The sequence below is a fragment of the Copadichromis virginalis genome, linkage group LG2 (assembly GCF_057382275.1).
Source record: "Copadichromis virginalis isolate Kocher_CV1m ecotype Utaka linkage group LG2, C_Virginalis_male_GT1.1, whole genome shotgun sequence".
Classification (NCBI taxonomy): domain Eukaryota; kingdom Metazoa; phylum Chordata; class Actinopteri; order Cichliformes; family Cichlidae; genus Copadichromis; species Copadichromis virginalis.
The window spans coordinates 37938012-38010100 of NC_140619.1; the positions used below are offsets into that span (position 1 = coordinate 37938012).

General features: G+C 39.7%; 1 protein-coding gene and 1 long non-coding RNA gene across 2 annotated transcripts; one reads left to right on the plus strand and one right to left on the minus strand.

Annotated features, from left to right (window-relative positions):
• The first annotated feature begins 43585 nt into the window (after nucleotides 1-43585).
• LOC146717973 (uncharacterized) lies at nucleotides 43586-44413 on the plus strand. The gene is made up of 2 exons (XR_014915478.1): nucleotides 43586-43842; nucleotides 44043-44413. It is a non-coding gene; the product is annotated as an uncharacterized LOC146717973 (long non-coding RNA).
• Nucleotides 44414-50909: 6496 nt separating this feature from the next.
• On the minus strand, nucleotides 50910-54570 carry LOC146717974 (E3 ubiquitin-protein ligase TRIM21-like). Its single transcript, XM_085433811.1, has 3 exons — nucleotides 54329-54570; nucleotides 52503-54159; nucleotides 50910-51646 (listed from the first exon to the last, which is right to left on the minus strand). Exon 2 carries the CDS (start codon nucleotides 54155-54157, stop codon nucleotides 52523-52525), a length of 1635 nt encoding a protein of 544 aa, XP_085289937.1. The 5' UTR covers nucleotides 54158-54159; nucleotides 54329-54570; the 3' UTR covers nucleotides 50910-51646; nucleotides 52503-52522.
• Nucleotides 54571-72089: the final 17519 nt, after the last annotated feature.

Sequence of the window (72089 nt, forward strand, 5' to 3'; positions counted from 1 at the left end):
AACTAAGCTCAGACCTGACAAGCCTCCATGCCAAGTCTTTATTTAGATGACTTTTGTCACTGTTAATTATCTTGCTCTCTTGCTGCAGTGCCACCCCAAGAAAAAAATAATAAGCAGGGGTGTAATGCCAACTGCTGCTCTTCTCTTCGTTGGTCACGACAGCCTGAAGGGCTCAATGAACAATTTTAGAGAAAACCAGGTCAGTGTACTACGATTACCTCTAAGGAGCTGAAACGAGAGGTTAATTATTTATTTATTTGACAAATTTTGACATAAAGCATTTCCTTTGGCTTTATTCAGTAGCAGTACTATGAACTTCATATCATTTGCTGCCCCGTCATTGGAGAGTTTTAATGCCAGCTCTTCGCCTCGTGTGTTGGCAGAGCTCCTTTGCTTCTGTGGTTGGTGTTTCCTTTCATTTTGATGATTTTAACTACATGAAAATGAATAGTCAAGCTGATGAAAACCACAGGTTCATTAGCCCATGCCATGAATCATTTAGCTCCCAGTGTCTTCATTTCATTTGTTTTTAAATTGTTTTTTTCTCCCACTGTTAACAAACTGTTGTGCCACCCACACCAGTTTAAAGTGGAATAAACAGGAACATTTTTCATTTGTAACTTCCCAGCACCAAATAGGAATAATTAATACAGTAAAATACATGGTATACAAAGAGATATAAAAGTTAGGGATAGAACGTGTGAACACTGAAAGGTTGTGGAGGCACATTTAAGATTACATGCAGCTTACATCTCTTACACTAACATGGATAACAGGCTTTGGTTTACAGCAGCTTCTCAATGACACAAGGGACACCTGTTGATTACAAGAATCCTTTGTAATCAGTAATTTGCATTGGGCGTAACTCCATTGGGCCATTTCACATATTCGCTAAAGGAAATGACCTTGATGCCTATTGTAATGCAGTTCAGAGGATCACTTCCATTTGAAAGTTCTCGAAAGTACTCTACACAAACATAATGTGGCTCTGGCTTTTTAAAAAAACTTTAAAGGCGTTTTTTGTAATATATGTATATAGTTATTCCAGTCTTTTTCAAATAATCATCTGCATGACTCATGTCCCAGGGTGATCTTTTCTGAGAGAAAAGAGGTTAAGCTGCTTAAGCTCTCTTTATATATCAACACTCTTCTATTATTGTAGTTTGGATAAGATGAGAAATATGCCTCCAGTAATCCTGCAAATAATTAAAACTGTACAACACAGATTGCTTAGTTGAAGTAGTGTGACTTTCAAGATACCGAGTGGCAGATTTTCTCACTACTGTAAATTGCGTTTTAATGAAAAATAAGGCATTATTAGAAAGAAAAAGGTACATCTACAATGCAAGGATTAGAGCCAATTATTTTTTTATGTGTGTTTTAAAATGATCCAGTATATAAGTTCAACAGCTGGTTTATGCCAGCGTCACCAATAATCATTTCCATTTTCTGTCCTGCAAAAGTTCAATTTAATCATCAAACATCAGTTGGATGCTCCAGATTTGAGTCTGCATCAATATTGTTTTATTAAACACATTAAGGGACTGCATTGACTTGACAGATAAAAAAGTTCTCTGTATAAGATTATTTGTTTCTAGTTACACTCATTCAGTTCAGTGCGGGTATATAAATGTCGGGCTAATGAACAACACAGACCATATGTACTGTGAGGATTTGTAGAGCTCCTTTTATTAATCAGAGACGGATTAATAAAAGGCACACAATTTTACTAAGGACAATAAACTTAAACAAATCCAAACAGCCACAAGGCACATCGACACAGAGTAAACTAAAGGATAAAGAGTGAGGCAGAGCTATTTATATATCGAATGTTGAATAAGAATGAGATGTAATTAGGACAAGCACAAAAAAGGAAATAAATCTAAGATAAGACATGAAAGAAAAACAACCTTCAAAATAAAACAGGAAATAACCTAAAGACAATTGTTAAACAGAGAGAGTTTTACAAAGACAGCAGTGGAACAGTGGAGGAAGATGGCATGAACACAGAAGGATGAGATAGGAAGGAAGACATAGGGACACATACAGAGAAATAAACACACAAGAAACAACTTAAAATAGAAACTGAAGCTGAATAAATGCCAACAGTTCACAGTTGCTACAATTAAGTTGTCCTAACAAAGTTAAGTAAGCTTTACTTAGTTTTTTTCAGGCAACAAGTTTTTATAATTAGACAGGAATCAGAACTTAAGACTAGATCTCAACATACTAACATAATATTAAAATTATGATCCACAACACATGACCTCAAAACAAACTTCTGATGGGAAAAAATCCCCGACAATATCACAAGAAGCCAAACTAAATTGTGAGCTCAAATGCCTAGAAATAATAATACTCAAAATTTCAAGCATGATAATGAAATCTATTTAATTTTATTTATATAGCGTCAAAATACAACAGTTGCCTCAAGGTGCTATTCAGGAATCAGAACCTCAACCTAATAATATTTAAATGCCCTAAAACAACAGTGAAAATAAAAAGAATATTTTTTTTATCAAGAACTCCAAAGCAACTCAAAGCCCACAAACACCAGGGACAGTGACATTTATATGGTATACATGTTAAATATAGCAATAAACTACATTATTACCCAGCTACCCCAGACAGGTCTCCAGTCTCTCGCCAACGCATACAGACAACCATTCACACCTGTAAGGTAAGGTAAGGTAACTTTATTTATACCTAAAGGCAAGGTAAATTTGCTTTACAGAAAAATGACAGCATTTGACATCCCTTTAAAAACACACATACCTAGTAAATATATAAAACTCACTGTGACACATACTTTAATACATACTGTGGGCAATTTAGAATTAGAGCATGCAAACTCCACAGAGAAATCCTTGTCCATGTGCTGGAATCAAATCCAGGCCCTTCTTGCTGTTAGATAACAGTGCTAACTACTGTGCCACCATGCTGCCCACTCGCCCTATGATAGTTGGGATAGTCCATTAATTTTTTAAAAATTAACTCTTGTTTGGCCTTTTCTGCATAACATATACTTTTTTTTTTTACATTAATATTGATTTTACAGAAATTGCTTCAGGTAATGCTTTGGCTTGTCCCCAATCTTTCTTATTCAGTCTATAAATTAAGCTACTGTGAACTATTATTGTGAAAGACATTTTATATAAATTAATGCATTATTCTGGTGATAGGATAGTTGAAATAAGGAGTACTCATTTAAGCTAAAGTTTGCAAAATGATGTTGTGATAGAAAGAGTCAAATCTGTGCAAGCGTATTTCCAGATAATTTAGTAGTGATTTGTAACAGATGCAAAGTTTTTCCTTCTCATGAACAATGTTTTTTATCCTACTTTTACTAGATGGGAATGTTTGTCTTGACTTATACCAACCAAATGCATTTTGTGCTTCTGAAAGCTTTTGTAAATCTGACTTTAATGTTTAATAGTTTATGAATCTCTGCCTTCAAACACATTTATTTTCATTCAGTAAATACATTCTGCCCTATCTGAACACCTGGTACCAGCCATCTTTAATTTAAAAGGAATAAGATGTGAATTTGTTCATTTACTTCATAGAACCGATTTTTATGACACTGTTGGTATTTTGTAAGGTTAGGAAATGTTTCTTTGGTGATACATTTATTAACGAAGGCCAGAATGTAAATGTGGCTGTTGCAGCTGACTGTGATACTGCTTTGAGTCTTTGCATTTGTGACTGGAGGTCATATCGACTTTATCAGTGGGTTTGAAATGTAGACTGTGTGAACAACCTTCTTTATGTCACATACAGGAAAAGCCTACTGCTGCTGTGGGACTAATGAGTTACAGGAGCCTTTTGAGATATTTAGACAGGTGAACATGTTTCGCTGACCCTCATTATGAAAATATTTCTGCAATGTTTCAGAAATATTATCCTCTCATAGTACAAAAACCTTGGTTACTGTAAAAATATGAGGTTGTTATGTAAATTATTAAAAAGACTTTAGCAGATTTATTTGCAAGGTTTTTTTTAAACTATCCTTGGAATAAATAATAAATAAACAACTGAATATGCAATGAAAGTCATGTCTTTCCTTGGTGACAGGTTGGGAGACCCAAGGTTAAGTTCGGGATATCAAAGGTGCAGAATCTCGGTGTTGGAAGATGCTTTTTGTTGATAGCTATATATATTTATTTATAGCATATTTATTAATTTTTTTCTCTGTCATTAAATTGTCTTTTGACGTCTAAAAAGGGCGATCATCTTCATGCCATTTTGCTGATCTGGCCATCAATGCAAATGCCATTTTGATTAGTTTTGTGGTGGTAGTAAATTTGCACCTATAAGGTTTATTTTAATCCTTTCCTGTCCATCTTTACATTCTTTTAAGTAGACCAAAAAGAACTCAGCCACCACCAACCGGTCAAAACAACAGCAGAGATAAATACAGAGGGAAAAAAATCCAAATCCAAATCCAGTTTATTTCTATAGCACGTTTAAAAACAAAAGGTTTGCCCAAAGTGCTGTACAGAAACACAGGATACAACCACTGACACTCACATAAAACACAATAAAACACATAAAAAACATATCAACCCATGCCAGTCTGAACGCTATCGAAAAAAGGTGTGTTTTTAAAAGCATTTTAAAAACAGGAAACGAAGATGCCTGTCTAATATCTAAAGGCAGCGTATTCCAAAGTTTTGGGGCCATAACTGAAAAGGCTCATTCTCCTCTACGTTTGAGCCTTGATTTTTGGACAACCAACAGCAGCTGGTCAGCTGATCTGAGGGTCCGTGAAGGAATATAAGGCTGAAGTAACTCGGAAAGGTATGGGGGAGCAAGACCATTAAGGCATTTATTAACCAGTGTTAGGACTTTGAAATTAATTCTGTGATGAACAGGAAGCCAGTGAAGAGAAGACAGGACAGGTGTTACATGTTCATAGCTGTGGGTAACAGTTAAGAGGCGGGCAGCAGCATTTTGAATGAGCTGAGGACGAGCAAGAGATCCTTGGCTGACTCCAACATAAAGTGCATTACAGTAGTCAAGCCGTGTTGAAATACACGCATGTATTACCTTCTCCATGCCACGTCTTGACAAAACTGGCTTCAGCTTAGCTATTTGCCTCAGCTGGAAAAAGCTTTTTTGCAACACCGAACTAATATGTTTGTCCAATTTAAAATCTGCGTCCATAATGACTCCCAAGTTTGTCACATGCTGCTTGATATAAGACCCTAGCCAACCACAATTTACAAGCGGACTGCATGAAATATTATTAGGTCTAAATACAATCACCTCCGTTTTACTCTCATTGAAACTCAAAAAGTTCAGAGCCATCCAAGCTTTGATATCTTCAAGGCAGTTCAAAAGGATTTGGCTGGAGCCTGGGCCATTTGGTGCTGAAGGCAAATAAATTAGACAGTCGTCTGCGTAGCAGTGAAAGGATATTTGTGTTTTCTAAAAATAGACCCCAAAGGGAGCAGGTATAATGAAAAAAGAAGAGGGCCAAGGATTGAGCCCTGGGGCACCCCACAAGGAATGGGGGCTGAGGTGGACTCAAAATTTAAACGTTCTGCCACTCAAATATGAGCGAAGCCAATCCAGTGCTGCACCTTTAATGCCAACCAGGTGTTTCAAATGAGAGATAAGAATATTGTGGTCAACAGTGTCAAACGCTGCAGTAAGATCTAAAAGCACAAGGATCACAGAACTTCCACAATCAGTAGCTAAAAAGATATCGTTAAAAACACGTAAAAGTGCTGTTTCAGTGGAGTGTAGATGTTTAAAACCAGACTGAAAAGGTTCTATGATGCCATTAGCATCAATTATATTCAGTTGGGTAAAAACTAGTTTTTCCAATAACTTTGAAAGGAATGGAAGTCTTGAAATAAGTCTAAAATTTGAGCTAACTAAAGGGTCAAGGCCAGTTTTTTTTAATAAAGGGTTTACAATTGCGTGGGGCAGCACGGTGGCACGGTGGTTAGCACTGTTGCCTCACAGCAAGAAGGTCCTGAGTTCAATTCCAACATCAGGCCGGGGTCTTTCTGTGTGGAGTTTGCATGTTCTCCCCGTGTTTGTGTGGGTTCTCTCCAGGTACTCCGGCTTCCTCCCACCGTCCAAAGACATGCAGCTTGTGGGGATAGGTTAATTGGATAATCCAAATCGCCACTAGGTGTGAATGTGTGAGTGAATGTGAGTGTGAATGGTTGTTTGTCCCTGTGTGTTGGCCCTGCGACAGACTGGCGACCTGTCCAGGGTGTACCCCGCCTTTCGCCCTATGACAGCTGGGATAGGCTCCAGCGCCCCCCGCGACCCTGAAAAGGATAAGCGGGAGCGAATGGATGGATGGATGGTTTACAATTGCATGTTAAAACCATAAGGAACCACACTGGAAGTAATACTGCTATTTATAATAGCAAGGACTGAGGTTCCAATTGAAGGGAAAACCTCTTTAAAGAGCCATGCAGGGATCACATCCATGGGAGAACCAGAAGCTTTAATTTGTCTAACCATCTCGTTAAGAAGTGTAATTGAGATGGGTTCAAACTGGTATAAGGCAGCTGACCAGGGACTAAACGTGGATGGGTCATATGTGGGAGGTACTATTGCTGACCTGACGGACTCAACCTTGTTTACAAAAAAAGAAAGAAACTGATTACATCTATTAGCAGAGCCTTCCAGGGTGGCAGATTGGGGCACATTTAAAATAGAACTAATGGTCTTATAAAGTGCGCGGGGATTATGACAATTTGATGCAGTCACCTGAGAAAAATGGCTGTTTTTCTCATTTTTCACTGTATTTTGATAGCATTTCCAACAGTCCTTTAACAAGTAGACACTCTGCAGCTGAGGACAAGACTGGGAAATCATGAAGTCAAACAAAGCCAAGAAGTCAAATCAATCACCTGTTTACTTGGGAGAAGTGTCCACTAGTGTAGCACAGGGAGCCTGTGCTGAATTTTAGAGCGTCATCTAAAGTGTAGTAGCAAACACTCTGACTGTGGCTGACTTATGCATTATACAGTCTGGCCTGTGCTCCCAAGTTGTAGAGGCCATGGGGTATGTGTGAAATCTTAAAAGTGGATTATGAAAAAAGTCAGGACAAACATTTCAGCAAGGAAGCCATTTGTCTGACCAGCACCAAAACTGAATAACTGTGCAGCACAGCAAATATGGAACAGTGCATCTGCATAATCTTCTTTTCCTTTTGTTTCAGCTAATAATAAATTACTTTGCCTTCATTTCTCGGTGTCAACTAACAGTCACCACTTTGCTTCAGCACAGACAAAAGCCTCAAACCAACCATATTTTTGCTTGCATGGAGCTGAACGTTTTTGAAATTCTTTAAAGTGGTCTTGAGAAATAATTCTCCAAGCTTTCTGAAGGTTTTCCAAAGAATTTCTTTAGACATTGACTGCTTTAAACTAGACTAGACTGGTGAACCACTTAACACTGACTTATGAATCATTTAAGCATAAAAAGCTCACCAAACTCAATGGACACAAGTGTTGCGTCTACATATAACAGACAAATGAGCTAAAAACTGATTTCAAATTGTATATTTAGGCACATTGTTACAATCAGTTGGTCACAAAAGAAAAATCATTTGCTCACATTTGTCTAATTCAATCTATGAAAACCAGAAAAACAAGAAATCATAGTTTGGCAGGCATAACATAGTATTTGATTATTTAAGACCTTGTATGTGAGGAGCAGGATTTTGAATTCAATTCTGGATTTAACAGGAAGCCAATGAAGGGAAGCCAAAACAGGAGAAACATGCTCTCTCTTTCTAGTCCCTGTCAGGACTCTTGCTGCAGCATTTTGGATTAGTTGAAGGCTTTTCAGCGAGTTTTTTGGACTTCCTGATAATAATGAATTACAGTCGTCCAGCCTGGAAGTAATAAATGCATGAACTAGTTTTTCAGCGTCACTCTGAGACAGGATATTTCTAACTTTAGAGATGTTGCACAAATGGAAGAAAGCAGTCTTACATATTTGTTTAATATGTGCGTTGAAGGACATGTCCTGGTCAAAAATGACTCCAAGGTTCCTCACAGCGTTACTGGAGGCCAAGGTAATGCCATCCAGAGTAAGAATCTGCTTAGATACCATATTTCTAAGATTTTCAGGGCCGAGTACAATAACCTCAGTTTTATCTGAATTAAGAAGCAGAAAGTTAGCGACCATCCAGGTCTTTATGTCTTTAAGACATTCCTGCAGTTTAACTCATTGGTGTGTGTTATCTGGCTTCATGGACAGATAGAGCTGGGTGTCATCGGCATAACAGTGAAAATGTATGCTATGTCTTCTAATGATGCTGCCTAAGGGAAGCATGTATAATGTAAACAGAATTGGTCCTAGCACTGAACCCTGTGGAACTCCATAATTAACCTCAGTGTGTGAAGAGGACTCTCCATTTACATGCACAAACTGGAGTCTATTAGATAGATATGATACAAACCACTGCAGTGTAGTACCTGTAATACCTACAGCATGTTCTAATCGCTCTAATAGGATATTACTGCAGAATTTACTGTTCTGCTTCATCAGAAATCGTCTCAGTGGAGGGATGGCAATGCACCTTATAGAGTGTGGAATTTTTTGATTGTCTGTACGGACTTTGGAAAAGCTCACGAGGTCCACCACCAAGTGTAACATGGTGGAGGCTCTGTCATGGCTCCAGTCAGTGATGTTAGGCATATTCTCAAAACTGATGGAACGATGAATGCAGAAAAGTAGCATCAGGTAAGATTTTGATCCACCATGTAATACCATCATTTTTCAGCATGAAAATGATCCCAAACATGCAGCCAGTAGACCTCAACAATATAGAAGCAGCGTGGGATCATTTTGATCGTGAATGAAAAAAAAAGGCATCTTACATCTAAACATCGAAAGAAGAAAAGTCGCAAGAACTATTCCTGAAGACGACTTAAAAACTTTACAAGAAAGCTTGGCTAATAGAGTTCAAGCTGTGTTGAAAAAAAAAAGTTGGTCATATCAAAACTTGAATTAAAATTTTTGCCTTATATGCTGTATTTCCATGTTTTGACATGCTTCAATAAATCAATCCACCCATTTCCTGTTTTCCTAGCAAAAATATAAAGAAATGAGAGGTTTTGCACAGTAAATCTAAGTCACCGTTGTTTTATTGTCTGTCCAAATGTAACACAAGTCATATAAATTATATGTCAACATATAATTTATAAATAGGAACTGTTGAATTTATGGAGGAAAAAATGTTACTTTTCATTATATTTTTTAAAGTTGCACCAATGCTCCATCTGAAATGTCAGGATGTGGTTTAACTTTTTTTTCTTTAAAGTCATGAATAGCAAGCAATGTCAAGCATTGACTGGAGAAGCCCTTCTTCACATGCAGCACACAAGAGGAGATTTTCTGCATCAGATGTGTTCTCACAACTGGAAATACTCAATTTGGTTTAGATGAGAGTGCTGTCTCAGCAGAGCATGCAAGGGGCAGGACTCAATTCTCCAACCGTTCCCTGCTCTATTCATATCCTAGTTCAAATGGGCATTAAACCAAAGTCCAATTTATGGCTAGTCTGTTTTATTTAGATGCTTGTTCTTACAGCATTTCCATTGTTTAATCACTAGACAGCTCTAGGGATGCAGTGCACTTGAAAAGTTTGAACTTGTTGAATTATTTAAACTCTTTATCAGAAATGCAAAAATCCAGTTATGTGTGACACACCAGCATTTAAGATATACCTGAGTGTGACACTTAAATTTTCCTGTGCTTAACAAGTGTACTGGATATTTTACTCTACCCAAGGTCTGATAGTGCACACATACTCCGGATGCAGAACAAGCTGTATTAGAAGCATTTTCTACAGCAGTAAAAAGCAGGTTGGACACAAGTGAAACAAGGTGGGGGAAAAAAAACAATCTAAAAGCCTTACAGAGGCACAAGCCAAAAGACAAGCAGGCTATGATCAGAACAGGTATATTCAGGCAGAACACAATAACGAGAAAAAGGCTTCAGAGATGGCAGTGAGTGATAGCAGTGCTGTATGCAGAATATACTGAACATACAGAGCAGCTGTTAGTGTGACAAGAGCCGAAATAAGCATCTGTCCAAAGAAGGAAGATTAGTGTGGGCCTGCAATGATGTGATTTATTAAAACTAAGTAAAAAAATATTGATATATACAGTACAGCCCATATGGAGAAGATGTATATAAATCTTATAAAGTTTGTATCTGTCTTGTGTGAAACTTTCGTATGAAAAGCACACAAGCGTGAAAACAGATATAAGATCCCTTGAAATAAATGAATCTTGTATGTTTTGGATACTAAAACAATATATGAAAGTAATGAGAAAGTGGCCACTTTCATGAGTAAATCATATAAGCCTTGTATGATTCAGTATATGAAGTAGGCCACATCTTATGCAAGTCTCTTATAAGTTGTTTCTATTTCTTTTCCATATGGAGTACAGTGCAGTAGGTATGGCAAATAGAAAAAGTCACATAAAATATGAACATTTCTGTTCAGTGAACTGGGCTCTATTCTTCTATTTCACTGTCTTCATTTTTTGTTATTGTGTTTTGTTACAAGGTAGTATTAGGGCCACATTAAGAAAAAAATGTATATCATTGATCATTTTCAGAATAAAGTTGAAATGTGGATTTTAAAGCCATCTACAAAATTCCTTGCGTAGAGTTGGTGAAATCATACTTCACAATTGGTTTTAGTTACACGGAAATGATTTCTCTTTTAGGACAGAAAACCAGTGTGGTGATAGAGATGTGGCTGGTGAAGACATGGTGCAGAAAGCTGCATCTGGTCAGAAGGAAAAAACACTAATCTGGAAGAGTTGGCCAGATTTGTGGAAAATGAAATGGCTGTCAATGGACAGACGCAAGGATACCGATGGTTACACCCTCGTGTAATTAAGTCGATGTTGTATCAAAGACACAATCATGCTGATCAAGCTGTTTCCCTCATCTACACTCTAGGCATTTTGTAAAGGGTAGTTGTTAGGCTTGAAATCCCATCTGTAATCTGCACATTTTGGCTTTAATCTCAAAATTCAACATTTTTAATTTAATTTCAAAGGTTCAACTTAACTTAATATCAAAACCAACACTATTTTTTTTCTTAATGTGACCTACTCTAACTGCTTATCTTCATTTTCCCCATCAGTCAATTAACATATAAAATATTTTGTTATTATTGGGAGGTATCTCCCACCAGAAGGAAGGAATTCAGTGTGAATTCTTGTTTTAAATGTGATTTCTTGCCACTTTTGATTTTCAATGTATTATTTTTGTAATGATACCCCCCCCCCCCAAAAAAAAAAAAAAAAAAATCACGGCATGATTGCCAAACAGGTGGTCTTGTAAAATTATAACACATTTGAATTTGAAATGTCATACCGTCCCTGTTACGTTTGCAGAGCTGAAAGCTCAAAGACTCACAGGAAATGACAAGCAGCCATCTGTCTATCCTTCTCCCCGAGCTTATTCACTAACTGCAAACTGGAAAAGCTTTAAAGAAGAAAGCCTCTCCTTTTGAAAGAAGCCTTTGGCACTGAAACTCTCCCTTGTGTCATTGCTCAGGGGTTATAATTCATCCTGAATCAGATTTCATCATACGCAATCATCACACTCATTTGGGGGAAAAAAAAAGTTAAGCTTGTTGTCCTTCCTGCTTGATTGAAGAGAAATTCCTCAGAGAGAGAAATGCATCAGATGTGGATTAGTACTCAAACCACAACAGTGAATGTGCTAGTGGTATGCTGCAGGGTTGTTATGTGAAGAGGAAAACCTTCGGGTTTTGGTGAAGTAGGCACTAGTGAAATTGCACTAGTAGTATGGCATTTCCCAAGTTGACTTGAGTGCTCCTTTAACATGTGTCACAGTTAGGCAGGAGGGACCCAAATACAGAACTCACAGACCAACGAAAAAGTAAACTAAAAAACAACAACATTTTATTCGGTGGAGAGTTGAAGTACAACAAAATATTTAAAGTCCAGAGCATAAAGCAAACAAAAGAATTCAAAATTGTTAACAAATGCAAACGTGAAGGTTAGTGAACAGACATTCTGACAAAGGACAAGCGAAAACCTTGAGGGCAGTCAAGGAAATGAAACACAGCTCGGGAACCCGAGCACAGGTGAAACTTTTTAAAGGTTACAGTGTGTGAAATCCCATCATTAAATGCTAGTAGACTGCAGCAGTCAGCTGAATTCTCTTTCTTAGCCCTCTCAATTCAAGTACATATGGTGGCCGTTGTAGGGCAAACAACTTTTGCTGCCAATCATCTGTGGTAAGTGTAGGCTCTCAGTCTCATTGTTTGCCTCAGCCATCAATTTCCTGGGTGTCCATAACTATTTACTCAGGATTCTCTTGTCACTGGCTCTGTTACAGAGTCACCACCATCACTAAGCATTCATGCAAGTGCATGCTGTGTCATCAAAAAGTAATGCAGTACGCTACTTAATTACTGACAGGAGAATGCAATTTGTTACTACTTATTGCATTACTTTCTCATTTGTCCATAAAGTGACCTGAAACATATTTTTTCATATTCACCATTTAGCAATATAAACCTGTAGGCAATACTCCCACATCACACTTCCCTGTCCTAATGAGAAAACACATTTAATCTTTCTCTTAGTGTTAATGTATGAATTAAAAATCTAAAGATATCTGAGCAGCATAATACAGTGGTTTCTTTCTTGTTTCTATCCTGAATACAGTTTGCACTTCACCAATGTGCTTTGATCAGAAAAAATAAAAGTAATATCCATATGAAATCAGCTGATTGTAAGTGGAACCGACAAGCAGAAATAATGGCCAAAAATTTGGATTTGTTACCCATATAAAAAACCTTCTTGTTGGTAAGCTCTGCTGATTTGGTTTCTGTTAGCAATTGCTAATTGGTGTTAGCGAACCTTTTTTTGAAATGGCTCAAAAATCACTGGACTCGCACGCTTCACAAATAAAATCTTATATGATGTCAGACTGTAATCAAACTTTATCAAAGTGTAATTTTAGGTCACTTAACATTAGCTAGCATAATTCTAACTTATGACCAGCTGTTGCTATTGTTTAGCTGGCTCATTGTCAATAAGTAATTGCAACAATATCAGGAATAAATAACCGTTCTTATTTATGTTTTTGTGTGCCAGAGAACTAACTTCAGTTTAGGATATGAAGCTTGAAGTGTGGAGGAAAAGGGTGAGGTGGAAATGAGGGAAGAGAGAGCAGTGATAGAGGAAGATAAAGACATAATGCTAAATGACATCATCACCTAATTTGTATAATTGGTCGAGCAGAGAGAAATAACATCGTGGAAGAGACATAAAGTAAAAAACACCCTAAATACATTTAGAACTACAAATTAAATTTCTTTTAGCAATTATTTTTTTGTTGTTTTTTTTAATGTCACTATTCCAACCCTCCTCTGGCGTAGTTACTTTTTTTTTTTTTAAGTGGTTTTAAACCTTTAAACCACAAAAAGTGAGAGTAAAAGAAGAACTGACTGCGTTACAGTCAGGGCGGGAGCAGCGGCTTCGCTCATGCGCTATTCGTTTGCAGTTTGGACGCGTAGGTGTGAACATCTCCTGCTCTGACAGCAGCTCGGGGCGACTGCTGCATGAGGAATATCTGCCGCCTGTGAGCGCTTTGGCACGGATGAGGTGCCCACAGCAGCACCTGCTGCTTTTTGAGAGTACGAGCGATACGTGCTTTCACGTCAAAAAGTCGACATAAGTCTCAAATAACACCAGCTGAAGTCAGCAAATTTGTCGCTAGTCGCTTGTTAGAAAAAAAGTTGCTAAGGGGGTCTGAAAACTTGCTAAATATAGCAACAAAGCTGCTAAGTTCGCAACACTGCCCACTTCTATATATTGTTAACGCATTAATTTATGACAAAGCATCAATTTGTGAGACCTTTTTTATCATTAAAGAAAAAAAGGACTACATTAAACAAACAAACCAAAAAAATCCACAAAATATAAATAAGTTAAGTTAAGCAAATCTCCTCTAAAGTCTAGTTTCCTTGTAGGACCTGGTCAGGTGCACATTAATTAGTAGACATTAGTCTCTTGTAAAATGTGAAGAGGCTCAAACAGACATTCATTTTCCCAGAAAAGTGATGCAAAATGTTCAAAATAAGAGAAAGTGATACCATTCCCCTTTTAGATGTTGAAAATGCCACACTTATCTGGCTGATGTGACAGAAACTGATGCAAGAGAAAATAGTGGACGCAGCAATGAGGAAAAAAAGCAAAATCTCTGAGGCAGTGTTACACGTAAGATTGGTAATATGAGAGACGTGGTAACTCTGTTTTGTGCTAGCATAGCTTTATTCGATCTCTGAAGCTACATTTCAAAGTGCGTATTTCATATCTTTAGGTGACGTTTTGTTTTGTGGTAAATTTGAGACTCTTATAGATTGCGCTACATTTTCAAAAGCTTGGAATATAAGTTAAAGCCATGGAATTTAAAAATGAGACACTCCGCTCAGAAAATCTATACCTTCATTTTAAAAAAAAACCCCTATAACCTTCTTGCTGCAAGGCAACGGTGTCGATCACTTCACCACTGTTTCACCCACAGAAAATGCTATATCTAAGTGATGATATATTCTAAATTGCAAGCTTTTCCCCCCAACAAATGTGTTCTTTTCTCAGTAAGAGACTGCAAGACTTCCATTGTAAAGTGGCCTTGACTTCTCTTTCTTTTCTTCTGCATCATTATCATGGATGAGAGCCTGAAACAATGGAGTCCAATGCAAACAGAGAGTAAGTACTATTCTAGAAGCCGTGTTTGCCCTTGTCTGAATAGATATATGCGGTGTATATTCACACACTGACTTCTTATTTACTTGTTAAATTAAATATTACAGAATTACAAACTAAGCCCATTACTGTTACTTGACCTAAAAAATAGTCCTTGTTTTTCTAAACTACTCTGACATGATTGTGGACAAGTGGATTCATATGCTATGGCTCTGCCCTGAAGTCAAGTCCTCTTGAAAAGAAATGGTTTATAGAGTTTCAGAATTAATGAAGAAGAATATGAAATGAGTCTTTCTGTCTTCTTGGCTTGTTAGGGGATAGTTGTGCAGCTATGGTCAACAAAAGAAGGGAAATTGCACTAGTTGCCTTTTTGGCAGTAGAATTAATTTGCTAAATTGGCAGATTTGCAAGTCAAGTTTCTCAGTAGAGACTCTAAAGTTTCCCTTAACCTTTATACCTCTTTAGTACGGAACAAAAGCCGATATGATTAGTGAGACAAAACGATTCATGACTCATTTGATTTGGTGTGGTTTTTGGATGTGGCGTAACAAGGATTGAATGCATACGGTGGACAAGACCATGTTACTAATTTAGGAAGTGCTCACAGAATTATTAAAAGCAGCGTTTTACCCTGATGATTAAAAGAATGGATGTGCAACATGCTTCTATCCACTGATTCTTTTTTGTTGAACCAACTTTTAAAAATTACTCTAGTTGTTACAGCTAAATGTATTCGTTTAACAGGACTTCTGATTTGATTTGAACTGTAAATTTCTGTTTAAAATAACTCAAATATTTATTTTTTCAGAATCATAAATGTACAATGAAACAAACCAAAAAGAATTTTTTTTCCAAAGACCTTAAACCTTCTTTTCACTTTGGTACACCTCAACTTTTCTCTTAAGTAAAACTCGATTTTTCACTTTGGTAAAACCTGATATTTTGAGTGAATTCCAAGTACATTTGTTCTTTGGACTTTTGGACTTTCAATTCTAACTTTGTTATATGCAGTTCTTTCAACTTATACTTTTTTATTCAGTGTAATAAAATACAATTTTTACTTATACATAATTGAAAATTGGTATCTTATGTTCTCATTCAAAATGTTCATTAATAAAGCTTCACAAAAACCTATTTTATTCCTTAAAATTCACCACAAACCAAGATTTTGTCACAATCAACTTGCTAGAAATAAAGATAAATTCTCCTCTCAAGGACCAAAATTTATTATGGTGCAGTTTTAAAACAAAGGCTCTCTTTTATGAACAAAAAATACAATAAACAAATTACAAAATAAAGGACTGAAGTCTTTAGTGCTATTTGCACAAAGCTGCTAAAGGAAAAAAACTAAACACACACCAGAAAACATTAGGCAAAATGATTCCCCTTCCCAACCCACACTCACCCTCACCAAACCTCCCCTTTTTAAACTCTCTCAAAAAAATATGCTAAGGCAGTTTCTGCAGTGCATCAAAGATGTATTTGAGCTTAGTAGGATACCTCAAGTTTAGAGTATCGAGGAAGCCAAATGAAATTAATAAGTGAAATGAACAGTTTCAAACCAGAAATCCTAATTTTCCACTGCACCAATAGAAAATTTTAATACAACTAAATGACACAGACATTTCACTTTTTTTAGTGTTGGCCCAAATTTAAAACTTTGTACAACTAAATAAATCAATTGAGAGTGAGGATTTATCGTGTTATGGGTGCAATCTGGTTGCTTCAGTTTTGGGGCTTTTTTTCCCCTTTAATTGAGTACATTTTATTTACTACTACTATTACTACCACCACCAATACTACAACTAATAATAATAATTATCATTACTATCATTACACTTTTGCAATTTTGTAAAGAAGGCAGCTGGACTCATTGAAATTTCGAATCTCATCAAAGAGGCTTTTTCGGTTCAAAGCAGCCTCTGGTAATAAACCCTTAGTGGGGCTGTCCCCTTTGTAGGTGGACTTGAGTATCATTAACCCACTGTTGATCATGCCATTGTCACATTAGCCAAGATGTGAAAAAGGGGTGGGTCATTACCTTCGCTGGGGCTGATGGGTGAAACGTCAGACATTGAGGCCACTTGATGGGGGTTGAAACACCTGAGAAGTGATCTCCGGACTGCATCGTAGGTGGTAGCTGGTGTCATAAGCAGCCACCTCTGTTCAGTGATGGTTGTTCACAGTGGACATGCCTTTACTCCTCTTTCAAACATCCGCCTTCTCAGTCAGAAAGGTAAGCGCCTGAATCCTTGAGTGACCATTGTCCTTTAGGTGCACGTGCACTGCTGGGTCTTGTCCTGTGATGAGGTGACTCTTCTATATTGTGCCATTTGTTTGGTGGCTGTTTGGTTTCCCGTGTAGAGGTCCGGGTGCTCTGCACCACATACACTATGTTGTTTAGCTTCTATTTTTGTGTTTTGTCCTCGGGATGAACCAGATTTTCTCTGGACCTGTTTCTAGATCTAAATTGCAATTTATCAAACCCATTTTAAATGTTGCTGGTTTGTGCAGGCAGTCAGAAATATATACTGTGACCAATATTATTTGGCCAATCATAGCTTACTTACAGAGCCTCTACAAATGCAGAGAGGTAGGTGGTGAAGAAATGCTTATGTATGTAAAAACACTGTTCTGATAATGAGCATGAACCTAGACCCATTCACTGTCGCTCTTTACTGAAGTTCTGCCTTCTTCCTTCACAGCTTATTTAAAGATGCTGAGTTTGTGGATGGTATGCATTTTCTTCCTTATAAAACATTTGCATAGCCAGCTGTTTCAAATTCTACAGTGTAAGATGTTTGTTACCACCTCGTGGCCCCCTCCTTTCTTTCCTTTTTGGCATGTTGCTACATTTCATTAGTGTCACATAAGTTATACATGTCTTCAAACGTGGGGTAAGACGACGATTCCAAAAGGCTCATCTTTTTTTCATAAGGCGTCCCAAATGTTATATCATTTGCCTTTTTCCAGTGACAGAAAACACGTAATGTAAGAAGCAATTGTCACAGCTGACAGTTAGTTTTGTCTTCTCGGGTATGTGGAACTTTATCAGGCTGGTATTGTCTCATTTGAATTTTACTTGTGTGTAACATATCACAGCACCACAGCACACACTGTATATTGACCCTCTTTTTTAGTGTTGACACTTCAGAGTCGGCTTTTTGCTCATAACTCTGTGGCTCTTCCAGCCCTCTTATTAAAAAAATCCTCTTAAGCACAAAAACCCCACACTGACATCAATGAGAATTCTCTTCAGAAGACTCCAAATGGCTTCACCCACTGTTCAACCAACAGCCGAGCTTTTTAGCAGTCATTACTATAACAGCATCTGTGTAACCCTGACATGACATGCTGTAATAATGATACAGCATTTGTCCATATAGCCAAGGTCCCCTTGTAGCTCAGACTGATCATTGCCATCCTGACCAGAGAGGTATGACCCGATAAAAACAGGAGAGAGGCCAAATGGGAAATTGTGTTTAAGACCACAAGCTTAGAATTTACAGGGCCTTTGAGACACTAGAGCAGCACAGGGCTCTGAGAAGGTTCAGCCTTTTGATTTTACTGCCCCCCACTAGGAGCCCCACTTAGATTAATTATATGAGGCTTTTTGGCAGCGTTGAAAGGGCAGACGTCTGCACATAGACACATGACATCTACTAAATTTAATGTGACCTCATAACTACTTGTGTTGTTGTTGAGCGCACATCCACAAGCATACATGCAAAATTTAGCTGAGGCTTGGGCCTTTCACACTGGAAAACAGATTACATGGCAAAGTAAAGATTTATTAGTAGAGTTTAATGGAATAGAGATGAGTGGATGGGGGATTTAAATAAATTAACCTTCAGTGGATTCCCTGAGGCCTGGGGGAATGACAGAAGGGGGCTGAAAAGGGATCGTTTCTTTCCTTGTCACTACTATAATGGATACTGATGACGTGATTTTGGCATGAATGCACTCTGATTATGTTCATATGAGCGTGTGCTGAATGATATTTTCAGAATGGCATTTAGGCATACTTGACAACATGTTTACATCTGTTAAACATACCTAAATACACATGTATTTGCATTTTTGTTGCATGTCTTGACAAGATATTTACCTCATAAAATGGATGCAAACTATGTTGCACTAGAGTGGAGTGAAAAATGAATAGACGGGTTGTACTGAGGTGGCCTCGTGGTTAATTCACTGAAACAGCTTTTCACAGTGTGAATGAGTGAAGTAAGACATTTGGAAAACCTCTATGTGGTAATGTAAAATATCAGAGTGACCTTATAAATTTCAAATGTCAGTAGGGAACCACTCATATGAGCAACCAAAAATATTTTGGGTATCTGGGTAATAGTGAAAGTTGTAAATTATGCCCTAAGAAGAAAAAAATCCCACTCAGGGTGCAGAGATGTGAAAGAAACCTAATTTTTTAAATGGCACTATCTCAGCTGGGAAACTGACAAATCTCTCTAAAACAAAATGTATGAATCAAAATAACAGTTTTCAGTTTTTACATATTTATTGAGCTTGGAAACATTTATACATTATATTCTCATCTCAGGCCATCAAATTGTGCAGTTTTGTCTTGCATATTTGGATCCTAAGAATTTATTTTGCACATTGTTATGCATTTTTTTTTAACTCACTGCATTTAGGATTTAAAAACATACTTGTTGTGATTTATGCACTAAAAGGTTTAGGAAAAAATTGGGGTTTGAGTTAACATCTGAGCTTTCACAGCATTAACCTTGGATGCTGAAGTGCGTTTAAATGTGATGGCAGTGGATCTGTTACTAGCATTCATTTGTAATGAGTTGGAATTGCCAGGAATTTCTGAACTCAGTGCATCTGAAGCACAAAGGACAAAAGGATGCCTTGTGTGTTACTGTGAGACGCTAGCAGCATTACTAGAACTACAGCATTTGATGCCCTGGGAACGTGAATGCGCTGGTTTATCCACCCTTTTAAATACAACATTTTAATAGCATAGAACAGTTGGTAGATTATGTTGTCAGTCTGAACAGCAGCCCTTTCAGCGTTTTCTAGATTTCCCTCCACTCTTTACCTCTACTAAAGCTGCACAAATGAGGCAGTCTCACACCAGCAATCTCATTCACACAGCCTCTGCTGTCTCAATAAACAGGCCGATACCATAAAATCTGCAAGTGGTCTCTTGTTGCCAAACAAGTCCACACAAAGGACAGTTTATACAAAGGTGGTTTCACTGTGTTCTTTAAGCCTTTTTTAAAGGAAAGGTGTCCATTTGATAAGTTATTATTAAGATAAGAGATAAGAGAGATAAGATAGAACTTTATTAATCCCTCGGGTGGGTTCCTCTGGGAAATTCGACTTCCAAAAAAAGCACAGCAACGACCAAAGTTACAGTTACAGAACTGTTATATATATATATATATATATATATACACACACACACACACACACACACACACACACACACACACACACACACACACACACACACACACACACACATATATAAATACAGAGACAAATATAAATAAAATATACAAAGGGGATAAATAGAATAAATAGGAATAAAAAATAAAAATACAAGTGAATTGCACATTTCAAGTATTGAGTCTATTGCACTGTTGACTATTTACAAAAAGTATTGCACAAGGTATTGTACAGTGAGGTGCAGAGGCACTACAGCTTATTACTGGCATAGAAGATCTGGGTCTGCTTCACTGCTGCATACAAAAGTACATGTGGCTGAGTGTGATACAGACACAACAAAGAGAGCGTGTAGGCATGTGTCTTTGTTTATGTATGCCCGTGTGCACTTATTTGGCTCACTATGCTTGGTTGCATGCTCAAGTGTGTGTATATCTTTGTGTTTCAAAGTGACTGTGTGTGAAATGTTTCTTGCTGCCTCCCGGGTGTACAACATGGAGCTGACAGCTGGCACAGCTGAGATCTTCACGTTTTTTTCCCCTGCATTCAGATCTCTATGGAAACAGTCAAACTGAACAGTAGCAGCTGGTACAACTGCCAACACATACCTGTCACTAAGGGTTATGGTGTCACCATGGATACCCCACTCTGCATAACCAATTTGTGTAAACCTTTATTGCGTTATGCACCCTTTTCACCATGACTCAGTTTTCAGCAAACTTAATATTCATTAAAGTTTGTTGCTTCATTGTAACGTAAGAGTGGGTAAATGGACGAATATATCAGTCAACTGACTTTTTCTTTGTTGCAGAACAAATTTTGCATTTGAGATTACTAGTTAGCAAACCATTGACTGTTAAACTGCATTTTGCATAATATAAATGTGGAGATGCACATTTCCATGTCCCCACAATTTTTAAATGAACGTATCCTGGGGGTCCCATGCAAGGTAAGCTAGCTGCACATTATTAGATTATTTCAACTTGATTGTTATGATGACACAATTGTTATGAATCTCAGTTTCTTCAATCAATAGCAAAAATGTTCAAGGTCAGAAATCATACAAAGAGTGCAGCACTAATCTCAAAGTCAACTCTTTCTACCATATCATACGCTCATTTTCAGGTTGATGCAGCAGTTTTGATATGTTTCACTGCATCATATCAATGTAACGAGTTTCCGTCATGTTTGGTTGTAATATGCCTAGAATTTCCTGACTGTACAGGTCTTTCATGTCTTCATTTGAGGCAGATGTTGCGTGGGCAGACTGAGAAACTATTGTTGAATGTTCTCTCACATGTTCTCTTTGGTCCTGGCACACAGTGAGGAGCCCACTGCTGAGATTGACTGGATGACTGCTGTCTGTCTGGTGGCATTTGTACATCTGGAGCCCTAAAATCTGATGGATTTATTTGATGCATGTTGTTTATGCACCCTACTTTAGCTGTGACTGTGAGGACATGAATTCATGGAGCACAGAAGTTTTTTTTATGCAAAATGAAAACATAAAACATAACTGTATAGTTTACCTTTTTGCCAGTGCAAAAGTTTGTCCTCTTATGTTTCTTTTTTCTGGAGCTAAAAAAATACTAGTGGATCTATTAAAAGCCAGTTTAATATCTGCCTGAGGATGCTGGATGTTCTCTGTGTGTCAAACCAGACAATGCTAAGCCAATTCAACACCGTATTCTTTTTTGGGGTCACTTGTCTCTTACCATAGTCCGCTACTTTTATGAGCATCTTGATTTTGCAGCAATGGACCTGAAACCTTCATTATTACTGTGCCAGCAGCATCCTGCAATGAATTGAATCATGACTCATTTGACTCATACCAGTGGTTGACCTGTCAGTAGCTCTCCTCACCTACAGAGTCATAGGCAGCCTAATGTCTGGGTTTCATGTGCAGAAATGGGAACGTAGCTGACAGTGGTATCGGGAAGCTAATATTAGAGCTATCAACAGAGTAGACCCAAGCAGAAATGTATCACTTGAATATGAGCAATAGCAGGGTAACCTGGAATTGGGTTATCAGCATGTAGATTAATGCATGTGACGGCACTTGCATGTGCACTTGACCCCTCTTCTACGACTGGGTGTGAATTACGGCCTCAGCGACCGATATAATTTCTGCAAAAATCATGAGTGTCATTAAAAATCACGACTGTCATTTGCTCTGTCGTCCTCTGCCTGGATATATTGTTTTGGTGGGGAGAAAGCATGTAATTCAAGCAATGACAGAAAGGTCATACATGGCTAGATTTGACTTTAAGTTGTTGAAGGTTAAAATCCGACAGAAGAACTTGTAAGAAAATAGTCTTCAGACAATTTTGTTATTGACTGTAACTCTGAAAGCGTTTCTTTTGCACATTTTTTTGTCTAGAACGTTAATGATCTGGTATGACCCTGTGGTGTTAAGTTGTATACAGAGAAATTCCCCGTCACAAAGTTTAAGTCATATGCTTAATAAGGTGTTTTTTCTTTTGCTGTCATATCTGCACTCATGGGTCTAATGTTGGAGCATACCCAACCCATTCTTTTATCCCGGGGTGTATTTTGTCAAGATGTCCTTGACAGTGTTGTGTGACACACCAGGTTCTGGCATCATTTTAATTGGTGTCATTTAACCAAAACAACCTTTTTCCAGTCATGTTTGAATAGTTTTTATTGCATTGATCTAGCCAAGCACGTTTTGGTGTGCACACATAATCAAGTATTTTAGGTTCTTTAAACCTTCCACTTCTGCAGTTTTTTCCTGTGGGCTTTGTCCTGTTTTAGAGACATACAATATCTCATAATGGTTAGTATTGCACCAACATCAAAATACACCTTGGCTCATGAGGCAACAGGACAAAACCACTGCCAGACCAGAATTCATGGCCTCTTTATGTTTTCATATTAGTAATTCTCATAACATGAGAATTGAAGACATAATTGCTAATAATAAATAAGGCCATGATACCTGCACTTAAAAATGTGAACAAAACACTTCCTGCCCTCTGCTCTGGCCCTGTGTTTACAATATTAACTTGAATGTATGGAATTAGGGCTGCTCGATTATGGCAAAAATGAAAATCACGATTATTTTCACTGAAGTTGAGATCTCGATTGTTTGACAATATTTATTTAACAATAACAATGTGTTGAATAATGACTTTAAAGATTGTCAAAAAATAATATAAAATAGTGCAAATACTGATAACAGTGCAAATGTTTGCAATATAAAAAATAAATGAAAAATGTAAACATCTATGTTTAGTGAACTTTGCAGTGTTGCTCTGTGGTGCAGCTACACTGTAGCAAAGTTTACACACTGTGTCTACTTGATCCACGTCTGACTGAACCCATAATGTTTCCACACCACTGAAGTTTTTTTACCTCTCTTTTCAACCAACAGCAGTCACTCTCCTCTCTAAATAACTTCTGCTTAGCTTTCCGAGCTTCCCTCGGGTCCTCTTAATCAGCGGTCCCCAACCCCCGGGCCTCGGACCGGTACCGGTCCGTGAGTTGTTAGGTACCGGGCCGCGAGAGTTGAGGCTCAGGTGTGAAATGTCTGGTTTTCAGGGTTTTTATCGGTTTCCAGCGTTATTTTGTTATCGTTTTTATCGTTTACTCAGTTTTCCTGGGTCTTTTCACGTGTGTTGTGAATAAATCTTTTTTTCGGTACCGGTACTAGTTTTATTTTGTTGTATTTATCTGCGACACCTTAAAGGCTGGTCCGTGAAAATAATGTCGGTCCGTGGCGCAAAAAAGGTTGGAGACCGCTGCTCTTAATTGTTGTGACGTGTGTTCGAAACGCAGAGAGGTGCGCTCGATTTGCCACACGGAGCAGCGCGAGAGTAAAGCACGAGGGAGGGGCTAATAATTGGCTCAGTCATTTTTAATGATCGTTGAAAGCCCAGATCATAATCGAGATTAAAATTCGATTAATTGAGCAGCCCTATATGGAATGCAAAGGCCAAGTGTGAGCTATAACCTTACAAATACAAATAACTCATTTGAGAATAGTATAGAAAGCGTATTTGATGTAGTTCAGAAGAGCCATCAACTGTGTGTTATTGAATTTATTCATTATAAAAATGGTATAAAATGAAGGTTTGGAGCTTTGAAGTTAATTTCTGTTGACAGCTCTTTCCTCCTTGCATCCCCTCCTGATACGTGCCTCTATAGTAAAACATATAATTATCTTTGAGCCTACATTACCATCAGAATGTATGTTGTGACTGAATTGCATTTAAATGAATTCATGGTGTATATTTATGAGCACTGCAGCTGCATAAAACACTGGAGCAGAGAAGATTCAGTCCATGCCTTAATTCAAATGTTTTTCATTGCCCTTGATATTTTTACTGTCATAGCAGTCAAATCCCATAAACTGCATGGAGAAATAATCACCGAGATTCTGAAAGTTATGTAAAAATAAAAAAAAATTGACTTGCTCACTGATGCGTTGATGTTTTATGTCTCTGAACGGATCTTTATCTGCTTCAGTTGGATGGACACAAGGTGATCTAAGTGTGTTTTTTCATAGATGACTGAGACGGTTTGGCTATTCTGCCTGCGAAGACTAATTTTCTCTTGAAACACTCTTTCAGATGCACATGAGTTCACCTGTGTCCCGATTTTCTGCTGTTTTTTTTTTTTTTTTTTTGAACTTTTAATTGCAGAGCAGGAAAACAGCAGTCACCAGCATATACATACACAGGACAAAGATGCATCTACATGTATAGCAGGACGTGGGAGGCAGAAAGAGAAAGCCAACAGCAATATTAATAAACAATGAAAAAGGTTAACAATCGTCCCTTTGTTGCCAGGCTAAATCCCGTAAGCCCGATTTCAACCTCTGAGCAGAAGGAGTGTTCAGGTGGGCCAAAAAAGGGTCCCATATGCGATAGAAAAGGAAAGGTTTGTCCTTAAGTGCTGTAGAGAAGGCTTCCATTGGCATGATACATATCACAGACTGTAGCCACTGGTTGACAGATGGGGCCTTATCAGAAATCCACAGTACCATGATGCACTTTCGAGCGTAGTGCAGCAGTATGTGAAGGAGATCTTTGCTGCGAAAGCCGGCAGGTAGCTCATCGTTCAGTCCTAACAGGCAAGTCCTTGGACCCAGATGCAGTCGGCAATTAAATATAGTACATAGCTTGTCTATAAGTGATCTCCAAAACTGTAGAATAACAGGGCAGCTCCACAGACAATGAAAAAAGGAACCAACAGCAGACTGACATTTGTTACAAAGATTAGGCAAAGCTGGAAACATTATGTGTCTCTTCTCGGGTGTAATATAAAGCCTATTTATAAGTTTAAACTGCCTTTCCCAAATAGAATTAGATGCCAAGGCTTTAAAAGGACGACAACACAACTCATCCCAAGCTTCAGCATCTATAGCGCCTACGTCTGATTCCCATTGGCCCTTGATTTTGTTAGAGTTATCCATTCTAAGATCAGACAGAATGTTATAAATCTTTTTAGTGATACATTTTAGTTGGGTAGTTTTTACCATGAGTGATTCTATAGGAGAAAGACCGAACCCTCCATTCAAATCCTTCAATTTAGAAGTAATATAGTGCTTTACCTGAAAGTACTTCAAAAAATCCTTATTGGTCAGACCAAACTTGCTTTTCAGTTGATTAAAAGTAAGAAGAGAGTTCTCATGAACAAGATCACCCACTGTATTAATCCCTTTTTGAGACCAGTCCGCAAAACCAGCCTGAAGACCAGGTAAGAAGTCAGGGTTTTCATGAATAGGAGTAAGAAGGGAGAAACAATTTTAATATCCTTCCAGGCGCCTGACTTTGCGCCAAATAACGAGCATATTCTTTAGCACCATATTATCTTGTGTTAGAACTGTGGCTTTACCTGAGGAAATATATAGCAGGTTCCGCAACGGATACCCTTTAAAGAAGTGGACTCAGCGCTGAGGTAAATGGAATCCGGATCGTCCATAAACCATTCTGTAAGAAATTTAAACTGTGCAGCCAAGAGGTATTGTGGGAAGGAGGGAGCGGCAAGACCACCTTTCTGAACAGGCAAACACAGAAAACTGTATCTCAGCCTAGGTCTTTTCTTACGCCATATAAAAGAAATAATTGAACCATTTAATTTTGACAAAACCTTTTTGGACAGAGCAAGCGGTAACATCTGGAATAAATACAAGAGGCGAGGGAGGATATTCATCTTGACCAGATGAATACGACCTAAGAGAGACAGAGGGAGGCTGCACCACCTACCCAAATCGCGATTGATGGTCTGAATTAAAGGGGTGTAGTTCAGACTATACATTTCTTTTAGATTCGGTGAAATCTTTACCCCTAAATAAGTGAAACCGGAGGGAGACCAACGAAAAGGCTGAGAAATGTTTGGATCAACCTCATTTAGAACAGAGAGGGGCATAGCCTCACTTTTAGAAAAATTGATCTTGTAGCCTGAGAAGGAGCCGTATTGGGAAATTAACGCAACTAATCTAGGAATTGAGTGAGCAGGAGAATTTAGAAAAATTAAGACGTCATCTGCATAAAGTGAAATCTTATGTTGAGAATTGTTCAAACAGAGTCCTTCAATAGCAACATCCTTCCTAATGGCTGTGGCAAGGGGTTCCATAGCCAGGGCGAATAACAAAGGGCTCAGCGGACAGCCCTGTCGACTGCCACGTTCAATACTGAAATTGTCTGACCTATAACCATTGGTAATCACTGCCGAAAGAGGGGAAGTATAAAGGATCTGAATCCATTTAACGAAGTTGTCACCTAAACCAAATTCTTGAAGTGTGAAAAGAAGAAACGGCCATTCCAGACGGTCAAAGGCCTTTTCAGCATCAAGTGAGATGACTAGAGCCTCAGGGTTGAACAAAGATGAGTGCTGAATAATGTTAAGTAGGCGCCTCACGCTATGTGTGGAATACCGCCCCCGTATAAAACCAGTTTGATCATTCTCAACGATCGAAGGTAGTATTGGCTCAAGACGTACAGCCAGGACCTTAGCAAGTATCTTCAAATCAAGATTTAAAACAGATATAGGCCTATAGGAGGCGCATTCTTCTGGAGGTTTCCCCTTCTTCAGAATTAGCGAAATATTAGCCTCCATTAAGGAGGGGGGGAGAGTGCCTGCCTCAAAAGAGGACAGAAGCATCTTATACAGTGGGGAAGTCAGAATCTTACTAAATTTCTTAAAGAATTCCCCCGTGAACCCGTCTGGACCCGGGGCTTTGTTATTTGGAAGCATCTGAATAACTTTCAAAATTTCACTTTGCGTTATAGGTTTACATAAATCATCCCTTTGGATTTCAGTAACTTTAGGTAAATTTAGTCCTAAGAAGAAGTGATGCATACCTTGTTCCAATGTTGGTTTAAACTGGGAGGTATATAACTGCTTATAAAAAGTTTTAAAAGTATCATTAATAATTAAATTGTCATATTTAGGTAAACCAGATGAGTCTCTAACACATGGGATATTACAACCAGCACCCTTATTATGAAGAAGATTGGCCAGATAGCGGTTAGGTTTATTAGCAAACTCATACAACCTCTGCCTCATGAAGAAAAGAGATTTCTCAGCCTTTCTTGTTAATAGTGCCTCCAAAGCTGTTTTAACCACCTGAATTTCATTCCTTAATTGCTCTGAAGGTGATTCATTATGTTTAGCTTGCAGTTCGTGCAATTCCAGTTCCAATTTCCGTTGTTCCATCTGATTTTTCCGCTTCAGGCCTGCTGAATATGATATAATCAGTCCACGGGTGTAAGCCTTCAGGGTGTCCCAAAGCAGGCCTGGAGAAACTTCAGGGGTTGCATTGACCTTTAAAAAATGTTCAAGCTGATCATTTAAAAATATTTCGAACCTTGGGTCGTGAATCAAAGAATTGTTAAATCTCCAGGTATGAGACCGAGGGACAGGATTTAGATCACTTAGCTGAACAAAAACCGGCGCATGATCTGATATAATAATATCGCCTATTGTACATCTCAAAATGTTTCCCAGTGATCGTTTGGGGGTGAAAACGAGATCGATCCTACTACTTGTTCTATGAACACCGGAAAAAAAAGTAAATTCTTTATCGTTAGGATGAAGAGTCCGCCAGGTATCAACCAGATCAAGTTCGTTACAAGTATCTAAAAGTGCTTTGGCCCTTGTAGACATTTGAATTTGTTTAGGAGGGGATCTGTCCTTAGTTGTAGAAAAATAACAGTTAAAATCACCGGCTATCACAGAATTATCACAAACCCAATCAGAAAAGGAAGAGAAAGTATGAGCAATAAAGTCGCTAGACTGTACTGGCGGAAAGTAAATATTCAGAAATGACACCGCCTGACCACCTAGGGTGCCTTTTAAGGAAACATATCTACCAGACTTATCACAAATTGTTTGGTCAACTGTCAGCGGTAGGCTACACCGCGGCTCTTACTCGTAAAGGAGGAACTAAAAACTTGACCGACCCAATCACGTTTCAGTTTTAGATGCTCCTGAGGAGACAGGTGAGTTTCTTGCAACAAGGCAACATGTACATTCTCCCTCTTAAGAAAGCTCAATATTTTTTTCCGTTTAATAGGGTTATGTATACCTCCTACATTCCAGGAACAAACATTTAACATTGAATTATCACTTATCATACAACATTTTAAATAAGCATGGAACCACGCTCAGGTGACCAAAGCATAGCTGATATGTAGGGCTCCCAAACACTGCTCTACAACACCAGTGGCAAGTAAAATACACATAGAAAAACAAACGTCCTGCTCTGCTAACAATTAACAGAAAACTATTTATAAGAAACAGAACCGTCAAGAAACCAGTGAGTATGGAGGTCAGACAAAGGTCTTCAACGCCCAGCAGGGGGCGCAAGCAAACTTTCCAACCAGAATACGAGTCTTTTCTTAATCAGTAACGTGAAACAGTTGCCCGCCCGCAGCTAAAACAAGGATTCGGATTATAAATGGCTAAATAAAATAGTCTATGTGTATGGGGTTATTATCTCCGCGCAGACCCGAACAGAAAAAATAACAATAATAATAAACAGGGAAGGAAAAGAAAAAAAAAAAAAAAAGGAGGAGGAGACGAGGGATTGGCGAATGCCTCACGTATGGGACAGGAGCACAGATCAACAGTCCACTGGAGCCACCGAGGATGAGCGCGGCCCCGCCCCTTGAGGTACGTTATCCAGGTAAGCTGAGACTGCTTCTGGAGATCTAAAAGATTTCTCCTGGCCATCGATCTTGATCCTAATGACAGCCGGGTACATCATGGCGAAGGGGACACCCATCTCCCTAAGGCGTTGTTTGACGTGGTAGAATCCCTGGCGTTTCTTCAGAACAGCGGCGGAGAAGTCCTCGAATATCATAATAGGAATGCCATTATGAAATAAGGACTGCTTCCTCCTAGCCGCTTGCATGATCCGTGCTTTATCCTGGAAGTTGTGGAGCTTTATGATGACCGCGCGGGGCCGCTGGGCACTGGAAGGGAGGCGTGCAAGCACCCGGTGGCAGCGATCGATTTTAACAGCGCCGCCCTTGAAACTCACAGCCACCAACTCCGGTAACCACGTTTTGAAAAAAGACACAGGGTTGGTACCTTCACTGCCTTCGGGTAGCCCAATAACACGTATGTTACACCGTCGGCTCCTGTTCTCCAAGTCATCAATCTTATCCAAAGCGGCCTCCAGCTTAAGCTCCACTTCAGAAATCTTGGCGCCATATCCCGCTGTAACATCTTCCTGCGTTGATATACGTGCCTCTGCCTCCTTCATTTTAACATCCAATGCAGAAATGTTAGCTGCGCATGTTTCCAGTCTTTTCAGAACTGGATCAATCTTCTTCTCAAAGGAGGCCTCCACCGCCCTCAGCACCTCCGCCGATATCCTCTCCACCAATTTGTCGACGTCCATTCGGTCGAGAAGTGGGGGCGACTGGGCCTCCGCCATAACCGCTACAGCATGATCGCTGAGCGGAGGGTGATTTTCTCCGGATTTGCCCGGTTTCGACCCAAGGTTGAGCTTCTTCTGGGTGCTTGGCATCGTACGAAGTTTAAAAGTCGAAATAAACAGAGACTTTAACCAAACAAGACATATAAAGGCCTAAACAAATGCCAAGCTGCGGGAGCGGGCGAGAAACACAGCCACTCCGCCATTGACGTCACGTGACCCCCCCCCGATTTTCTGCTGTTAAACATAGTCATATCTTTATAACGAGCTCTAATGATCTATGCATTTACACGGCTAATTTACTTCAAACGAAAAAGTTCTATGGAGCAGACAAATTGTGCAATAGAAAATATGGTGCAACGCAGAATTATCAATCATTTTAACAGGCGGACTGGAGAAAACGGATTGTAATACGATAATGAAGTGACACTGGTTCCTTTAACATCAACATGCTAATTTGGTCTAGCTGATGCTACAAAACAACCCCAGCATTTAATTTCAGGATTCAGAAGGATGGAAAACACCACTTCAGACATAATGACAGAGTTTTGACATTGTGAAATGAATGGAATGGGATTTGTGTCTGAAATTATGCATCAGGGTATGTTTTTGCTTCTTCGTTAGATGTGATGCAATGACAATACTTCATGATACCTCCTTTTTTATGAAATTTTAAGAAGTTAAGTAAATACCATCACAATTTTCCAAAGCTTCTAAATTGCAATAAGTATTTTTTGTCATTCACTCAAGAAAAACATAACTATGAATTCCTGCAAAGTTTAATTTACAATGACAAAGAACAGTGAGAAGCAAAGGCTTTACTTCTTCCTACATTTTCTTTTATCCCTGTATCTGTATTAAGACTAACTTCATTGAGTGATTCATATTATTCTATAATTTTATAAAATATATGTTAGTGTACCTTGAACTGGGTTATCATAATACTGTGTTGCCCATGGATCTTTAATCTCCTCAGTCATACAGGCCAGGAAAATGTGTATTCTTAGACCAGTTGTGAGTGGTTGCTGGTAAATACTGTGAAGTATATTGGTCAGTGATCCAATGGTAACCAGATGTATTCAGTTACGAGTTATGAGTAGTTGTGTGAAGTTGTATACTTTGCTGCACTGTAAACCTCCTTTTGATTGTTTTGGTTGCTAGTATATCCCCCATAGTTTGTCTGCAAACACTCTCCAGCCACTCACTGTGGTTGTGAAACTGTACAGAACGCCTGCTGGTTAGTAAGCATTTGCAGACTAGTCAGCATCTTCCATGCAAAGTTGATGGCTGACAATCTTCTTGCAACCAAAGCAATCCAAAGGAGACATCTGGTGCAATACTCTCTTTGCAACAGATTTCTACCTCAAGAAACTACTTGCCAACCAGTCAGGGAATATATTATTTTCCCCAGAGGCATTAGCTACATTACAACCATTATTCATACACGGATTAAAAATGTTCAATAGCTAAAGCAAAAATCACAAAAATGGAATGCATTTTAACAATTTTCCTTGTTGCCTAATTGAATTCAGTCATGGCTGATCTCCACCAGCGGTCTCAAAAATATAATGTACATGTTGTTTAAAAAAAGAAGAAGCTAATTGCACATGACAGCACAAATATGTCTGTTGAGCCTGGCTGTACGCCACCATAACCTCATCTTGCTCCCTTTTACAGTGTTTGGAATCCCCAGGAGAATGTTTCTGCCCACCTCCAATCCCAGTAGCTCTGCCGTGCAGTGTAGGCAATTCAGGTTAAGCTCTTTGGAGAAAAAACACACATCCATCTGCCTGGACACAGATGGAGAGAGGAGACACATATTTTATCTGTGTATCAAAAAGCACAAAAACCTGACAGAGTAGAGCTAGAGGGGTAAATAAAAAACAACAACTTTGCAGGGGTTGCTTTGGGCAGGAAAGGTTTGCTGTGGCACACATACATGCTGTTTTTGAGACCTAGAATTTCTAACTGTGTACAAGACTAGTCTGTATTCCTTTTTCTCTTTCACAAACTCTGATGTTTTGGCCCTCATGTTTCGTTTCTGTATCCGTTTTAATGTCTCGGATGCCAAAGATCAGCTTGCAGACTGACAGCAAAAATATCAAATCAGGAACAGAACACGAACTGACACTTCGTGGCTCTGTCATGTGGCACCAGAGAGAGTGAGAGAGAAATCCCAGACAGATGGATGGTGATGGGCTGCAGACATCTTAGGAAGGAAAGACTGATGCAGTCAGTAAAAATTTGTGCGTAGGTGTGTTTGATGTAACCCCAGACAGTTGCACTACAGAGACAGACTTTTTGGTGAGAAATACAGGTGCAAGCTCAAGCATGCTTCAGTACTTGCATTAGTATTCCCAAGTACAGTGAGGGGAAGATTTTGATAAGGACTCGGTTCTCTACAAAGGAAAGCAAGTCATTTTAAAGAGCTGTGTTTTCAGACATTGGGATGGCAGTGGGAGTGAATGCATCTTGAGGTAAATTTGTCTTGATCGATAAGTCAGCTGATGGTTAAAATGGAAATGCAAAGACAGGAGTTAAATTCTACTTTGGTCATTTTGCATTCTGAATGTGACGATTTGTTACTATTATGTGCTGCAGTGCAGTTTTCCCGACAAATATTGTGCATGTGATTGTGCCTGTAACACCACCTCTTATTTTTCATTTTTTGTTTGTTGCTTGCAGGGAGTAGGAGGAGGGCACGACTTCAAATGACACCTTTACTTGAGTTTTTCCATCTTTTACTTGAGAGAAAATTGATAATTTGATTCCATGTTAAGACTGTCGGCAGAGAAATAAACAGACAGCGAAAAGAAAACTGTCAGTTGTGTTTGCAGAGCTCCAGAGAACTTTTGGGAGGAAAATTGCTTCAAGTGTGGTTCCAGAAAGAGCTGAGTAAATTCTAATGAAAATATACACTCTCAACCATATTTGTTATATCAGCTGCATTTTAACTTAACTTTTAACTTGATTAGATCAGCCAGTTACATAACAGCAACTCAGCACATTAAAGCATGCTAACATTCTCAAGTTCAAACTGAGCATGCTAGAGGTTAGAGGAGAAGGGTCAGGCTGTTTTAGGCTGATATGAAGGCAATAGTAATACCCATTCATTACAGCCAAGGCATTCAGAAGAAGATCTTTAAATGCACAACGCATCAAACCTTGAAGCAGATGGGACACAGCAGCAGAAGACTGCACCAGGTGCCACTCCAATGAGTCCTGATTCTTGCAGCGACATTTGGATGATTGGGTCAGAATTTGGCGTAAACAACATGAAAGCATAGATCCATCCTGCCTTGTATCAACAGTCCAGACTGCTGCTGGCGGTGTAATGGTGTGGGGAATATTTTATCAGCCCCTTAGTACCTATGAAGCATTCCTTAGCCACAGCCAACGTGATTGTTGTTGTTAGCCATGTCCATCCCTTTATGAATATAGTATATCCATCTTTTGATGGCTGCTTCCAGTAGAATAACCCCACATGACACAAAGCACATTTCAGACTGGTTTCTTGAACGTGATAATCCTCTCCACTGTCACCAGATTTCAATCCAAGAGAGCACCTTTGGGATGTAATGGAGACTCACATCATGGGTGTACCCAACCCAGTTCTAACAAGGTGTACCTAATAAAATGGTCAGTGAATCTATAAATGCAGTGCTAGCTGAGCCAGCAGTAGTTAGGCCAGAAGTGTAACCATGACTACAGGGTGGGCCATTTATATGGATACACCGTAATAACATGGGAATGATTGGTGATATTAAAGTCCTGTTTGTGGCACATTAGTATACGTGAGGGGGCAAACTCCTCAAGATGGGCGGTGACCATGGTGGCCATTTAGAAGTCGGCCATCTTGGATGCAACTTTTGTTTTTTCAATAGGAAGAGGGCCATGTGACACAGACTTATTGGTAATGTCACAAGAAAAACAATAGCGGTGGTTTTGTTTGTTAACGTCACCATTCACATAAAAGTGAATGCCGTGCTTTTTTCAAATCTTAAAAATGAACATAAATAAAGAAAGACGTATGTGAACCTTAAGGAAACTACAAAAGAAGGGGTTAAATGATATACACCCGACTTACGAATACCCCGTTTCACGAAAAATTCAAGTTACGAAGGCGCTGAACGGCAATATTTCTGCCCGTGTTACGGCAAAATGCCCGAGTAACGAAATCCGCTGGCTGTGATTGGCTGAGCCTACAATGCCCACAATGCCTCCCGAATCATGTGACAAACCCTTGGCTTCCATACTTGCGGTTCGCTGTTCCACTTGAACGACGTATTGTTGTTCTAGTTAGCAATTAGCCTATATCCTATCGTTCAGCATCGCCTCACTGAAAACGCGCAATGGGTGCTTCGACTTACGAAAGACCCTCAGGAACGAATTAATTTCGTAAGTCGGGGTTCCACTGTATTAAATTGTTTGGGTTCTCTAACATATCATTAATGTGAAATTTGGCATAACCAGCAAGGTAACTCTAAAATAGAAAGTGACAAGATTCAGCAGTAATACTGAAATACACTCTCACATACAAGTTGGCATAATGAATCATGACATGTAAACAAACAGAAAACAACAGGTAATCCTGCAAAATAGACTTGTGACTAAATATAAATATTAGCAAGGTTTAAACATGAGAGAATTTTTGACTCCCATGTTTTGGATGAACATGCTGAACAAAATTTCAGGAATACCACGAGCACAAAACCTAGATTATGGAAAGAGGAAGGTATCCAGCTCTTCTTGGCTGCAAAAATAACAAAAGCACAACAGATAGAAAGAGATGCTGATATAACACACTCAAAGGAAAGGCATGTAAAAATGAACTGTTTGCAGAAGACAATGCTCCATGCGCCCTTGTCTATTAGTGAATGGGGAAACACTCAGCTGAATAAAACTGAATTAACATTGCTCATAAACACATTATAGGGCTGGTCTTGGCAAACATATAGACCCAAGCCATAACAGTGATATAAAGGCTGAAATGCATCCATAAATGCGTGAAGCCAATTTTATGTCAATGTCAGTGTTGGCAACTTTCTTTGCATCCTGATGTGCAGTAGTTACACAGCAGAAAAAAGAAAGGAAAACCCAAAGAGCGCATGAACACATATTTGACTCAATACCGAGACTGAAAAATACAAGCAAAATCAAAGCCTTAGCACTACTGATGCACCATGTGAGGTGATTTACATGATATTAGCATACATTTGTGTGCATAATAGGGGAGCACTTTACATATCCTAACTCTAGGTGAATTGAGAATCTGTTGTAGTTTATAGTTCAGGGGAAAATTTAGCCACATTTGCAACAAGGTATTTATTACCATAATTCATGCTTAGAGTTACACTGTAAGAAAAAGTCCTAATATAAAAGTATTTTACTGTGTATTTTACAGTTCTGTTCTTCTAGAATATCATTAAATTTACATAAATAGACTGATTTCACATTTCAAATGTAAATTAACGTAAAATCACTGTAATGTAATAAAACATAATTTTCTTGTTTTTTAAATGTATCTGTCTGTACATATGCATATTTAGATTGTTAAAATACATTCACAAATGTATCATGCTTTCACAAATATTTGTCTGTGATTTGAAAGATTGAACTATGCTATGGAAAAATATATGAAATGATTCCTATAAACTTTTTTAACATCAAATAATTGTTAATATTATTGCTATTTAGGGCGATCGTGGCTCAAGAGTTGGCAGTTCATCTTGTAATCAGAAGGTTGCTGGTTCGAGCCCCGGCTCGGACACTCTCGGTCGTTGTGTCCTTGGTCAAGACACTTCACCTACTGGTGATGGCCAGAGGGGCCGATGGCAGCCTCGCCTCTGTCAGTCTGTCTCAGGGCATGCAATCCATTATTATTTAAACCAACTGTTAACTGTATATTTCTGTACATTTAAGTATTATGATTCATATTGCCACATTCATTGACCTTGTTTATAGGTAATTTCATTGTTTGATCACATTAAAATGTTCCTAATTTAATGTTTAAAAGCACTTGAAAAAGGCAAAATCCCATGTAAAATTAGCGCAACAAACTGTATTTTCATTACTGAAAATAACCGTATTTTTATGAGAAAGTTATTTTCTGTTATTTTCTGGTATTATTTTGGCGCCCCAGCTGATTTTTTTTAACAGTGAAAAAAGAAAGTATTTAAACTTCAGTATGTGTAACCAGCCATGAGTGAAAGCGCTGGTTTTAAGTGAATAGATATGTGTTTATATGTCTTTTTGTCAAATTAATTTATACATTTGGCAACAAGGAAAGGAAAAACAGGCCTATATTTTCCATTGCACATAAAGAGAGAGCACATAAAGGTCCCACCCAGGCTGGAGGGAAAAGCAGCTCATGGCTCTGCGCTCACTTTGCAGTGTGTAAAAAGCTAAAGACATTCAGAAAGCTTCTGACACAGTACTTGAGTCAGACAGAGCGAGGCATCCAGACAAAACAATATGAGAAAAAACGAGATTCTTACACTCATCATTTCTATGTATACAGGAAGCATTTTATTGCTTATAAATCAAATATTTAACTGCATGTTTTAGGCTGCTAGGTCTTTCTTTAAGTTTACCTAAAACACACTGACAACGCAGATCTTGAGTTATAGTGGAATGTGTATCAATGGGAAGGCTGTGTTATTACAAGTGCCTCAGGTGCTGTGGATATAAAAAGTCTACACACTCCTGTTAAAATACAAGGTTTTGTGACACAGTAAAAATCTAATATTTTCAACTAGCTAAAAGCTATATTTTTACTGGCCTCAAACCACTGTTCAACATTTTTCCCTGACCAGTGGGTGTGGTTTCCACAATACTGCAAACTGGCCCTCATCTCTGGCAGTAATTATATTCATTTGCAATCCTTTATATATCACATCATGCCCTTTTTAAAAAAAAATAAAAATCAGCATGTTCATTTTTGACAATTTAGGAAGAGTTGTTAAAAAACAACAACTTTATTTTACAAATATTGTAAAAATTTATTAAAAGCAATCATAAATTATTTATCTTTTAAATAACTGAAAATTATCACAAAACTCTCTGAAATCTGTATGTAACAAACAGAAAATAAACAAATAACAAACAGAAACAAGACAGTTATGTGTTGTCTGAGCTGAGACCTGTAATGGCTTCTCATGCTGCTGTAGGTTATCAGTTAAATTGGCAAAGCATGAAAAGGCAGTTACGCGCTATCATTCACACCAGGTGAAACTTGGAGAAGTAGATACATAATCTATTACGAGCTGAGTTCTGTATTTATTGCAAAGCAGCAGGGACCAGTGTCTCCTAAGCTCATCTCACTTGAAAATAGCGACAGCTTTCCCTAATATTCTTGGCAGAGGAACACTAGCTGATATCTCACGACTGCTTGTCATTCTCTAGGATTTGGGGAACTCTTTGAAATTAATGTTGTGACTGTTATTCAAGCCGCTTTCAATAACTGGTTATTGGATCCGCCAAGCCCTCCACCTTTGAGTGTCACCTGAAAAGCTTAGGTATCTCAGTATTTTTCACAAGTGAGTGTAGGGTGAACTGGGAGATTGACAGATCGTTTGTACTGGCATGTTGTGCCGAAGCGAGAGCTGGATGTTAAAGTGAAGCTGCTGACTTACAGGTCAGTATACATTTCCACCCTCAACTATAGTCACTAGCTCTAGGTAGCGATTGCGTCAATGGCTGGGAGGCAGGAACATGGGAGCAGATGAGGAACCAGGACTCTGCCCTCATGTGCAAAGACAGACACTCACTCGGATCGTCACAGTTTGCAGAAGCAATAGCCAAAATGAGCTTCTTCCGAAAGGTGGCAGGGCTCAGCCTTAGAGACAGGTGGAGGAGCTCGATAGGGCCTCAAAGTAGAGGCACACAACCTTCATCTGGCTAAGATGCCTCCCGGGTACCTCATAGGTGAGATGTTCCACTGAGAACAGACCCCAGGCCAGACTCAGGACACTAGAGAGATTGTTTATCTTGGTTGGCTTAAAAACATCTTTATATACCACTGGATGAGCCAGTGGATGGATGGATATTACTCAAGCAGTTGCTGCATTGACTAATCTGTAATGTTCTGTTTCTAACTCTTATAAAAGAGAATAATAAAACAAGCGCATGAAAGCTTAAGCAGTTATAAATCAATGAGTCATCTGAAGCTTCTGTGTGGCCATATTAATATATTTGAGATCTAGGAGCTCTTTAGCATTTCAAGATTGAAATGTTTTATTGTTTTATTGATATGCAGAGCCTGTTTTTCCTATCTTTTTTTAAAATCTAATTTGTTCTTTTGTAGTTCATTATATCCTCTTCCAGCTGTTGCGTTGGTTAGTAGGAAAAATCTATTCTGTGTGATGACTTTTACTTCAGATGTATGATGGTCAGACTTGTATTTAAATGAACTTAAGTGACATCTTTTGCAACAGGGAGAAAAGGCCATCTTTAAAAGATTTTCTTGTTATATGTGTGACTTTAGCATATATATTATACCAGTGCAGAAATGATCAATACAATATATCAAAATTGGGTTTTTAGTTTCTGTTTACGCCAAATATCACTGTGTTGTCTCATCTAGGGGACTTCTTATCATCATCTTTAAAGCTCAGTGCTCTGCCCTTTGACTCTGCAAACAACAAAGACTCTCCCCACCTCACAGCTCCAACAGGCCACAGGAGAGTGTCCCTCTTTGAAAGAAGAGAAAAACAGACTTCTCTCCTGTGTGTCACTAAAATCATGACGCCCTCTCTCATATGAGCAATAATGCTCGTATGTGTTTTCCTGTTTGGAATTAGAGTTCTTTATTTTTGGTTGTGCTTCCTGATTCACTGTAAATTAAATGCTTCCAGCATTAAATTACTGGTGTTGAGAGATAAACTCTAATCCTGTTATTTTGAGACAGTTTGAAAAAGTTGTTCTTTGTTGCTTTTGATTAACTTGCTTTAGCTTGCGGCTTTGCTTGTCTGGACTGTATGAAGGTCACGAGCCTGCCACCTGCCTTTTACCACGCCAACAGTCCCGCCAATCAAAAACTCATTTGCCTTTGGCTCTGACATACATGTTGATCTGTGATGAATTACCTTAGTATGCACTGTAGACTGTTTCAGTCTGTGTGCTATGTGTCACCAGTGAGCCTTATTTTAATCAAGGTCAGTGTGCTGTCTAATTCAAGAAGGGCTTTCTAATTAATTGCATTATGAACAGCTGAAAGGAGAAGGCCCTCAAGACAGAGAGGTGTTGCTCCATGTTCTCATCTGTTGAGGTGACACTAATTGGTCTGGATTTGCAACCTGGCAGAGATGTACCAGGGCTCTAAATTAACTAATATCAGTTATTTCAGGGGACAGGCAGCTTAGTGAAGGCGCTTTCAGTAAAGCCATCTCAAAAGTTCCTGACTCACCTGTCAAATAAAACCATCAGCAATTTCATTAAAAGTATTATTAGTGTGTTCTTTTTAATCAGAAGTCCATAAAGAGGTGGTGAATATGGATCAAAAACCCACATATCCATCTTTTCTTCAGTGTGGTGAGTAAATGCAGTGTTTTACTCATCAGATCTTGAGTATCATCCATTTAAATCTTGAACAATATTTTTTTGTGTGTGGTACTTTTAGATTAGAGACAGCCATCTTTCATTTATATATTTTGATAATACCACCAAGGTTGCTTTGAAATCATTAAAAAACATCTCTTCATTCTACCCCTACTTTCTATCTGTAGTTTAAATGTCATTAAATGTCCTCTGCTTCCCACGTTCCAGCATTTCTCTCTGAAATATGAATTCAGTAGAAGAGATTTGCACCTATGGCAGCAAATGCAGTGTAAATAACTAAGAGAAGGTGCGGCAGGCACATTTAAAACGTGACCTTTGTGACAACAGCCTCAATCACAGAGTTACAGTACAACGTGACTCACCACAATTTGTGCGTAAGGGGAAACAGATGTGTTTGCCATGGCTTCGCATTTTATTTTCACTGTGTAAAAGCAATTTCTTGTTATTTATTAAGCACTTAAAAACAGCTTGCCATCGCGTCATCCACATTGTGACTTTTCCCAAACAGACAGGCGAGAAATACAGTGACTCTGTTTTGTACTTGGTGGTTTCAGTGAAAAGGTATGTGCGTGTGTGTCTGTGTGTGTGGTCTGCTCAGATTAAAGCCTGTCAGAAAGCCTTAAGATCAAAGCCTTTGTGGACCACAAATCTGATCTGTCACTGGAAAAGCCACACAATTTTGTCTCTTCCATCTTAGAGATAGAGAGAAAAGTCACTCAGCTGTTATTTTTCACTCTGTAGGTTTTCAAGTTATGAAATGTGCCATTAAGGCTGTATAAGAGCATCATTGTCCTGTTGTTACTTGTTGTTACCTCTACATTTAATCACAGTGTTGCACAACCAACTGCAACAAATACTATGATTGCTCATATTTTTATTTAAATCAATGCTGCCATGTGTAATTCTTGAAAAAACTCAAAAATTTCAAGTCTGTAAAATAAATTGTTATCAGAGAAACTGACTTCATGTTGTGAAGCGGACTCGCTGATTTCATCGAATTTAACTGGCTAAGCAACAAAACTGCAGCATCGTTACTAGAAACATGCTAGCAGGCTAAGCACTGTCAAACATATAGCGCAGCTTATGATCGAGGGCTTCTCTCAATGCTTACACTTACAACTACTATGATGCTGGGAGGAAACAATTAGCAGGGTCCCAGTTGCATCCAGTTATCCTGCACCAGCCCTCTATAGTACTTCTACGTGGCTAACAGTTTACCCAAGCACCTTTTTATTTGAAATGCTTGCCCACCTCGTCCATTTTCAGCTTGTCAACAGACAGTAGCTTGATGGTGTGACAGTGATGGCTGTAGATGGACTTGTTTACTGGAAAAAGGCTCCCTGGAAGAAACAACACTTTATTTTCATAACTCCAGTTTCATTGAAATTGTCTAAGTGCTGTGCTGCTACATGAGCTAGAAGTTGTTCCACAGCATACACTACAAGTGCAGAAAGTTCATGTTTTTTACAGCAGTAACTGAGAGGCTAATAATAACCTAGTCAAAACACAGTGCTGAGCATTATTCCATCAGACTAATGAGTAGGCCCAGTAATGGCAGATCAATGATTACAGATGATTAGTGTTTCCGGGGATGGCCATGACTTCAGTCCCTGTAAGTTGTTGCTGCTTACTAACTTCAAGTCTCTCCCAAAAGGACGGACAGCTAAATAATGAAGGTCTACAATACAACAGCTGGAGCTGTGGATTTACTGGCTTAGAGGGTCTGATTCAGCATGCCTCGGGGTCGTCCAGCCTTAGTCAGAATGTCCTCTGGCTCTCTGAGGACGGCTGATGGAGCACCGACTCATTAACAGCACTGCAGATTTAGTCTTGTTAAGGGACCCTAATGGATAGATTTATCTCATTACATTTGGCACTTCACTGGATACACATACTGTTAGGAAAAGGCATGTGCACCAGCAGAAACACATTTGCACACGTCTACATACACACACGCCTGCGCACACTGTGTAATTGTATTTTTCACCCAGTCCTTCACCAAGGTAGTGTAATGACAGAGCCCAGTATAATCAGAGATTATGCACTGCTCAAAAAAAATAAAGGGAACACTCGATCATCACGTATAACACAAAGTCATTATGTCAAGAACCGTAAACCTTTGTGAATCAATTCCAGCCTTCTTTGACGCAAATGAAAGTGACAACAGGAGCTTATGAGAACCAACAACAAGAAGGGACTAGTTTAACAGGTGATAGTCAGAGACTATTGCTCTATCCAGATCTGTCCACTAAAGGACCTCGTGGCATGCTCATGAATTCAGATTCTGAACTGCACAAGTAGGTAGCTGGAGGTAATTTTGCAGGGCTCTGACAGTGTTCCTCCATAAACAAAGGAGCAGATGCAGCTTTTGCAGCTGGGTTGATGCCGTTCAATAGCCATCTCCAGCTTTCTTTGTGTAACAGACCATATCCTGGTCTGGTGTCTTCTCCATGCTCCTCAGACTGTGTTAGGAGACACAGCAAACAGTCTTGTGACAATACGTATAGCCGTGCCATTTCTGAAGAGCTGGACTACCCGTTTAACTTGAATTGGGTGCATCTACCTTTTAACGCTACCAGTAGTGACAAGGACACTGGAAAGAAGCAAACCCAGAGAATAATCAGTCAGTAGGCATGAGGAGAAAGTAATGGTCTGTGGCCACCACCTGCAAAATCATTCCCGTTTTAGGGGGTATCTTTTCGTTCCTTCTTCAGTGCACATGTTGTCACTTTCATTTGCACTAAATGGATTCACAATGGTTCATTCCTGACTAGAAAGACTGATATTCCTGTGGTTTAACTGACATTGTGTTACTAAGAAACATGGGGAAAACATCAGAAGACTGTTAAAATAGCCTGTCAACCTGAGAGGTCCAAGAGCTACTACACTAAAACTCTGTTATGCTCATTTGACTTAAATAACAAATACATATTATTACAAATAATTATTAGTGTTATAAGTAAGGTACAAATAAATAATATTTGTACCTTAATATTATAATATTTTTCATGATGACACGAGAGGAAAAGCGAGGAGATCAGCAGACTCCCACACAAACAACAGGGATATGTAACAAATTACATCTCAGTGTTTAGCTGTTGCTGAGATATTGCAGTTTGAATTAAAATGAGGGCCTGGCTGACCAACGGACACTGCCATTCCTATTAGTGTAAATATAATCCAGCGCAATACATTATGAGACATCAGATGTATCTGTTAATTAAACTCATTTTAAACAATTCAAGCATTTAAGACAAAGGGAGGCACCAGTGTGGTTTCTATTCCAACAATACTGTCAGTTATTGTAGTTGCCAGGGATACATATAAATATAGGTTTTAATACTGGAAAGTAATTAAAATACTGTGAACATGTAGCTTTTCATTATTCATTCTTGCACTTCTCTTCACTATCATCGCTTTTCAAACAATGCAAAACAAAGGCTGCCTCGGGGCCTGGCACAAACTGCTTGAAGTGTTCTTTTTCCATTGGTATCAGCATTTCACAGCCATCCAGGATGGCCGTCTCTCTGCACTGCTGTTGTGGCTGAATAAAAGCAAGTGAACAGAATGAGCAGTTAAAAGCCTGTTGTGTGTGTTTAAAGAAAACTGTGTGTGTGTAGATGTGTGCCAATGTGTTTCTCCTGGTGAAAATTCACTGGATCAATAACAAATACAGTGTGTTCTTGTTCAGCTTCAAAAATTTGATTGTGCCTTTTTTTGCACACTCTCTAGGACTAGTCTTTTAATTTGAAAATGCTGACAGGAACCTGACATTATCTGTTTCTCTTGAATTCTTTTTCTTGGGCATTCAATCAACAGACATATATTAAAGGCAATGGAAACTGGATTACTTCCGTATGCATTTAAAGTGCATCCATCCATCCCAGCTACCATAGTGCAAGACGCCGTGTACACCCTGGACAGGCCACCAGTCTGACGCAGGGCTAATGATAGGTTTGTAGCTTGTACCTATCCGCTGGAACGTTGAAGACAATATAATTACACTGCAAAGCAAGACACAAGCAGGCTGGTTTACTCATGCATGAGGGAAATCTGGCTGGAGCCAAGTGTCGTCCCACCACCTAGCCTCCATCAGACTCTCAGCCAGGCTCCCCATAGCACTCCTTTTATTGTGGTTACATGAATATGCATAGGGTCATTAACATATGACATCTTACATAGGTATACATGTGAACAAAGAATACTGTGTGTGTGTGTGTGTGTGTGTGTGTGTGTGTGTGTGTGTGTGTGTGTGTGTGTGTGAGGTCCAGATGTGACCCTGTGAAGACTCCCCAAAGCTGGTGCCAGGAGTCTAGCGGTCCATCTGAACAAAAGGCTCTTATACTTAAACAGATATACGTGTGTTTGCTATACCATATATCAGCAAGAGAAGATATGGCCTTTCCTAGGAGGTGTGTAATCTATGCCGGAACACTCTGTAGAGGGAGTGAACGCACTCCCCCTTCATGCTACACAGAGCTGTTACTTTAGGATGAAACATCCTTTCAATCCACCAATGATTATATACACTTCTAAGCATATATGAGTAAATATTTCTAAGCATAAATGACAATCAACAATACAAATCTAACATTTCCCCCCTTTTTGACCTTTATGCTTGAAAAGTTCCCAGTTATGAATACCTCATGTCTGACAGTTTCAATGCAAACATTGTTATATTCAGCATACGTCAAATCACCCTAAATTACTGAAAAAATACACAGTTTAACAAATGTATTAGCAGTTATCTCATTCCTCATTGATCTCATCTCATGGCAAACTGCATCCTACAAGCAAACAAAGAAATTGTTAATTTAATAGTGAAAATAAGAAAGTAACATTTTCAAAAACATCTCAGCTTGGTGATGCTTCCTGCGGGTGTGCAAATCACATGTCTCTCTGCAGGGTGGTTTAAGCTCTGCAGGGCGTCATGAATGTCTCTTCCAGATGTTTCCATCATTGTCCATAGGACCAGAGTCCAAATGTATGTAGAATAAACATTCAAACATACCAGTTGGTTTTGTTGTTTGTCAACATGGATCTCAGCTATTTCCAGAGCTGCAGACCTCTCAGCACTCTAGTTTTATGGCCTCCCATTACCTCACTTCAGGCCTTCGTCCTGTGAGGGGGATATTTATGACTCCTTCATTGTCCACGCTCTGCAGAGAAACACCTCTGTGAAAACGGTGCAGGGTTCAGTTGTCTTACTGCTGTTATGATCCCAGCAGCCTTCAGAGTGTCATCGTATGTACAGTATAGTGGCACCGCATTAGGTGATGTTCATAGGAAACTGCTGTCATCACCACCATAGCTTCTGGTTCCTGTGCTTTCACAGAATCATGATGTCATCCTCGACCTCCTTCTGCGCTGTCGATGGAGCTTGGCACGCTCCTCATCCCTCGAGTTTTCATGTTCCAACGCTGCTGAAGGTTTAAGGCAGAGCACGTCGTACACCTTAGCTGTCTTCCTCAGCGTCAATATTGAATCTTTCATTTTATTTAAAATCTCCTGGAAGCTCAGTAGCACAGCTCTCTGTGTCATGTCTGCTGTGCTGAAGATGATCTCCGATCCTCCTGAAGCCTCACTCCTGGCCTCAGCTCCCATCTTGTGGACGATCCTCTCAGGCACTCCTTTTCGTCACGCATAGTCCTGATTTTGGGCCTGCTGGATCTGTCTCAAAACACTCAGCTTCTCCGCCTTCCTCCTGGTTCAGCTGATTCAGCCGTCACGCCTCGCACTTGGTTGCCTTAGAGTTGATCAGAGGCTGGAGGTTGAAGTGCGAGCTTACCCTACGGGGGCTCAATCAGCACTCCCCCCTCACCACTGAAACAACCAAGTGTGAGATTTCTCTATTGTGCTGTCTTGGGGGTGCTGGGGTTTCCTGGGACCTCGACCTCTTTGCAGTGGCTCCAAGGTCTGATCTCATGATGGGCCCCAACCAGCTTGACCTTTGACCTCAACCACTGCCTGGGCTATGCCTGGAATGTTTCTTGCTTCTCACTGCTGCACCTGTATTTCAGAAAAACTTCTATTTGGAGAGCATGTCAACAATCATCAAACCACATTCTTTAGTTCAGTGAACTTCACTTATAGGCCATCAAAGCCTCATCTGAACATGGATGCACCACTTGCATAGGTTTAATACTTGTAAATAAACGGCTAATCACACAAATCACTGCAACAATAATAGTAAACATTGTTTAATGTTAATTCTGGACCCCACCTCTTGACGCATGGACACTCTCATGCGTCAACTCACCAAACCTGGATCCCTGTCTTAAAAACTGGCTCCACCAGGAGCCTGCATACATAAGATCTGGAAATAAAATCAACCTTCACACGTATAAACAATTATATCAAAAGAGTAATAAGCATTCAGCACGGGCAAGACAAGTGTCATGTGCAGGTTTTCTCAAATCATTAAATCACTACTGTTACCATAATTCGCCTCAAACATGGATCATCCCATGTGCTCAGTTAACATTAATGTAATCGGTGACTTCTCTTAAGCAAAGTCACTCCACTCACATATTATTATTATGGGCTCAAAGTGGCCAGCAAAGAGCCCATAATAAACTATTCCATAAATACCGTAATCTCTTATTTGTTTTACTCATGTCACTTGTCCGTTTCAGCTGAATCTTCCACAGCATTCTCAAAGAAACAAACATTAGCAATACACATTGACTGTGGTCAGATGGAGGTCAGACACAGGTCAACAGGTTCCAGAGGTGCCATAAAAACACCATAAAATCAACCATCAAAGTAACGTCACATTTTCCCAAAACACAGTGTAACAGCATCACCACTCATAGCCTGTAAACACAGTTTTCCTCACACATAAACCCAAAAATCCTGTAGTAGGAAAAACATCAACCAGGTGTCCTGGTATAAATCATGTGAGCAAACCACATGAAGAACTGTAATGCTCGCTGAATCCTTTTTTTTTAGGCTGGGACATAATTGTCCCAAATAAGTGGCTTTCTCAATCGGTCGTATAGCACTTTCAATTCCCGACGTGCAGATCTGCTTAAAGAAAAGAAATAAACAAACAAAATCAGTGCCTGTTCAAAAGATAAAAAATGAAAAATAACAAATTATCAAACCAAACTTTCAGTGCACTGTGAAAGTATCAAAATAAAAAGGCCTTGTTAAGTCATGACACAAGCTCCTCATCATCTTCACAACAGGAGAAGAATCATCAGCTAGATTCACTCCAAACCAACCATCAGCTGCACAACACACAACAGTCTAATGTCTTATTAACTTATGAGTTTAATCACCAGGTCTGTGCTCTTCACTCATTTAGGCCACAGATCTATTTTATTCAATTTTCCTTTTTCCCTTCATCATAAAACATGTGACATGCTGTCATGCACTTCACAAAAGACGTTTGTTCTGACGTATTCAGAGTTGTATATCTAGATACAGAATTCACTCGCACATCAAAGCAGGGAACTCAGTGTTTTAGAGTTTCCACTCAAACACATCTCATCCACTCGTGCTAGAATTCAATCACCTTTCATTAATCTAAAACCGATCAACTAATTTGCATATCAGCCATTAACCCACTAAGTTGACAGGACAACAGGAAAGCATGTTCAAAATAGTATCACAAAAGACAATTTCCCTCATACAGTAAATTACTTGCTGCATCAATCAAGCAGGAAGCTTCTCCCAATTTACTATATTAACAACTAAATTTATTGCCTGATCACTGATTCATCAAACCAGGATTTTTTTTTTTTTTTTCCCCCACAAAGGTTAAATTGTTGTCCTGCAACTTGGAGAGTCAATTTTTTTTAGGATAAATTCAGTATTTGATAACAAGTGTCTGCTAAATTGACACTATTTTAACACTGATGAAAGATAACAAACTAATTTTCATTGCAGGTTTGTGTTATTAGGCAGGTCTAATGCATGTCTGTGGAGCTGCATATCCAGCAGAGCATGTTCTTAAAGCTGCCTTTCCTACACACTATTATTTGATCATTTCTTAACTAATGTGCTATGAGTCTTCATGAGTCATTTTGTGTTTGGAATTGTTAGTAAAGTTAATTCATGTTCTGCTTGTTTGTGTGATTTTTGTATGTTTCTATTTGTTTCAGACTCCTTCACAATTTTCCAACTTAAGCAGTCAGTTTTCTTTTCCCCAGATTTGCTAACCCAAATTTTGATTTCCCACATTTAATAACAGCATTCCTCTGTGTTTCCACTTACTCTCACTCTGTTGTCATCTCACTCTGTTGTCCTCTCCCACTTGCAACAGTCCCCAGCCGGCAGTTCTCCTTCAGCTTTGTCCTGTGTTCCACTGTCTCTTCTTGCCATTTTACTCCACAGGTGGCAAATGTCAAACTCCAACAGTCTCCTCAGTTCTCCTCGAAAGTTTTCTTCACATGCATAGTGAAGTTGCAGCTTGTTGTAAACACAGTGCCATTCATCCGATCAGTCAGGATGATGGGTTTGCTCTTCTCTGATGCTGTTTGTCCACATTGCTGCTGCTTGCTGAGACTTTTTGCTCAGGACTTGATGCTGTCTCTTTATCTGCCATGTTATTGCTTTGGAGCTGCATTCTTCAGGGAGGAGTGAGCTTGCTTGTGAGTTTGTGAGGTTGAGAAACACATTGCGCTGTATATAAGTCAGCCAGAACTTGGCCTGCATGTTTCCAATGATGTTTAACTATAAATTTCTTCCGTCCGACCGCTGCATGTGGAAAATTGATACAGGTCTGCTTTTCACCTGAAAGTGACAAACTAAGACATGTTCATTATCATCACTGCTTAATCAACACACATCTCTCTCTCTCTCTCTGTCCGTGTTTGTGTGAACAATCCTTTCTTAAAGCAGAAAATGACATTGTAGTTGTTTTTTGGCTGATCAACACAAAACCTTTTTCCTATGATTATTTTTCTTCGTCTACAATGTAATTTGTCTCTTTTTCACTCTTTTTTTTCCCCTTTACAATAGCTTGTGATCCGCAAAATCACCGCTCTCACTCACAATCAAAGGCAATTACTTTTGCACAGTGCACAAAAACACTGTGATGTCAGACACATTCACACTCACTTTTTCATCTGCAGAAATAAATCATATGGCTGGAGATATGTGCCATGGTGATCCATAAGCATGATCACCAGTTTATTTAATTATTTTTAATCCAACAAAACAAATAAACAAAAACATGATGCTGATGCTACACACACACACACACACACACACACACACTAGTCAAGGTGCAGAAAAACTGCTCATGGAAACGCTGCACACTCTCTGTTTCCCCTCTCTTTGAGTAGTTCTCAGACAGCTCTTGATCTGATAATGTGCAGCTTGCTCATCAGCTCAAAAAACAAAAACAAAACTGCAACGCGACATCACACAGTAGTTGCAGCATATTAGTTGTTTTCACAGATGTGCTCTATATCTCAACAATGGCTCATAATAAGACGACAGTCTTCCACACAGGTCAAGTGCCTCTATGCACTTCATGAGTTTAAATATTTACCTATATCACTTCACCTCACATGTCATTGTACTGAATTTGAGCAACCACAAGCTTAATGTAGGTTACTTTTAACAACTATCCACCTCAATGGTTTGGCACACAGGCTGTTGTCGAACAGGGCAAGCTAAAGAGTTAACATTTTGTGTCAGCAAGGGGTGGGGGGAAAGCCACCCACCAGAGCACAGCTGCTGATGTGGGCTGGCCTTTTCCACACACTCCCGGCTGCTTAGGAAACCATGATAACAACAACAGTCGGTGTCGCAGACCACGTGTTCTACTCCGCACACACTCACACAACAACAACAACAACAAATATCCTCACTCACAACCAACAAAAATTAGGCCTATTGTCTCAACGCAGTCTCACACAGTGACCACGTGCTCTGCCGCACACAGTGGCAAAGACTTACATAGCAGTGATCACGCGCTTTATCGCACACAGTGATAAAGACTTTCAACGCAACCTCACACAGTGGATGCGTGCTTTGCTGCACACAGCGGCAAAGACTTAAACTTACTCGGTGTTGCTTAGCGTGTAATGTAGCCTCGAATCCCGCCGATCGTCATTCATCGAGGAGAAAGGACAGACAGCGAATCCACAGGAACTTCCTGGCTGACGTCAGTCTTTCAGCGTGCCTCTCCCCCCCCCCCCCCCCCCTCGGTGAATGCGATCCCAGGGCTCCGGCATCGAAGGACCAATTAATGATAGGTTTGTAGCTTGAACCTATCCGCTGGAACGTTGAAGACAATATAATTACACTGCAAAGCAAGACACAAGCAGGCTGGTTTACTCATGCATGAGGGAAATCTGGCTGGAGCCAAGTGTCGTCCCACCACCTAGCCTCCATCAGACTCTCAGCCAGGCTCCCCATAGCACTCCTTTTATTGTGGTTACATGAATATGCATAGGGTCATTAACATATGACATCTTACATAGGTATACATGTGAACAAAGAATACTGTGTGTGTGTGTGTGTGTGTGTGTGTGTGTGAGGTCCAGATGTGACCCTGTGAAGACTCCCCAAAGCTGGTGCCAGGAGTCTAGCGGTCCATCTGAGCAAAAGGCTCTTATACTTAAACAGATATACGTGTGTTTGCTATACCATATATCAGCAAGAGAAGATACGGCCTTTCCTAGGAGGTGTGTAATCTATGCCGGAACACTCTGTAGAGGGAGTGAACGCACTCCCCCTTCATGCTACACAGAGCTGTTACTTTAGGATGAAACATCCTTTCAATCCACCAATGATTATATACACTTCTAAGCATATATGAGTAAATATTTCTAAGCATAAATGACAATCAACAATACAAATCTAACAGTTTGTTGAGTGAATGCCTAAAGAAAATGTAAGAGAAACAGATCATAGTGTGCATGCTTTTCACAGATTTCACATATCATATGCAGTACAACTTTAATTTATATATTTTATCTTATTCTTCCCAGTTAAATTTACCCTTCATTCTAATTTGTGTTGTACAGTTTTTTCATTTTTAACCTTAATTTATATTTTATTCCTTCCTAGTTAAATTTACCCTTTTTAATTTTTCATATTTATTTCCTATCTTATTCATAGCCTTTTCCTTTTTTGTTTTCTTTAGGTCACGAGCAGTTGTCCAAGCATTTCACTACATATCATACTGTGTATGACTGTACGTGACAAATAAAATTTGAATTTGAATTACATGTAATATCTAATCATTAAAGGAACGACAAAAGGCAAAAGAATTTAAAGTGACATGTTCAACAACTGTTCAAAAATCAGTCATCAATCAGTCAGTTGATCATTAAATATTTTATATAATGTTTTGGGATCGATTATTAAATGTGTATCAAGTTGGTGCTTCAAGAAATACATAGACATAAAGTTAAAATTCAACATTAACAAGCAGTCAAACAGTCCATCCAGAAGGTGAATTGATTGATCTCTCCTACAGTAAACCTCTTTAGTGGCCAGACTATAGACATTATGGCAACATAGTATAGAAAATACACATTTATAAACTGTGATTAAAAAACAAACAAACAAGTTTTTAAAGCGATAAGAGAAAACAGACTAATTTATACATTTCATTTGCTCACATTTTACATTTTAAACTCTCTCTAAGCAGCTTTTGCAGAGCTGCACCTTGTGTGTTCTGCTGAAAGTTTACATCTTAATTCACTGACATTAATCGATGGAGAAATTCATTATTATCTAGCATCATGTGAGAGAAACTGACCATCATTTTATTTCAATGGATTTTGTATGCTATTGTTCAATTCAATTCAATTCAATTCAATTTTATTTATATAGCGCCAAATCACAACAAAAGTCGCCTCAAGGCGCTTCATAGATACAGAGAAAAACCCAACAATCATATGACCCCCTATGAGCAGCACTTTGGTGAGAGTGGGAAGGAAAAACTCCCTTTTAACAGGAAGAAACCTCCAGCAGAACCAGGCTCAGGGAGGGGCGGGTCCATCTGCTGTGATTGGTTGGGGTGAGAGAAGGAAGACAGGATAAAGACATGCTGTGGAAGAGAGACAGAGGTTAATAACAGATATGATTCAATGCAGAGAGGTCTGTTAATACATAGTGAGTGAGAAAGGTGACTGGAAAGGAAAAACTCAATGCATCATGGGAATCCCCGGCAGCCTACGTCTATTGCAGCATAACTAAGGGAGGATTCAGGGTCACCTGGTCCAGCCCTAACTATATGCTTTAGCAAAAAGGAAAGTTTGAAGCCTAATCTTGAAAGTAGAGATAGTGTCTGTCTCCTGAATCCAAACTGGAAGCTGGTTCCACAGAAGAGGGGCCTGAAAACTGAAGGCTCTGCCTCCCATTCTACTTTTAAATACTCTAGGAACAACAAGTAGGCCTGCAGAGCGAGAGCGAAGTGCTCTAATAGGGTGATATGGTACTACAAGGTCATTAAGATAAGATGGGGCCTGATTATTTAAGAGCTTGTATGCGAGGAGCAGGATTTTGAATTCTGGATTTAACAGGAAGCCAATGAAGGGAAGCCAAAACAGGAGAAAGTCATGTTAAGTCATGACCCCAAAATTCAGATGCAACAGATGTAACATGCCTGAAAAAAATTCTGAACACATTACTTTACAGTACCCCTTACACTGCTACAGCCACTTTGGCTCATAAAGACCATTTATTTAACCCTGAAACATGAAATGCTTCAGAGTATCACTTTTGCACAGAGGGCAGCAGATAGTGAATGTCTTAGGGACTGCATAGACATGAAGTTGTCTGTCTTCCAGGTGACACATTATGACACACAGTGCTGACAGCGATGGAGGGAAGAAACAAAATGACAGGCTGCAGTTTTAGAGGGGGGAAAATAGTGTTGGAATCACTCGCCAAGTCCAACTCACCATGTCAATCCCTTCAAACCTCACTTGTTGTTTCTGACAGGAGTGATGATCAGCGGGGCTGAGTTTTCAGCCCCATTAGTAGCACACGGACTGAAGAAGGGAAAGATCTTCTCTGTGAAGTTACATCCAGTAAAGGAGAAGATGCTAGCCCTCGTGTCCACATCATAAAAGGAAACCTGACCGTCCTCATAATCAACAAACACCCCGATCTTTTCAGGTACCTCCGTCACATGAAGATTTACAGGAGGGTCTGTATTGGCTGTGAACTCGTTTCCCTTTCTCAGCCAAATTGTCCAGTATCCATTCTTTGGACTCAGTCTTATGTCCCCCCTCCTGTTGATGGATTGCTTTGCAACTCCTAAGTCCCACTGTGTTTTGTCTTTTACTTGAACCTCATAGTAAAATCTTCCTGAGGCGAAACCTTCTCTTGCCAAGACATTGTGAACACAATCAAACCTCTCTGGGTTCTTTGGGACACGCCTCCTTTGGGTTCCCCATGTGACTTGCTTCCCATCTTCAGAAATATAGAGATAAGAGTTTGCTGTGTCAGGATCCAGTGTCAGTTCCACAGCGTGCCGCCTGACTTCTTTAAAGTTGGGATCACAGAGCATCCTTATTTCTCTTGTGACTGTTGCCTCCAGCGAGGCCATAACTTCCTGCATTTTAAACGGGTCGCAGCTAAGAGTCACATCAGACCAGTCCTTTACTTGAGGTGGAATGATGGTAAGTGAAAGGTAACTTTCAAGGAATCTGAAGGGGTCGTCTGTGACTGAAATGTTGTCAAGCTGCTGGCTTTTCTGGGTTATTTGCATAATTTCACCCTTCAGTTCATTAATTAAGCCGTCTGCCTCTGCTTGCTTTTTTCTCTGCTTTGTCTCAATTACATCCGCTAGCTCAGCTTGGCCTCTTTTAATGTACTCCACCATAGCAGTCATGACATGTTCACTGCATGACAGTGCCTTCGCTGCATTATTTTTGTTAGCCTCCAGTGAGCGTTCAATTTCCCAAATTTTCTGCTGACGTTCATCGATCATCTTATTCGCGTCTTTTTTTTCTGATTCCAGCTGGTCTTTCCTCATTAGAGCCTCCTCCTCTAGAGTCACTATCTTATGCTGTTTATGGTCCCTGTCTTTGCAGGAATCACAGAGAAACATTTGATCCACGCTGCAAAACAAATCTAAAGGTTCACCATGATATTTGCAGATCCTACTCTCCAGGTTTTCAACCGGGTGAATAAGCTTGTGTTTTTTTAAGGCCAAAAGTTTCTGATGAGGCTCGAGATGTATTTGACAATAGGACATCATACACACTAAGCAGGACTGCAGGGCTGGGCGCCTCGCCCCGGTGCAAAGCGTGCAGAGCACATTTCCATTTCCTGATTCTTCTGTGATATTAGCAGACTTTTCTTGAACTGATTTCACGAACTTTGCTGCCATTTCGGCTATGAAATGATTAACCCGAAGCTTTGGTCTGATGTTAAACTCCTCTTTGCACAACGGACATGTTATTAATGGATTTGAGGTGTCCCAGTAGCCTGTGATACAATCAATACAGAAATTGTGCCCACAGGGAGTTGACACCGGTTTACTGAACACACTCAGACAGATGGAACAATGAAAATTCTCCTCAGCTATTAGACTTGCAGGAGAGGCCATGTCTAGAAGGAAAGATAGTGAAAGTCAGTAGAGTTTCAATATTAACTGTGAGATTACCAAGAAATTGTTTGTCTTTAAAATGTTTTCCTAACTATCTGACCACCTGCCTAACCTATAAGACACGACCAAAAGACAAGAAACTTGGAAACTTAAAAAAAATTGCAAAATTACCTGTTGTATCAAGACTTTACTCGACTTCCAGCAGCATAAAAGACCGTTAAAACTGTGCAGCTCTTTTTTTCCTTTTAGTTTCTCTTTCACAGGTCACTCTGAGTCCACTCCCATTTCCTCATCTTCCTGCGACAAGTTAACCCATTGTGCGCACAAATATAGAGAGCATATAAATATATATAAATATATAAATCCCTTGTACTTCTGTTTTTAGTGGTACAAATAATCAGCTTTTATTCTGTTTGGCATACTAGTAAGATATTTAGATAGGTGTGTACTTAGCTATGTGGGCGCATGATGTGGGCGTACGCTGCATGCGTCATCTCTCTCATATCCTGTTTCCGTGTTCACGGTTGTGTATTTGTGAGTCTTTTCTGTGTAGATGTGAGCACATGGTGCAGCTTCAGCAGCTGATAATGAATTCAGTGACTGACTACCAGTGTGCAGTGTAATTAAAAGGGGTTTAGACTGACTAAACAATCAGGAGAATTATGGACACTAGCAAAATGAATGTGAGGTCAGAATGGAGAATGATATATACTGACACACACACACACACACACACGTACCTATTACGATCGTCTTGAGTCTCGTCTTATTCAAGCCTCGACTCAATGCCCTGACTACCATAAAACATTTAAATGACATTTGAATCATCCAGTGTTTCCTTTGATCGGGGGCTGAGTGAAACTCTAGGACCCAGCACCTTAGCTTCCTCTGCATGATCCAGTGACCAGTTCATCACAGGATGAGAGTCAAAGTCTTTTCCTCCCTTCTTTTGTTTCTTCCCCATTATCCCCATTGCCCCCAAAACCTCCACCTCCCACTTGACTCATGTGGCTCTAACATTGAAGGCATTAATAACAGATCACATGAGCTGAATGTTTGAAGACACAGACCTCCCTATTAGAATTGAATCCCTCTTGCAAGGTGTCTGCCCTGTTTTGAACTCAGTGTAAATCCAAAGTAAAGGCCTTGCCTCTACAGCACACCCTAGAGTCCAAGACAAAAACTGTAATACTGACTTAATGCTGGAGTACTGCTGTGCTATAACAGAACATTACACTAAAAAACAAACAAACTAAAACCATAAATGGTGTATCAAAAAGAAGCTTCCAATTCCAAAAGGCTTTCCTTTTTAAAGTAATGGACAAAGAAGCTGGCAGTAATTGTTAAAATACATGGCAATATATGAAGTGTTAGACACAAAACAGTGTTCACAAGTGCTCAATGTGTCTCCCTCCAGATGCACAGCATATGTTGTAATGGTAACATTTGTGCAATAATTTTGCAGCAATTTGCACAAAATTCTAAGTTTGTTACACCAACAAGCCACGACTTGATTCCAGTCAGCGGGATTTGTAAATCTGATCTATTGCATCATGGCTGCATCAAGCAGCGAGGAGCATAATCTGCTCCATAATCTTTTCCAAATTAGGCTATTGTTGTTTACTTCAATAACACAAAATGGAGTAGTGAGCTGTCCTCAGTGTGTAATCTTAACACTATTTTGAATTTGAAACCACAGATAGGAAAGGTTTAAATAAAATTAAGGCTTTAAGATCACATTGTTTCCATACCCCGCCCCAAAAAGTCACCATAAACCCATTCATATAAAGTAGCACTCTTTTCAAAATAGACCTACTATGACCACCCATGATCAGCTCCATTTTTTTTTATCTTGGACTGGCAGAGTACCTTTTGTGAATCACAGCTCAAAATAAGGCTTATTTAGCTTTTACTGGGCTTTGGTGCAGGCTCTGTGTTCAGCTTCGATGTGAATCAAACCATTTGAACTCCTCTACATTTCAGGCAGCTCTATTCTCTTTGGCTGTCCTTCACAATCAAAAGACTTGGACAACAGTTTTGCTGTCCTAGCATCTAGAGCTTGGTACCTCAGATGAAAACACTACAGACATCCCCTCACTGACACCACAGAGAACCAAAACTAGAAAAAAACGGAGCCTGTAGAGTAGTGTGGATCGGCCATTAGGCCACAAAGAAAATGAGCAACTGCCATTCTAACAACACGTTACAGAAAAAAGAAACAGAACAATAGGTAATTTAACAGATTTAAAAAAAAGAGAAATAAAATTTGCCATGTTGTCTATAGGCTTTATGTACAGCAGCAATGCTCAAGAGAGGGAAGAAAGAAGACACTCTATTAACTCCATCATTCTAGTTTGTTTACTGCTTGGTCAGACCTGAGGGTTGTATTATTTTCAACCCCCAGACACAACACTACTGGAGGGAAGATAAATAATTAGTCATGAGATGAGTTTCTCCCTTCATCCATCAGCCTGGGGAACATGGCAACCCTAGGAGAACTGAAGCCAAATGAGAGTCCTCTCCCTGCAGTGTTTTTGTTCCCCAGACACTGTAGCTTTAGATTTACTCTAAGAGAGCGTGACTTTGAAACACTCAAAAGTTTGCAAGGATGACTCCATCTTTGTCAAGGTGTTCACAGATTAAAAGGAGTGCTTTAATCTGAAATAGGGAGACGAAATGCAACTTCATCAGACTGCGCGGAACAGTAGAAACAGTTAAACTGAGTGTAAAATTTACTTATATCTTTTTCGAAGCAATTCCTGCTATTGAAATCTCAGACACTAATGCATTTACTCTTAAACTAACATACCGCACAGAACATTTCTCATCTTCTTTTCCGAGTAATTTGACAGCGAGGAGGATTTTACGGCCTGTCATATAGGAAGCCATGGAGAAACGTGGGACACAAGCTGTTAAGTTCTATTAAAGATCATTAAATGGCACTCTAAAACCAACACTGAGGTCCCACCTGAGTGACACCACAGGAAAACCTGCTGGTAGAGGAATACATTACCTGGAGAATATTTTCAATATGTCAGAGTGTGAGACGTGTCTCTGAGAGGCGAACGTTTTTTGAATTGTATTTGCTCTACTCTCCTGCAGTGAAATCTGACCAGATGTTTTCTTAAACCTCAAGTGGTGCATGGAGATTTAAAGCGTCAAAAAGCATTTTCCACATGTAAAGACTGATAAGCTATTCTATCTAGACTCTTATTCATTAAACGGGTTGTGACTGTTGGAGTTACACCACTATCTAAGATAGCCTCTAAACAACAGAGGAGTTAGGTTCTCTGATAGGCTCCTTCAGCTGTTGAATAATTCATGTGTGCCATTTGCCAGACTCGGGATCCGTGACTGAAATTAGACAAGGACTGAATGATTGAAGATTTAATGAGATAAATATTTCTGATGTTTCAGTGGTCAAACAGTCCTGGTAGTTTGCTGTGTAGGTGGGGCTGAGCACCTACATATTAAATAGATGAAGAAAATGAAAATGTTTGAAAGGGAAGAAGTTGAGATTTGATTTAATTTTTATAGCACCAATTCGCAGTTCACGTTTTATACTATAAGGCAGGGACTGCAAATATTAGACTATACAGGAACTGGAACCACCTATGAGGAAGTGCTTTGCGACAGTGTGAAGAAAACCTCCACTACAAGCAGGCTCAGGGAATATCAGCCATGTGTTATGACCAGTTGGGTGTGAGGGGAAAGAGATGAAAGAGACAGGAGAATAGAGTGCCACAGATTCATAATTTCTCATGATAAAGGATTTATTCAAAAATAAAAATATATATTTAAACTAAAAATATTACAAATGTAATAGGAGAAATCCTTAATAAATAAATACAGTAAAATACATATTATTATTAATTACATATAAATTACAGAAACCTTGATGACACTATAGATACTACTGTATACCTTCCTGTATAGCTTTAGCCTAATTTTTGTTGTTTTATATTGCTTAAACTCTACTTATCAAATAACCAAATGATAAAAAATTCCAGTATCCTCATGAAGATCAATAAGTGCAGGTCAAACAACACAGTTTAGTTTCATTTCTGATTTCTTCTCCTTCATTTCTTCTTTCGCTTACCTGCTATTTGATCTCCATTTTTTTCTTTTTCCATACTTGCACCCTTCTGCTTGTTGCGTGGTACCAACCTCTGAAACCCCTCTTCGGTCCATACAACTCTCTTTTTCAGTCACTCTCCACAGCTTCAGCGACATGTAATGACTCTGAGCTGCAGCCTTTCCTTGGCTGTCACAGAGGGGCTTTTAACAAGGTCCTTCACTGCTTTTGCTCTTTCCTCCATACTTTACCATGCTGCCATCACTTCCCCCTCTTTCCCTCTGTAATTTTACCTTTCTCCGAGGGTAAAGTGTACAGGTGCCTGAAGAAATTGGAAGTGGTTAGAGCATTTTCTGCGTCTTAAGTAGAAACCTACATATTTCTTAGCCACCTTCAGGCATTAATGAAGACAGATTGTTTGAATTTGTTTGATCTGCACTCACATAATGAATACAAGGATCTTATATTTTACTTAAAGGTACAGTCAGTCATTTTTGTTTTGCGTTTGTAAATTAAACAAAAATAATATTGGACTAAATATACATGTCAACCTGTGTGTTCTGGTAAACTTGGAATTTATCCATTAAAAATATATAGGAATAGGAACTACTTTCCAGTAGCTTCCATACTGCTCCAATATCTTGAACACAATGATTGAGATGACATTGTTGTTCTGCCAAATCACATTTTATGTGGCTGGCGACTGGCTACATCACCCCTAAAAATAACTATGGTAGTATTAGTAGTAGTAATAATGTATTTTATTGAATAAAGAGGTAATTTCATCAGTGATGTAGATTTAAAGCACAGTTGAACTGAAACATAGCAAACATGCAAACTGTTCTGATCGAAGCAAGGATGTTGCTGTGATTTGCAAAGTGTCTGCATATTTTCATTTGTTCTCTAAATAATGTCAACAAAGTAGCTGATTTAGCCGTAATCACTCAAGACTACCAGCTAATTTTGGCTTCCTGAGCCATTAGTCTGCTGGCACATTGCTGGTTACCAGCAAAGGAGTTACTTTATTATTTTAGGTTGTTATATTTTTCTATTGCTATTCTAGTCGAATTGGGCTTCAGTGTGTATTCACAGTACAGCTCCAGTTCCAGTTGGCAGGAACTCAAAAGGATGCTACATGTCGAAGACCAGCAGCAGCTTGTATTCAGTTTGAATACTGAACAAAATTATTACGGATCAGTTTGTGCCTTTTATTGGTTTGTTAATTCTGTAAAACCAGGCGAGTAAACGGGCAGATGGTGAAGTTAGCTGGAAAAACAATTGATATTTTTTATTTAAAAAGGTGACATGAATTTCATGGGTGCTTTCCAGCAACACACTTAAAAATCTCAATGGATATTCTGAAGATCATATTCACTGAGGTTTGCAAATATGAAAAGAGCTGACTACATTTTGAAGTAGTAGATTCCTTTTATATTAAATGTAAGTCACTGTACGCATGACATTATGACTTGGGGCTAAGCCCCTCTAAGACTTTGAAGCTAGATTTTCAAACATTCTTAGGATTAAACCTTTGTGTTTTATTGTCCAGGAAGGGGTCAATGTAACCAAAGAAGTGGGAAAGTAAAGGACAGAGATGATGCGACTGACATATTAAAATATCATCCTCTTCCTCCTCACCTCAAGTCTCATGTCTCTTGTCTTGAACTGAAGCCAGGGTACTAACAGTCAAAAATGTGCACAAATATGTTTATTCCCTATTTTGTTATAATTGCTCTTTCTTAGCAGATTAGACAAGCAACCGCACCATCTTCAGACAGCTGACAATGAGCCGTCTAAACCACAACAACTGGTTATAAGCTAATGTTATGTTGGCTAATCTGAGGCTCAGAGATGACGCTTTCCTGATAAACAGATTATATTGTCACATCATATGAGAGTTTATTCAAGAACGTTAGATCCAGTACAAAGTAAGTTTCACTGCACTGGCTAACAGCGGTAAAAACAGCAGCGCTTACTGATAGAAAAGTTCAGGATATTTTAAACAACTCATCTCAGTAGTTGTCTGAAAAGCCTCCGGCTGATCCAGAACAGTGAAGCGAGAGCACTAACTGGGATTATAAAGAAAGACCATATTTGTCCCATTTTAGCTCTGTTTATTCAGAGCTGAATCCAGAATGTGTCTTGTCACATACAAAATCTTGAATAATCAGAGTTATTCGTATCTTAAAGACATTGTGGTACCTTTTTATCCTAGCAGAGCACTTCACTTTAAGACTGCAGGCTTACTTCTGGTTTCCAGAGTTTCAAAGAAGAAAGGAAGGTAGAGCCCAGACACTCTCTCAGCTTTCTTTTTGAATAAAGCGTGTAGTTAGGGCTGGATCAGGTGACCCTCAACCATCCCTTAGTTGAGCACAGCAGGCTCTGGTTGCTGGGCGCTTCCCATAATGCACTGAGCTTTTCTTCCTCACTTACCTCTTTTCACTCCATGTGTGTTTATACACCACTACTGTATTCAGTCATTAGTAAATATTAAATTCTGGCTCCCTCTCTGGTTCTGCTGGAGATTTTCTTCCTGTTAAAAGGGAGTTTTTTGTTCCCACTGTGGTTAAGTGGTTTCTCATGGGTCTGATTGTTGGGGTTTCTTTTTAATATTGTAGGGTTTTTACAGTATAAAACACATCGGGGTGACTGTTGCTGTGAACTGATTTTATATAAATACAAGTGAATTCAATTAAATTGAGCCAGTGCAGGGAAGCCAGAAAGACCACAGCTGACCAGAAAATTAAAAACCATAACCCTTTTACTGTGAGGTGACAATACTTACCATTAAGTAGTGAACTGTTATAAACTGTGGATAATTATGCGTAATGATTGAGTTTAATGATCTTTTTGTGGTCAACTTTTCACGACTGTAATTGCAGGGGAAAGAGGAAAGGACAGATGCCAAAGTAGTTACTTGTAAAACAGCTAAACCTTTCTAAAGAGATTAAGTAATTATTTAATATTTAATTTTGAAGTCCAGCAATATATAAGGAAGGCTTTTGCTCTATTGTTATGTCTTAGACCCGATCATTTATTTTAAAGTAAAAGCTTGAATAAAAAAACCCTTGAGTGATATATTCTTAATTCTGAAATGTCTAACCATATCTGTTTTCCCTTTTCATATTTCTAAATTTGTACAGACATTTATAAATGAGCATTTTTAAGCTACCGGTAATAGAGAGGGGGTATGTATGTTTGTATGCATTTAGAGATAAATGGAGATCTGATGCCCTTGGGCTTGTATTAGTATTCATGACGAACAAGGAAATTAAAGCCAAGTAAATCACCTCAGCCTCCCTGCATTTCAATTATAGACAGCATAAAAGAGGTATTGATCCATAACGGAGAAGACACACGGAGAAGCAGAAAGATTTTTAAATACTCATCAGTCGTCACACTTTCATAAGATTTGGTAAATCTGTTCTTTAATTGATTCCCAGATAGATGTGACAGCCAGCAAGCTTCAGCAGACAAGCGCAACAGTTCAAAGTATTGGTGTGTTAGTGTGAAATACATTCCCTCATGTATTCCTCTGTATCTTTTCTCTAGTAATCATCCTACACTGTTCTCTTAGAAAGTCCCAGAGGTTTCTGATATTCCATCATCTTTAGGAATCAGTAAAGAGGAGGGAGGACGGGCTGGTCAGGTTCACTCAGTGACTCACCTGACTGTGATAAATGTGAGAAAGGCCCAGTTCACACCTAAACCACAGAGTCTCCCCACTCGGACTAACCCCCATCCCTTCCCACTATCCCCCAGGCCCTCTTACAATTGGTTGACCCATGTGTCTCAGAAGCTCCAGAGGTCAGATGTCTGGTAAGATTCTCTAGCTTGATGGAGCGATTACTTTTTTTAATTTCCAAGGAGGGCACAAAATAGGCAAAACTAAGAAATGCGACACAAGTTGGATAAAACTAATCCTAGGCCCTAAAAACCAGGCCTCTCTCCCTATGGCAGCCCAGATAGGCTCCAGGCACTCCGCAACCCTGACTTGGATGAACAGCAGAGGATGAATGGATGGATGGATGGGCAAACAGGTGGAGACATAAAATATGATGAAAATAAGAACAGTGAGACACAGTAATGCAGACATCGAATAAAACTATTATGAGCTGTAAAATTGTGGGCATAAAGCACAAACTCCAGATGTGATGTTTAGTTGTTTTCTGTCTTCTTTTTCCTGGGTTTCTTGTATCCCTATATCATAGGGTTGATGGAGCTGAGCTCTGTGCTCATAGGCTTGTCGTCTCCCCACCTATCCAGTCCTTTATTCACTCTTGTTTTTCTAATATTTTTGTCTATCTATCCCCATTTTCTGTCTATCTCCTAACTTTCCTCTTTGCCATCTGTCTCCTCTCAGTGTCTCTTCTAACGCCAGACGGTCCTTGTGAGAGATGGAGGAGATCACAGAGGATTTCTATTTCTCTGACCCCTGCATGCCCTTCATCTTCCTCTCACAGCTTGATCTATCACACACAAGTGCTTTTTATTGTTATTTGGCAGCTGGCTCTTGGCCCATGGCTTGACTTTTCTCTCTCCACCCCTCTCATTATTGCTGTGTGCTGCTCTGATGGATATAAGCCAGCATATTTTCATTTCCTCTGTACTGTACTACCACTTTTTGGTGTATGTATGACCACACTCCAACTCAAAGCCCGTATTCTTTTAGAAATTGTTGTACAGCTGTTGTCCGATCAGATAATAGCCATTCTTCAACACATTTTGTCTAAAGCACTAAGAAACTGCAGTGTTTTCCCTACTGATGTCTTCTCCTATTGATGTTTTAGAAGTCTGCTTTGTTTATTGAAAGACACTCCGCTTATTCCTTGATGCTCGTCTCAGCTGCCTTTGTCACTGTCTCTCCTTGACCCTTCTGAACAGGAGATATCCACTCTGCTGGAGAAAATGTAATCATCTGCTTGACGAACTTCTCAATGTGAAAGAATTAACTTCTTCTAAAATAAGAACTGGAGGATCTCTCCCTCTTCAATTTGTCTTGTGATCTCCTGCCACTGTTTTTCTGCTGTAATGACCATATTGTACACAGAGCTATATTCAACACCTAGGTTTTATAAGATAAACACCCCATAATTTTCTCTCCCTACCAGCTTGATTAGTTAAGAAGATTAAATATAAAGTATTTATAATTAATGACACACGTGTAATGGTACATAAATCAGAGTAATGCAGAAGCTTTTAGTGCTATATACGTTCAGTCCATATAACCTTTTAATTATTTAGTAAATATTAATCAATAACAAAGAAAGGTAGAGGTGATCATTTTGAATTTTAATTTAACCCTGACTATATAAAGTTTTAATTAAAACTGACTGATGTATGTTTTCCTACATAAACAGGTTTTAATTTAGTGTTTCTAAATGTGTTATACAAGACGATTTGTCCTACTCAAATTCAAATTCAAATTCAAATTTTATTTGTCACGTACACAGTCATACACAGTACGATATGTAGTGAAATGCTTGGACAACTGCTCGTGACCTAAAGAAAACAAAAAAGGAAAAGGCTATGAATAAGATAGGAAATAAATATGAAAAATTAAAAAGGGTAAATTTAACTAGGAAGGAATAAAATATAAATTAAGGTTAAAAATGAAATAACTGTACAACGCAAATTAGAATGAAGGGTAAATTTAACTGGGAAGAATAAGATAAAATATATAAATTAAAGTTGAAAATAAAATAACTGTACAACAAAATACACAATACACAATATAGAACTATATAAGAATGTATGAAGAAATCTAGATATAAATAAATATATACACAATAACAGCAGCTGTACAAGTATTAACTGGAAATGAAGAATATAGTGTCCAGTGTTGTGCAAAACCAAAGTCCAGAAAGTCCAGTGTGTGTGTAAGAACTGTATGTGTGGGTCAGGACTGTGTGGTGGTGTGATTGAGAGACCGTATCGCCTGCAGGAAGAAGCTCCTCCTCAGTCTCTCTGTGTTGGTCTTCAGGGAGTGGAATCGCTTTCCTGACCTCAGCAGAGAGAACAGTCTGTTGTTGGGATGGCTGAGGTCCTTCACCATCTTCCTGGCCTTGGTCCAGCACCGCCTGCTGTAGATTGAGTGCAGGTCAGGGAGCTCGGAGCGGATGGTGCGCTCAGCTGACCGCACAACCCTCTGTAGAGCTCGTCTGTCCTGCATGGTGCTGTTCCCGAACCAGGTTAAGATGTTTCCCGCCAGGATGCTCTCTATGGTGCAGGAGTAAAAGTTCCTGAGCACCTTGGAGGGCAGTTGGAAGTCTCTCAAGCGTCTGAGGTGGTAGAGACGCTGTCGGGCCTTTTTCACCACGGTGTTGATGTGACAGGACCATGACAGGTCCTGCGTGATGTGAACTCCGAGGTATTTGAAGCTGTCCACTCTCTCCACTGGGCACTCGTTGATGACGGGGGTCTGGTAGTTCCTCTCCTGCTTAGTGCTGAAGTCCACTATCAGCTCCTTTGTCTTACTGACGTTTAGAAGGAGGTTGTTCCTCTGGCACCAGTTCTCCAGATTCCTAATCTCCTTCAGGTAGGCCGTCTCGTTGTTATCAGAGATCAGGCCCACCACGACGGTGTCGTCAGCAAACTTGATGATGGTGGTGGAGCTGGTAGTGGCCACACAGTCATATGTGTACAAAGAGTACAGCAGGGGGCTCAGAACACACCCCTGGGGGGCTCCAGTGCTGAGAGTGGTGGAGGCTGAGACATGTCCGCCCATCCTTACTGCCTGTGGTCTGCCAGTTAGGAAGTTGGAGATCCACTGACACATAGATGAGCTGAGTCCCAGATGCTCCAGCTTGGTGGTGAGTGTGGAGGGAATTATGGTGTTAAATGCAGAGCTGTAGTCTATGAAGAGCATTTTAACATAATTCCCCCTTCTAGTGTCCAAGTGAGTGAGTGATGTGTGGAGGAGATGAGAGATGGCATCGTCTGTGGAACGATTTGGACAGTAAGCGAACTGTAGTGGGTCCAGTGTGTCTGGTAGTGAAGAAATGATGACGTCTCTGACCAGGCGTTCAAAGCACTTCATCACTACTGAGGTGAGGGCTACAGGGCGATAGTCATTGAGAGAAGCAGGGTGGGGTTTCTTCGGGACAGGAACAATGATGGACTCTTTGAAGCATGTGGGGATCACCGACTGAGATAAAGAGATGTTGAATATCTCAGTGAACACAGGAGCTAGCTGGTATGCGCAGTCTCTTAGGATACGACCTGGGATGCCGTCTGGTCCTGCTGCTTTCCTGGTGTTCACTCTTTTGAAGGCTCTCCTTACTTCATGCTCGGAGATGACGAGCACGTTTCCGGTGCTGGCAGTATCTTCCTGTCTGCAGCCGTTAGCGCCGCTAACACTAGCATTGTTGGAGTCCTTAGCTGCAGCCTCGAAGCGAGCATAGAAAGTGTTCAGCTCGTCTGCCAGAGTCACGGCCGCGTTCGTCATACCGGTTGTTGGTGCTTTATAGTCCGTTATTGTCCTTAGTCCCCGCCACAGGCTCCTAGAGTCACTCTGTTGGAGTTGTGACTCTAGTTTCCTCCCGTAGCGCTGCTTCGCCTCTTTCACTGCCCTCCGCACGTTATATGACGCGGCTTTGTACGGGTCCATGTCCCCCGTCATGAGTCCCGTGTTGTAGGCAGCGGTGCGGGATCTCAGAGCGTTGCGGATGGTTTTATCCACCCACGGCTTCTGGTTGGGAAACGTTGTGATAGTCTTTGTCTCCACGGTATCATCCGCTAGTTTCCCGATGAATCCCACAACCGCTTCCGTAAACACGTTGACGTCATCGTCGGAGCTGTTTCTGAACATGCCCCAGTCTGCGTCATCGAGTGCGTCCTGTAACGCGGCCACCGATTGATCCGTCCAGCGCGCGACCTTCCTCTGAACCGGAACTTCCTGTTTTAGCCTTTGTTTGTATTTTGGCATGAGGAAGATGGCGGCGTGATCAGATTTGCCAAACGGGGGGCGGGATTGTGCCTTGTAGCCGTCCTTGACCGTAGTGTAGCAGTGGTCCAGTGTCCTTTCACCCCTGGTGGGGCAGGTGATGTGTTGATAAAAGTTCGGCGCTGCGCGTTTGAGGTTGGCGCTATTAAAGTCCCCCGTCACAATAAGCGCAGCGTCCCGGTGTTGTGTCTGGTGCTGTGTGAGTGCCTCATGCAGCTCGCATAAGGCGGTGACCGTGTCCGCTTGTGGTGGAATATAAACGGCACTTACAATGACCGATGTAAATTCCCGAGGTAGATAAAAAGGACGACACATGATGGACAGTAGTTCCAGATTTGGTGTGCAGGAGCGTGTGAGAGGAACAACGTTTGCACTGTTGCACCAGTTGTTGTTCACCATTAAACACACGCCGCCTCCCCTTGACTTCCCCGAGTCCCGTGTCCTGTCCATGCGGTGAACCGAGAAGAACTCGGCCGGCTGGATGGCGTGGTCCGGCACCGCTGGGTTCAGCCATGTCTCGGTGAAGCAGAGGAGATTGCAGTCCCGAATGTCTCTCTGGAACTTTATCCTGGCCCTGAGGTCGTCAAGCTTGTTCTCCAGTGACTGGACGTTGGCGAGCAGGATGCTAGGCAAGAGGTGTGCGGTGTGCACGAGCTCTCAGCCTGTTCCTGACGCCGGCTCGCTTCCCTCTAGGCCGCCGCCGCTTCCCTTTGTTCTCCCTCGAGATCTCACTCGGCCAGCTCGGATCCGGAGTTAAAAACTTCGAATTGTGAGTACATTGTATACCAATAGAAACAAGAGTGTCACTGTCATACCTAATGTACCCAATGGTGATGATTTTGCCGATTTAGAAACGCTGAAAACTAACTTAAAAAACAAAGACAAAGAAAAAGTGGTCGGAGCAGTCGTGACGGCAGCCGACCTCACCGGCGCCATCTTATGATCTCTCTTACACAGAGGAGGTGGATGATGTCAGACTGTACAATTATCTGTGGTTAATTTAACGGGCAACAAGTCCTGTCTTTTAGAAAGGTCAGTTAATATTGTATGGGTTATGAATATTGCAGGTCATTGTATGGTTGCTGTAGTTGCATCAATTTAAGACTTGTAAAAATACCCCCAAATTGTGTTAATGGTTTTATTTTTCCTCCAGGAAAGATGCCTGTTTTAATCTGAGCTCACTACAATGGATGATTAGACGGTTATTTTTTAAAGCCTTTATCAAGGAGCTTTTTTATAACTCATCTTTCCCAGATGCCTCCTGCATCTACACATTTCACACAACATGTCCTGTAGCATCAGTGCCCAGCCATGGCTTTATTTGTCATTGAGAGATTTTACAGATTTTTTTCTGTTTATACATGATGTCATAAGTGCATCAGATTTAGCAGAAAAGCCTAATTTTCATGTGTAGTCCCTAGGCAGGTTGATGGAACAACCAGCAGAAACATACGGATGTAAAATATAAAGACGTCATCCTAAACAAACAAATCAGTGTTGTGCTAAATTATGTCCACATAATTCATTGTGGACAAAATGAAATAAATATATACATTAAAAAAAACAATAAGGCAGCTTTGATGTATATATTTCTCAAAACTGGAGGGAATTAATTCTCAAAATGCTCAAAAGTGCTTTTCCATAACGATATGGAACAATTATAACACATCAAAAGATGACTTAGAGATAAATTCCCACATTCCCAAAGCACAGACAGAGCAACCGTGTTTAAAACTGTACAAATTGAGTTAAAATCATTGTATATAATTACATTTTTTTTGGTTTGCACTAAAATCATTCCCACCACCACACCCCCGCCTATTCTGTTCATCAATTCTCTTGTCCTGTTTTCTATGTTGTATGTGAATGGCCTGTGTTATTGCTGTTCTGTTTTTCCAAATAGTTTGAAAAATGCATTTCACAGTATTTGCTGCCTTCTTAGGAAGCATGAAAGTACATAAAAATGAAAATCGATGTTGTTATATTGTAGGTGCTTGTTTTTTTTTGTTGTTGTTTTTTTATCTCCAGCACTGAACTTTCATATGTGTTATTATAGAGTAAAATCAGTCATAATTTTGCTTGTGAGTTTTCCCTTTCCGGTGAATGTTGTCAAGTAGAATCAGCTATCTATATTTGCACCCAAAATGCCATAAAATGCTGCCTTTAGTTTAGCAGCTATAAAGCAGGTCTACAAAATCCTAAAGTGAAGATACAGGAGGAATGAGCGGCAAACAAAGAAGACCCCAATTTACTAGCATACCAATTTGCACTGCTATCACAGTATCAAAGGTGTTAACCAAATATAGTAGTTAATTTTTACCACGCAAATTATGGGCATGACAGCAACTTCACAAATTATTCAAGTTCTGAAGTCTAGTATAAATCCGGTAGTGTTTGAGAGTGCGGCGTGTAGTCACGAACCTCCTGACTTCTTGTTTCTAAAAAAATACGCACCATTTCAGTTGAATTAAGGATGATGGCAGAAGCTCGACAAGACATTTGCTGGAATAGGAGTTGCAGATAGTTGCTAGAGGTTGTGAGTAGTTACAAGGAAAGTGATTATTAAAGGCCCAGCCATGCAGGTCTACAGATCAGTCAGAAAAACAGCATATTACTGCAGTCGTAGTTTAAATGGAAGTGACATACTTTTCTACAAACACTACCAGCCGCTCTTTGAGATGTAGTAAAAAATATACAAATTGCAACCCAACTCAGAAATGAAGACTGTTCTTCTTCAAAGTAAAAGCTGCACCTTTTGAAACATATTGGATGTACTGCTGAGATGCAACTTTTACTTTGAAAGTGAACCCTCTCCATTTCCAGTTTGTGTTGCACTTTCTTTTTTTTTTCTGCTACAGCCAAGATAGTAACTGGAGAATATTTGCAGACAAATATTAATAAATATTATTACAGGCAACTGTAGCAACCTTCTAGCAACCAACGCAATCGCTAGGAGGTTTTTGGTGCAGCACCTTCTTTGCATTTCTTTCCATTTCTTCCAGCAAAAGCCAGCTACTGTAGAAACACATTTTCCCCTAGCAACCTGTGGTTGTATCACATCCAATATGACCGTATGAACTAAAAAGATATTGAAAGCCCTATTCTCAAATTATTTGTACAGTAACAAAGATAATTACCACATTATGTCTGTTTCTCTTCATGTGATGCATTCATTTCTCACCATGTGGTTATTAGCCTCAGTCTTAATGTTAATATTAATAACAGGTTTCCATATAAACTGTAGCAGACTGTTTGAAAAGAGTAAAATATTCCTTATTGAATCTTACTGAATCATCGCTCCATCCTTCAAGATTTCCTCTGAGGGATTTTAGCTTGATGTATTTAAGGCACTTAAATGAGTCAAGAGTCAAAAACGGCCATGAGTGTCTACTAATTATTTGTACTTATAGACTCTGAATCTATTACAGTTATGTCTGTTGCCTGCTCTCATCTTGCTATTAATGATCTTCTCCTCTTGTCACTTCTGCACACCATTAGCCAAAGCTCCAATCAACCAGGAAAAAGAAAGTCCACTTAAAAAAAACAACAAGAAAACACTACGACCTTGATTTAGACGGGCTTAATACAGAACACAGCTGAGTGCAGCTACATATCTCGTGGTGTATAACTCTGTCTTGAATGATGATGATGGACTATTGAGATGAATGCACTGCTGCTCTTTGATGGGCCCTGTAGTGGTTTGACATGTTTTTTGCATCATCTAGTAACTTTTGTGTCAGGGCAGTGTGCTGAGTTTCTCCATCAAGTCTGATGACACATGACAGTCCCTGACATGTCTGACTCAGCTGATTAACAATTGTGTGTGATCATGTGTGCTGCTGTTACCTTCTGGGCTCACGAAGTGCCACTCACTCTTTTTTCCAACCTCTGTCAGTATTGGCTACAGCAGCTCCCCTAACTTTATCTTTGTGTGTTAATACAGGTAATTTTGAAATCTTTACCTATAAAGTATACATAAAACCAAATACCTTTAAGAAGAAAAATAAACAAGCTACCAACAAGCGTTTGATTTGATATTGCTATTTTCATTTCACACACTGTTAGTGTAGCTCAAGGCACAAAAATAAATCCTGTCTTGACACATCTCAGGAAGTTCCATTTTCTAGGTTACCGGGGTGACAACGCCATCAAGCAGTTTTCCACTTATTGTCACGACTTCTAGAGGTCTGTTACTTTATCTGCATTGTGCTCTGTGGTCCGAGTGAATGATAGCACGCAGGTACAGAATGGCACGCTAGCCATAAAGTGAGTAATCTCTTGTGTAAAAGGGAAACTTTGCACTGAGGCTTTATCTGTGAAACTTCAGTGACTTGGAAGTTTTCCTGTGAAAAAGATGCCATTTCTTTTTCTGGTAGATCGATTGCAGACCACCCATTATGTGGAAAACAGATCCATTGCAACCCCCTGCACAGTGCTTATTGATGAAGATGTCTGTTAAATGTATGAAGCTGTCTATCACATGCATTATGTGACTATGGAGACGCAGTTCAACCACTCACTAAATACTCATCGTGGACCACCTGTCATGTATTGCTAGACATGTTTAAACCTCTTCATATGCCAGCTCTTTTATGGGGCTACTTGCTCTACTTGTGTTGTCACTCAATAGCCTTGTATTTGTCTTGTCTGTTTTTTTCTTTGCTCTCAAACTTGTGTATCTGTCTCTCTGGTAGGTGAAAAACCAGGAGATGGACGATACAGCTCGAGTAAATATATCAGACATTCATGTTGCCTTGTAGTGTTGCCTTGTTTCCGTCCTGTGAAGTTGCAGAATAAAGACAACAGTTAAAGTAATTTATGCCAAGGTCTTGCACAGCCTTTCAACACATCATTCTGCAATGTTACCTTCAGGTTTGACAGTAAAGGATGTGGTATACTCCAGATGATCTAAATTCTCCCAGGTATTGTACTTTTATCCATTGACAAATCAAAAAAAAATTGTGCTGCTCTGAGCCTTGATGAAGCAATATTGCATGAAAATGAGGAAGTTATTTCACTGAAATATTTGTAACTTTGACTATAAAAAGACTAACATAGTTCAAGTTCAAGTTCAAGTTCAACTTTATTGTCACTTCAACCATATACAGTTTAAAAATACACAGTGAGGCGAAACAACGTTCCTCCAGGAACCAAGGTGCTACAAGACAAGTTAGTGCAAAAAAAATAATAATATATAATATATCTGGTAATAATATTGTGCAAAAGAGCATTTACAGGTTGGTGTGTGCGATGGTTTGGTGGTGTAGGTCAGTGTGTTTGCGCTTGTGTTGGTTAGTCAGTCCAGTCTCAATGTTTTGAGGTATTTGAGTTAAGCTGAGTGATAATGTTAGTGTATGTGTGTGTGTGCGTGTTTATCAGTCAGTCCCTTTTTGCTGAGGAGACGGGTGGCTTGTGGAAAAAAGCTGTTGCACAGTCTGGATGTGCGTGCCCGAATGCTTCGGTACCTTTTTCCAGATGGCAGGAGTGTAAAGAGTGTGTGAGAGGGGTGTGTCCGATCAGCCACAATGCTGGTGGCTTTGCGAATGCAGCGTGTGGTGTAGATGTCCTCAATAGAGGGTAGAGAGACCCCGATGATCTTCTCTGCTGTTCCCACTATCCGCTGTAGGGTCTTGCGGTCTGATATGGCACAGCTCCCAAACCAGACAGTGATGCAGCCGCTCAGGATGCTCTCAATAGTTCCTCTATAGAAGGTGGTCAGGATCGGTGGTGGAAGCCGGGCCTTTCTCAGTCTTCTCAGAAAGAAGAGACGCTGTTGGGCTTTCTTGTGCAGGGAGCTGGTGTTGAGGGACCAGCCGAGGTCCTTCTCCAGGTGTACGCCCAGGAATTTGGTGCTGTCAACGATCTCCACAGAGGAGCCGTTGATGCTCAGCGGTGAGTGGTCGCCTCGTGTC

Bases quoted from the DNA above. Each gene is read 5' to 3' on its own strand.
- LOC146717974 (XM_085433811.1), bottom strand. From the start codon at position 54,157: ATGGCCTCTCCTGCAAGTCTAATAGCTGAGGAGAATTTTCATTGTTCC.